Source organism: Nothoprocta perdicaria, unplaced genomic scaffold, assembly GCF_003342845.1.
Source record: "Nothoprocta perdicaria isolate Ctin4 unplaced genomic scaffold, notPer1 scaffold_72, whole genome shotgun sequence".
NCBI classification, from domain to species: domain Eukaryota; kingdom Metazoa; phylum Chordata; class Aves; order Tinamiformes; family Tinamidae; genus Nothoprocta; species Nothoprocta perdicaria.
This window is the reverse complement of record NW_020455999.1, coordinates 774325-843874: the sequence shown is the minus strand read 5'-3', so window position 1 is coordinate 843874 and position 69550 is coordinate 774325. Positions and strand designations below refer to the sequence as shown.

At 52.1% G+C, this 69550-nt stretch overlaps 2 protein-coding genes and 2 long non-coding RNA genes across 4 annotated transcripts in view; 1 reads left to right on the top strand and 3 right to left on the bottom strand.

The window, feature by feature from the left end:
- Positions 1-2049, bottom strand: part of GPR157 (G protein-coupled receptor 157) — a 6644-nt gene extending 4595 nt beyond the window's left edge. Inside the window, exon 1 of the mRNA XM_026051036.1 lies at positions 1673-2049. Within this exon, the coding sequence (XP_025906821.1) occupies positions 1673-2049 (377 nt within the window). The remainder of the gene's footprint in view (positions 1-1672) is intronic.
- Positions 2050-6713: 4664 nt separating this feature from the next.
- On the bottom strand, positions 6714-9877 carry LOC112957405. The gene is made up of 3 exons (XR_003251220.1): positions 9815-9877; positions 7962-8154; positions 6714-7777 (listed from the first exon to the last, which is right to left on the bottom strand). It is a non-coding gene; the product is annotated as an uncharacterized LOC112957405 (long non-coding RNA).
- Positions 9878-16196: 6319 nt separating this feature from the next.
- LOC112957498 lies at positions 16197-29217 on the bottom strand. Its single transcript, XR_003251228.1, has 2 exons — positions 29050-29217; positions 16197-16331 (listed from the first exon to the last, which is right to left on the bottom strand). It is a non-coding gene; the product is annotated as an uncharacterized LOC112957498 (long non-coding RNA).
- A 2869-nt stretch (positions 29218-32086) lies between these two features.
- H6PD (hexose-6-phosphate dehydrogenase/glucose 1-dehydrogenase) lies at positions 32087-42131 on the top strand. The gene is made up of 5 exons (XM_026051011.1): positions 32087-32207; positions 33802-34457; positions 35893-36010; positions 37411-37680; positions 38320-42131. The coding sequence occupies exons 2-5, from the start codon at positions 33831-33833 to the stop codon at positions 39675-39677; spliced, it is 2373 nt and encodes a 790-aa protein (XP_025906796.1). The 5' UTR covers positions 32087-32207; positions 33802-33830; the 3' UTR covers positions 39678-42131.
- Positions 42132-69550: the final 27419 nt, after the last annotated feature.

Sequence of the window (69550 nt, the reverse complement as noted above, 5' to 3'; positions counted from 1 at the left end):
GGAAAAAGGAAGAGGTGCCGTGAAGGGATGGGCACAGGGCAGGTCCTCACTTGTTTTCTCTGGCTTTTCATAGGGACTGCAAGGCAGGAAGCATTGCCTCTGCACAGAACGAGACTATTTTTGTGGTAGAACTCAATTGGACTTAAATTAAATTTATTTTGCCTTTTAAGGAGAGCAAATGGAGCTGAGTGATACCAAGACAGTCCTGCAGGAACAAGTTCCTAGCTTTTTTTTTTTTTTTAATAAACACTAAAAGACCTGAAAATAAAACCTAGCAAATGTACCCAGAGGAAATTCACTTTGAATTTCCGGGGTTAGCAAGATCTTTCAGGCTTTTTACAGTTTTAGAGGGCTGCACAGATTGCAGCCAACAGTATTCCATGAATCTTGCTAACCTCCTTTCCCCTCTGTGTATCCAGTGAGGCTGAGAAGTACAAGAGCGGATGGAGAAGATGAAACAGCCCAAGGTCACTCGACCAGTGGTGAGAAGAGACAGGAAAATTACAAGTTTGCCGGATTTGCATCTCCTCTTTGATGTCTCTGGTGCCGTCAGCAAGCGCATGGAGAAGCCAAGGCTCCTTTATTGCTCCTGGAGCAGCAAGCAGCTCTGCCCTTGTCTCCAGGAGCATCACGGTGCAACCCCTGCTTGCTTGAAATGAAAGAAAAAGCCAAATTCCCCAAGTGTCGTCTCATTGCATCTTGCTGCAACTCCACCATGGGTATTTTGGCCTCCTCAGACGCACACGCAAGCGCCCTAGGCTTCCTCACGTGCAGACCCAGCACTAATTCAAACAGGTAGGGCAGGAACCCAAGTTTCCTCCTTGATTCCCACTTAGCCAGGGTGTTTTTCCCACAGCCCATCTTGTATCTGGACTCAGCTCTAACTCGGCCATCTCCCAAATGACGCTGTTTGGAAATAAAAGTTGACAGGTAGGCAGATCTGACAGAAATAAACCAAAGAAACTTCATTACTTCACTTGCTGCAAGGCAAGGGTTTTTTTTTTTTTTTAAACACATCTTCTCCTTATAATTTATAATAAGCGCTTGGCAGCACAGAGGACTGAGGGATCACTGTTTTGCTCCGTGAGGAGGTAGCACATGACTACACAAGCTCAAATTGCATAATGAAGGCTTTTACTAAACATGATGTGGAAAATCAGCTAAGTAGCAGCAACTGCGACATAAAGCTGCTCTGTGGGCTGTTTTGTCTTGCTTTCAATCAAACCTGCCAAAACAACCTCCGTGAGCCGCTCCAGCAGCCCCGTCGCTCGCAGGCTGCATTCTCCTAAAGGGACTGGATTGCAGGAACCTCACTGGGGAAAGGAGAGGAAAGAAACCAGACTGAGACCGGGAATGTTTAGGAGCAGATCCCAAGAGTGGAACCTCAGCAGCAGCTATCAGGTATGGCAGGCAGAGCTTGGGGATGTTAGTGCTAGGAGAACAGAGGGGAAGCAGAAGCAGGACCTCCACGGTGCGTCTCCTGCCAGAGGATTCCTACACAACCTTAATCAAATCCCTTCAGCTTTTCCCACATCTCCATTTCTCCCTCTCAGGGTTAAGCAGGACTGACCAGCCAAGTGACAGCCAAGTCCCCACTGAAAAGGAACTTGAGAAGGGCACCGTATCCTGCAGGAAAGAGCAGGCGGCTCCAGCAGCCACCCAGGGCACCCACCTCACCACGTGGAAGCAGCAGAGCAAGCCCGTGCCGGTGGGCGAGCCCCTCACGAGGGTGAGGTAGAGGTAGAGGGCAATGGCCATGGTCCAGAAGAAGGAGCTGGTGTTGGAGAAGGTGGAGAGGGCGCCCTGCAGCACGCAGTCCCACGAGGTCCTCTCGAAGTCCCGCAGCACCCCGTAGAAGTAGGAGAGGGCCGAGAGGAGGTCGGCCAGCGAGAGGTAGAGCAGGAGCTGGCGTGGGCGGGTGCGCAGCTCGGGCCACAGGGCGTGGGTGCCCACCAGGAGGCCGGAGCCCACGAAGGAGAGCGCGCAGGACAGCAGCACCGCGACGCGCTCCGACGTGTACAGCGGCGTGGGCGGCAGCGGCGTGGGCATCGCGCGCGGGGATGAGGAGGCTGCAGGTGGCAGAGGAAGAGGAGGAGAGGGACGGGGCAGCGGCGGGCGGCCGCGAGCGCGCGATGAGCGGCGAGGAGGCGGCGCGGCCCGACCCGCCCCCGCCGTCATGTGAGCCCGGCCTAGACCCGGCCCCGAGCCCGGCCCAGACCCGGCCCCGAGCCCGGCCCGGCGGCGGGCGGGGAGGCTGCCCGGGGCAGGGCAGCGGTGCTGCCTCTTGCTCAACGCGGCCCGCCCTTCCCCGCCACAAATAGCCCCGTCCGGGCACTGCAGAGGCAGAGCCCGCAGCGCGAGCGTGCGGCTCCCCCCGGCCGCGGCTTATGGGGCAGCCGCCCCCGCTCACCTCGGGGGTCCCTCTCCCCCCCGCCGCCGCTCACCTCGGGGGTCCCCCCACCCCCCCGCCGCCGCTCACCTCGGGGGTCCCCCCCCCCGCCGCTCACCTCGGGGGGTCCCTCTCCCCCCGCCGCCGCCGCTCACCTCGGGGGTCTCCCCCCACCCCCCCGCCGCTCACCTCGGGGCGGGGCCCGCGGTGTCTCGGCCCCCGGGCATCGCCCGGTGCAGCAGGACGAGCAGAGCGGGCACCACCGCTGCAGCAAACGGATGGCATGCTGGTGGGGAAGGGCTCGTGCCCCTTCCAGGCTGGGAGCACGGCCTCCTTCCTCTGCCTCGGCTGTGACTTCGTCTGCTTCCATACAGATGGCTCGGTGAAGCTGGCTCAGATTTGGATGGGGAATGTGCCTATTCCCTACGGAAATTGCTATTGTTTCAGGTATCTTGGTCCATAAAACAGCTTAATCACTCCCCAGCTATCATCAAGGAAGGATCCACCCAAGTCAGCACACAGAGCAACCCCACCAACCATCCTAAAGCTGTTCAACGCCCCCCCCCCCCCCCGGGGGGCTTCTGCTCCAGAGAAGCATCAAGGGCAAGCCCCACAGCTGCCTCTGCAGAAGATCCCAGATACAGCTCTATAAAAATGACTCACATTCTTTACCAAGTCTCCAGCCATACCCAGGCTGGTTGCATTTCTTCTTGGTCTTTGGCTTTTGCTTTGTTTTAAAATTACTTCCTTAAAAATTCCGTAGCTTTTTGACTTCAGTCTGTCAGGCTTTCCCTTCTAAGAAGGAATTCACTTTGGAGTCATATACCTTCTGCATGTTCTTTATAGGGAAAGGAAGTTGCAGCAAGTTGCATTTCCCCTGAACAGAGTCTGACATTAAGTCATTATTCCAGGCTCCCCTTAGTCACCATCTGACCCAAAAAAACACATAAAACTTTGTCACAGCTGCTGCCTACAGCTGCTCTTGCACCTTCTTGGTGTTTTACATGTCTTTTGTTTCCCTCTTGCCACGTTCCTGGCACAAAATGAAATGGGACAGAGCCACCCACCTGTCACAACCATCCGGACAAACCACTTCATCCTCAGCCCTGGATTTTGGGTGTTGCTGATCTTTTTGGTGACAGGAGCGGTCTGACAAGGCAGCTCCAGTCTTGCAGGGTAATTGTTTCCATAGGCTTTAGTGACCCAACTTAAACTGCTTTGAGAACTGAATAGGTGAACGTGAACCACAACAAAAGTTTTTGGAGAAATTTCCATTCCTGTTTTGTCCAGTTTCACCAGAAGAATTACTTCAGCCCCCAGAGATCAAAATAAATAGAAATACCTGTAGCATCCTTTGTTAGATCTCTCACTATTTTGTGAAAGTGTAAATACAATTAATTTAGAGAAATTGCCCACCCACCTTCCACTTTCTTGATAGCTACTGCTTGGTACCTACCTGCTGCCCCACCACTGCTCCCTGCCTTGCAGGACAGCCATTCAGCTCTATCCTGAAACCCATTCCTGCCCCCAGGCCCTTGGAATCCACAACTGTCTGGAGAACAGAAATGTTTGGAAACTGCTTAAAAATACCTGAGCACTCCAAGGCAGAGATCTACTTAGCTGAGGGCAGGGAGGAGGAAAATCTGAGCCACCAGCCTGTTGTAAAGCAGCATGTGAGATGAAAGTTCTCTTTGGGAATTTCATGTTTTCCTGACTTAATTCCTTCCCCTGGCCCTTAGGAAGCTTGGCCCCCAAGCCGCCCCTGCAGCTGGTCCAGCAGCAGCTGAGCTTTAACTACTTAAGTTCTCCTCTGCTAAGCACAAGATGGGCTGTGCTGGCCTAACCAGCAAGAAACACCTCACCGAGCACGGACGTTTCCATAACATCTCAGCCTCGGAATGGTGCGGATGGAAGGGAGGAGCTGGCACCACTTACCTTGGGCACCACTTACCTTCAGTACCTCCTGGTACCCAGGCAGCACGGCCTGGGCTGCCTTCATTGCTCATACTTTAAGGCCGCAAGTGTCACTACGCCAGCGTAAGTGTCCCCTGCCTCCCCACGGCAGCTCCGAGCTCCATAAACCTCCTTACGACAGATCGCTGCTCAGATCAAGCGGAGGATTCTCCTGGGAGCATCTCCCAGATCAAGCAGGGGCTTGGAATGCCGATGGAGACGCTGCTCCGTCCCCAGCAGCCTCCCCTGGGTCACCCCAAGCCGTCTCCACACCCGCAGCTTGCACAGCGGTTGCAGCAAGGAGAAGCTCACAGGGAAGCAGAGCTCAATACTCTTGTATCCGTGAAAAATAAGCATATACTGAAAAACTTAGCCAAAATTCAGCCAGGAGGGGCTTAGTTTGGGGGAAAAAAAAGCTTTAAAAGAAAACCTTTAGCATGCAGCAGCTCAGCCCATGACCTTTTGGGAAGGAATAAGCTTAGCATGGATAAACAGGGGAACCCCGTCCCTAAACGACAAGCCCAGACATGCTGCAGAGGAGCTGGGTCTAGCCCATGGAAAGGAGAAATCCCCCAGCCACACGGATCATACTCTATAGAAATCACACCACTTTGGCAGTTACATATACACTGAATTCCCAGCCATTCTCCAGCATCCAAGTAAAGCAAGCCGGAGCTTCAGCCAGCTAAGGACACCGAGCAGCAGATCTGTGGGAAAGGCAGACAAATGCCAGGCTGGAGAACGCCAGGCTGGAGCCGCTCACGGAGGAGAGCTCCCTCTTGCACGTGGATGCCGCATTGCCGGCGCCCACACCCGGGACGTCTGCCACGCGGGCACCACCACAGAGTCACCTGTTGTTTGGGTTAATCCCCTTTTCTACAGGGAAAAATCAACACCAGCAGCTCTTCCTCCCCACCGGGAAACAGGGGGTCATGCAATAAAAGCTGGCAGTAAAATACTACTCAATACTTGTGCCATTACAATAGTTGGAAAGACAGCATAAATAGCTTCAATCTAGGACTTCCACAATTAAATGCCATGCAGAATATTGTTTTATTTTGCTTATGTAAAATCCCAGTATCCATTTCTTCCCCCTGCTGCTACTTTGGGGTTAATCCTCCCATTTTCCTGCCTTCATCCCTCCGCTGCTCTGTAACATCACAGACCCCTTCCAAAGGTGCCAGGTCTGCTCACCATGGCCAGGTCCCAGCCTGGACGTGGGAGTAGCTGCTCCAGCCTGGCTCGTGTTTTTCCATAGACTGAAATACTCAGTTCCGCACCTTTCCTGCCCTGAAGCAGAGGTGCTTAGTCATTTTAAGGAGTTTTCCATTAGCATCCAAAATGCCGCGTCAGGCTGCAGAGCCCACCCAGGAATTCAAGCCAGCAATTGGCAAAAGGGCCACTCGCTGTAAGGAGAATTTTATGTCAACAAGAGCATAATTAGTTACACTGCTGGAGCCTGGCCAGCACAATCAATGAAATGCTGTATGCTCCCCATGTTGGGAGAGTTTTCCATTTCTAATCTAAATTAGGAGATTAATAAGGGATATTCCGGAATGCTGTGATTGCAGGGAGAAAAATGGAGGTATTAATGCTGGTCATTAACAGTGAAACTTAAATATGCAATGAATAAAAAATTACACTACAAGATCAGTACTAAGATGGTAGCAAGACAAATATATGGGCTACATCTAATTTAGTGATAGGAAAATAGGCCAAATAGCAGCTTTCTAGGATAGCTTTTCCTGTAAATGGGATTGGAGCTGCATAGTACACTTTGCAGCACATGGCTCTGCCTGCAGTCTGCAGTTTTGACGCAGATGAGACAAGGATATAAAGCTAATGAGACCCTTGGTGTAGGAAGAGTCATGAAGCATGCCAGCTTTCCTGATTACCAAGCAGGAAATCTCCCTCAGTGCAGGTTGACACAGACGAGGTGCAAAGCAGCAGAGAGGCAGTTTTGCTAATGGGAAACTGTTCAGAGCCCAGGAGACCATTTTCCTCATGTGAGGACACTCGCACTGTGCTCAACACCTACAGCCCAGAAGCCAAAGATGACCCTAAAACTGTGCAGTAAGACACCAGTTCATCCCCCCCAGTCTCCCTTGGTGGAAAGGGCACAAGATGCTTGGGTTAAGCTACTACATCTCTGCTGCTATGCATGGGTGCTGGGTACTTGGCTGCTCTTTTATCCAACCAAGGGGCTCAACCATGCCCCCAACACACTGTGTCACTTGGTCATCGGTGCTGTTTGCAATAGTCAACTTCTCCAGGGATGAAGAGCAAATTTAACTAAACTCATTGAAATAAAATGCTCATTTATTTCCAGAAACAGTCATGGCTCAATGACTACTACACTAGATTTAGATACAGGAAGCTGAAGAACATTATCTTCTGCACTGGAATTCAAAGTCATAATAAATACTTTATCACCACAGGTGAAGCTGTTCAGGAATTGCACAGCAAGTGATGCATGTCAAGCCCAAGCGCTCGGCTGTCACCCCAGCCACGCTGCAGACATTGCATTGGGCCCTTTCAGCCAATGCCTGCTCCACAAAAACACGGAGCGGTGGCACTTTGTGCAAGAGCATTAAGTAGCACATCAGCTAGGGACATTTAAATACCACAGGCTCCAGGGAGCGACTCAAACATGCCTGTGGCTTTCACTTGTGCAATCTGAGCGAGGCACAGGACAGTGCCTAAGGTCTCCATTCCCTCCTGCATCCTGCTGTATTTGTGCCTCCAGGGATTTATACCACTACCTCAAATGCTATTGCAGCTGAACAGCTTCAATCTGTGAAGCAGCAGAGCTGGGAACTCCGGGGCTGTGCTCTGCGTTGCGCACAGCTGCTGACCGGCACCCAGAAGAAACAGCGATTGCAAGTGAGTCACACACCAGCACAGGGCCAAGTCACTCTGTCATTACCAGCCCGAGGTCAAAGCTCAAACAAATCCTACCTAAAGAGACCAGCCCTTCTCCCAGGACTCACTGCCATATTCTTGCAGCATTACTAACGCTAGCTGAAGTTTTCCTTTCAGGAAACCATGGGTGGAAATACCAGAAGAACAGAGCAACTTGCCACACGTTTATCTTCTTTCTTCATTTTGTGTCTCTGCTGCAGCGACCGTATCACCTGGCATCCTGGGGCATTTCTCGTATTAGCCCTCTGCTCCATGACAAACACCCCAAGCCCAGCACACCTGGGCAGCATCCCAATCCGGCTCCACGTCCGGCTCCGAAGCCAGGGAGATATGAGATAAGCCCAACAATGTGCAGCACTTCTAGGGCAGTATACTTGCTGATTGCTTCCTCAACTATTGCTCACAACAACCAGCTAAGACACTGCCAAAGAAACACTCACAGCTGGCATCACAAGGAGAGGAGTTACAGTGGGCTGCTCAATGACCTTGCTTTTCATCCACAATGGCAGGAGTCTGGGGACAAATAGAGAGTCAATGACACTTTTGCAGGAGTATGAAAGAAAACAGTTTCAGGGAGAAGAGGCTCAAAATTAAGTTGACATATCTTGTTCTTTACCCCCAATCTCGGTCAAAGCCTCTAAACATTATCAATATTAAAAAGATAAACCTAGCTTACTTGTCTGCTATCCATATTTACCTCAGTTAGCTCCCAAGTTTCAAACAGCCCCACGAGGCAAGATTGAGGAAGAACAACAACAAAAAATCACTTCCGGATGCTGGGTAGTTGGAGACACGAGACTGAAGCTCTTGGTGGGTTCGCTCGACTGCCCAGCTCTTCTCTTAAGTCACATGTGGTGTTGGGCAGAAGGAGAACTTATTGGAACAGTCATCTGCAAAACAAACACAAAAAGAGAACCAGTACTTCTTTGCACTAAGACCATTGGACTTTCCTATTACACACATGGAATGGGATCAAACAACCCAAGATATCCAAGGTATGTAATGTTGTCTGGTGTTCCTGAAACCCTCAGCTCCTGGAAATAGGTGAACACATGGGAAGACAACCTTCAGGGCAAAGCAATTCCTTTGCTCTTGCATCACAGTTTCAAAAGCAGTTTATTACTCCTATAGCCTCTGGTGCAACACGGAAGTAAAAAGATAAAACACTAAATAACTAGGAGCTCATTTTGGTTTTTTTCCAAAGCTTTCAGCTGATTTCAATGATCAATTGGCACCACTATTCAAGTGTATGCAGAGATATTTAAGCAATCTACATGCTGACAGGATAGTGCAGCAGAGGACACAGGGACACCCACCATGTACTGTGAGAAGGTTCCATTCCCTGTAACCCATGAGACAACCATGGTTAATTAACAGATTCCTTACCTGCACCCTTTTCAACCCGAGGGGGAGAAAAAAGAGCAAACAATTCAAACCCATCAAAATCTAGACTTGACAACAGTCCCTACCTCCGTGCCCTGAAAATGTGTCCTGCTCTGGAATTAGCTGTCTTGTTTAAACAATGACCTAATCATCCATCCAGTATTTCCCATCAGGATCAGAACAAACCAGACTATCTCAAAGGCAATTAGCGGGTCAGGGACAAACACAGCTGCAGCAAAGCAATCAGGTGCAGAAAAAGGAGATACTACTTCATCTCTCATCCTCAAGAGACCTACGAGACTGCAGAATCACCTGCTCATGGAAGTGTAAAATTCTCCTTTAAGCCCCTGAAAAGTGAGCACAATAGAGCCAGAGAGAAGGTGCTTCAGGGAGCTACCTCCTATCTCTGTAACATGACAATGATCCTGTTTTTAATTTTCCAGATCATATTTAGGTGCCCCTGCTGCTGCTGGTTACCTGCAAGAATTCACCAGCCCACATGCACACTACCACCTACACGTGAGATTGAAGCAACGGGGAGCGGGAAAGACTCAGACAGAAAAACATCCTTTTAGACTAATGTTCTATAAATCCAGGCAATCTTTTAAGTTAGTGCAGACAAAGCAATTCATTTTGTCGCTCTGCGGTACAGTCCAAAGTGTCAATTGCCCAAGTACTACTGGGCTAGGTACACTAGTGTGATAGCAGCAGCAGCATCCCGACCCCCAAATAGCTTATTCTGCTCTAACATCATAATTGGACTGCAAGAAGTGAGATATTAGTTCTTTCTCCCAAATCACTGCAGACAAATTCATCTTAGAAAACCATCACCTTTTCTCAACACAGACTGAAGACCTTTTTGGTATTAAGTATAAAAGAAATCCCACCACAAGCAACTTGCATCCTTCTCCACTCCTTCCTCTAGACGCACCTGGAGAGATTTGCCCCCAGGTGAAATAGTACTGGGCTATGACTCTTGGCAGAGCTTATTAAGCAGTACAAGAACCATATTTCTCCCTATCTCCAGACTTCCTCCAGCACCCTGATTCCTTAAGGACAAGCCAAACTGCTCAACAACTCCCCCTTGCTTTTTTAAAAATTTATTGATCACATATCAAAGCTTATGAGAGACATATCGGCAGGAACTTAGATAGGAGAGAGATTTACCAGTTTGTTCTGTGGTAGAAGATGACCCAGCTGGCACTGGTACCCGCAGCCCATCCCGGAGCTCCCTCATGCCTCGGGTTTTGCAGGGGCGCCGGGAGGTGCAGACACCTCCTCACCGCTCACGCTCTGCAACCGGCGACGGTTCCGGCTTCCCCGGCTCTGCCTGGCACGGCCAGCGCTCCTGCCTCGCCACCGACACGGAAGCAGGACTGTACCTGAGCACTGAGTCACCGGCTGCCTGCAAGGAGAAGCACAGCTACGGAGAGAGGAGGCAGCACGGGGGATTCGGGTCTCTAAAGCACAGTGAGACTGGCAAAAATTGCACCGGGGGATAAGCAACCTGAGAAATAGTCCCAGCCCAGGACTGGTCTGCACTTTAGGACAGCACCATTCCTGACGCTGGAGGTTTTAGGCTTGGCTCAGGGGGACGCAGCCATCTGGGTGAGCCTAGTGCAGTGGCAAGTGAAAATTGCCACTGCTTTTTGTAGCACCAGGATCATGCTGCAGGCTGAAGCCAGACCTACCCTTAGCTCTTATTCTAGTATAGCCATATTCAGAATTATGACTATACAGCGATGCCCTGAGCATGGCACAGCTAAGGGCACACTAAAAGAAATCCAGAGTAACTGTTTCCCCCTCCCATCCCTTACATGGGATCTTAATTGAAGTCCACCACATCCCAATCAAGTGAGTCATTTGGGATTCTCACTGGGCCCTGCCAAAATCACTGGCTCAAACCAGATGAAATCTCCACAGCAAGATAAAGCTACAGAATTAGCATGCACAACACTGACTGAATTTCTCTACATGCCGTGTAAACACACACCATAGCAAATATGTGCCTTCTTCCACAGCACAGATAAACAGCTCTTCCTTTGGAGATCCTGCACAATTTCCTTTCAGGTTCCACTTTTCCCATACAATGAAAGAAACTGCTTTCCATATCCTAGTATATCCTGTTCCTCCCCTCCCGATAACAGCACATAGCAGAGCTCTCGTTACCTTTTTTCCTCTTTCCCCCCTAGAGAAGATTTGAGTTGTCCAAGAGCCACATCTTAATTGTGACTGAGCTCCCAAAGCAAGTCCAGCCTTACTGGTCTCAAAAGCACCAAGCACTTTGTTACTGGGAGTGCAAAGGCCCCTTGGTATCAGATACGCTGAGCTTGCTGTTTATTCTCTCCCCTTCACACAGTGCTCTCCTTAATCCTTACCTAACTTCAGCAAAACACCCTCGGACTGAATCTTAGCAGCCAAAGGCTTAGGCACAAATGCTCCAAGTGCTCCGTTAAGCTTGCTGTGTGGTTAATTTGCTGATTACCATAAACATTACTTCTCTGGGTATGACATCTAATAGAAGTTTCTTTTGTTTGTTTTAAGTTCTCATTTTGGAGCTTAAACAAATAGTTCTCGAGCAGCAGCTGAACAAGCTGCTTCCTCCACACGAGTGCACTTCACTGCTGTGCAGACGTGCGCTGGACAAGGTCCTTTTCAGCAGCGACCACCGCAGACCTCGCTGCTGAGGAGAGCCGGGCTTAGGGCTGTGTCTCCTGGAAGCAGCCTCTCCTACCTGGCTCCATCGGAGCAAGCCAAGTCTGCCGGGCTCTCTGGGGTGCTGCTGATTCAGGGCTTTGGGAGAGGCCTGGGCAGAGTCCAGGGCACGGTGGTTTTCAGAGGTCTGTCTGCCACACCTGGGCACCCATGACTCATTAACCAAGCCGCCTGCGAGCACGAGCCCAAAGTCAACAGCACCCAAATTCTAACTTTACTGACTAGATGGGAGCAGACTCATCCAACCTTAGAAGTGCATGAGCATTCCCCCTCACCTCAAAGAGGGGATTCCTTCACTACCACTCCTTGTAAAGTATATTTCATCCAGTCATTAGTCACTGCAATGTTCAGGGCAAGGTAAGTCTTGCACCTCAGCTGTTTCCCTGGTAAAGCGGCACAGCAGAAGACTGAATGACCAGGAGACAGTACCTAAAGCCAGGCCCAGAGACCTTCAGCAATGAAGCATTTGGCTGTGCTAATCCTTACGCACACCTTCTCTTGTGCTCAGTTTAAAGGAGCCTTGTTTGTGGGGAAGGGCTGCTTCAGACAGGCTGGACATTGCTTTGATGCCTGGTCACTTCTCCTACAATAGAGGCAAATACAAGCGACAAATACATAAAACTAAAGGCACAGATAGAGTCCCACAGCTGTGCGAATCCCTTCAGCTGAATCTCTTTGGAAAAGAAAGAATGGCTCCTGTCTTATCAGATTGGCTCTAAGAGATGGACCATACGAGTCCCTGGAAAGTCCCTGGTGCTCCACCTTCAGAAGGCAGGGAAACATCAACTTGTCAACAAATGGATGAGCATGTTTCAAACACCAAAAGGACATCCCAGCCATACAAGGTATTCTGCTGAGGAAGAAGCCTCTCCCTGCAGCTGTAGACACCTGATACAAATAATGCTTCGTATTTTTCATAAAAAGGAGGCTTGACATCTTTTCAGCATTCCACTTCTCACTTCATCAGCCTTTTTCCAAAGGCATAGTACAACTAACATAAGGATTTTGAGATCTGTATTAAAAATACAGTTCTTCCATACTATGAAGCAGCATGGTCAGGTCAACAGGCCAGGACTGAGAAACCTAATTTTTTCTTGCTCCTGCCACTGAAAACTGCAGCTAATTCACCCATGTGATGAGCTTGTCCATGCTCAGTAACAAGAAGTGCTTGGAAACACACAGCAAAGCATTAGAGAACAGAACTGGTCATTAGCAGGAAAAGAAAGCTCGTGAGTCACTCTTTTCAGAAGAGTTTCTCCTTTCTTTCTGCAAACACCCTCCCTACGGCTTATCCATAGTTCTGTCTACATAGTTGTTTTTGACAGAGATTAGCTCAGAGGAATGCTAAAAAGCCCCACAAACCCACAAAACTAGTTTTAGGGAATTTAAACCTGGAGTCAAAAGAACAAAACAATCAGGTCCAGTACACCACCACCAAGATGAGCTAACCTCACACTGCTGCCCCAGCAACACAATTCACATTTTTTTCCCTTTTTTTTGCGCGTGTACCTCAGCTTTCTGAAGCCACTTTAAATAGATCAGTTGACTTTCTTGGGGACAAAGCACAGCGTGAGATGACACAACAGACACGGTGGCCTTTGGAGATGCCTGCACTCAGCATCCTTGGGTCAGGGGCAGAGGGCAAGAAGTGGTGGGGAAGAAAAAGGGCCTCCTATCATAAGTCTGTCCCCGTTGGGAATATGAGCAGGGTCACAGAGCACAACACTGAGTTTTACATGTGGCCCCGTTGGACTTGCTGGGCCTGAAGCAAAGCCCTAGACCCAGTCCCACCCACACAGATAGGGTTTTGCTGGTGAGAGGGATAGGCTCCTTACAAACAACTTGGATATCAGAGATGGCAAACAGAGCGAGCAAGAGAAAGAAAACATGCCAAGGAATGTTCCCATAGATCTTTTGAACACAGTTCAGCAAAACGCTTGAACACCTGGACCAAAGCTGCACCTCCCATTAGCCTTAACAGGCCGCGCTCGCTTACCTCTGATCTCAAGCGACTCCTGGTCTCTCTTCCAGTTCTCATCTGTGGTAGCCCTTTCCAAAGGGCTGCTGTCTCCTGTGTAAGTAAGAGTTACCTGGATACCAAATACAGCCCTGGAGGTTTGCACGGACACCCGAAACCTCCGGGCAGGCGGCGGGTGATGCACAGGACGCCCGGCCACGAAGACAGAGCCGGGCTCTGCTCCGCCAGCGCTCGGCTCGACCGGACAAGGAACAAACCCACAAGCAGCCTACGGGAGCTTTGCTCCTCCAGAAAAGCATCCAGCGAGCTCTGTGAACTATTATTCATCCCTTCTGCCCCGAAATGAAAGCGGAGGCCGCCTGCTGAGCCAGATAAGAGCACTGGAAATAGGCCGGGGAGGATAATGAGCGCTGAGCGTGGCAGGAGAGGCGGGTGGCTGCTCGCAAGGAGCAAAGATCAGAGCAGACGTGTCCTTCCTCCTCGCCGGTAAACGCAGGACACGGCAGCAAGTAGCACAAGCGCCCAGGGCGCCAGGGAAGGCAGGAGGGTGCCAGGAACCACCAACTCCCCCAGGTCCGCCTGGGTTTGGGGGCACCCTCTGCACAGGACATTCCCGTGGCACTGTCGCAGCGCCGCCTGCCCTCCGAGCCAGGGCTTCCCAGTGCCGGGCTCCAACCCACGGCTCGGTGAGGGAAGAGGAGCCCCCTCAGCCTCAGCACAGCACTGGGCTGCAGCCACACACACCCCGGGACCCCCGCAGCACCGAGGGCCACCGGCGCCTCGCGACAGACCACACATCCTCCCCAGCCCCTCGGGGCAGCTCCGCTCACCTGCGCCGGCAGCCGCGTCGCTGATGCTGCGGGTCGCCGGCTGCGAGCGGCGCCGCGGGCTCCGGGCCGCCGCGGCCGCGCACACACAAAGGCGGCTCAGGCCCGAACAAGCCCAGACATGTCCCAAAGAAGCCTCTTCCTGAGCCTGCCCAGCTGCACGCGGGAGACCGGCCCCCAGCGCAGCGCGATGAGGTGTCCCCGGGGCGGCCAGCGCACGCGGGTTGCGGTACAGGACGGGAGCCGCTTTCTCCATGTGCGGCATCATTAATTGCAGCGTCGGGCAGGAGCACTTGGGCTTCGGCACGCTCGCACCGCGCTTGGATTTCCTCTGTTTCACCATGGGCTTCTCCGCGGGGTCCCTCCAGGATCCTGCCTGGCGGAGGGACGGGACCCACAGCTCGGCGGTCGCCCCACTTTGCTGCACACAGCAAGGATGCAGAGGGAGGCAGCCCCAGAGCAGCGCTCACCTGCACGCAGCTAATGAGCAATGAGCCCTTCGGAGCCAGGACTGCGGCCACCTCCTCCCCGCTCACACATGATGCTGATATCTTTCCTATCAGTGAGTGTTCACATTTACTTTGCTCGTTATTAATAAGGCTGCGGGGCCAGATTCTGTTTTCTGTGCTGCACAAACTCAAGCAGCCCTGCTGCTGCACTGGGAGACTTTGCTATTACCTGCTTGGGAAGGAAAAAGTTCAACTCACTACGTACATCAATGATAATGTGCCAGAAGATCCATAAACAAACAAATTTGTATTTCTTTACTATGAGACATCCATACAGACCACCCAGTATTAGAGCATGTGCTACTTGGCTGTGCACTACCCATGCAGACCCTGTATCTGCTACCTGCTTGCACGGAAGCTGATTTCTTCCCCTTCCCACTGCTTCCCAAAACTGCCTCCTTTTTCTCCCTGTACAATGCAAGTCTCTTCCTAGAATTTACTCTGCCTATGAAGAGCAGAAAAAGACAAAAAGGAGAAAAAGGGAGACGTCCCCCAACATGGCATAAAGGGGAAGATCTATGAAGACAAAAGGAAGGAACCAGGTTACAGAGGGACAGCCTGGATAAATTCCTACTTTTCTGTGCAGGTGTCAGCTGACATTGAATAACCTCTCCCCCCCAGGCAGGGGGCTGCAGATGGGAGCCCCCAGCCCCAAACAGGTGCCTGTTCTTGCAGCACCGCTGCCCTCGGGACACTTTCTGCTCCGGGGCTGCGGCACCATCAGGAGCTCCCAGGTGCACCCGTGGCTGCACAAACCTCCCCGCTTACAGCTGCTCCGCACGTGGATTCCTTCAGGTTGGCTTTGTGGTATCGCCACAGGTCAGGGCAAGTCTGGAAGCTACCTTTAAAGCCAAGGTTTGCAGCCAAATGCTTGAGATGTGGCAAACGCAGGCGAGTCATCAGTGTGACATAACCAAGGCAGATTTAACAGCTGGAAACACCAGCCCAACTCGCTGTGGAGCACGGAGAGCAGCTCGTGCTGCAGTGGGAGCTCTGCCCCAGCAGCTGCTGGGGGTTTAGGGCTCTGGTCACACATGGGAAAACAGGAACTGGTCTCACTCGCCATGAGCTGCCTTCAGACACAACCTGATGCCAGGGTAGGAGGTTCCTGCCAGGGAGAAGTTCTGGATCCTGCTGCTATGCTCTTTGAAAGCAAGGCAGGAGAAGTGTCAGTGGCTGGAAGCTGCCTGCACCCGTCTAGCTTAAACTTAGCTAAAACACTTAAACAGCAGCAGAGCATTAGGGATGGAGATTCAAAATCGAGGGTAATGGTGGATTATTTCATTTTCAAGTCAAGGTGAGGCACCTTTCAGGCATTCTGGTTCGGAGCAGCGAGCTAAGACATTAACTGAATGTATTATCATGGCCTAGTGGTCAAGTTATCTCATCAGACTTCTGTCCTTAGACTCCAGGGAACTATAATCTGAATGTGGGCAAGCTTTAACTCACATTTTACCTTTACAGTTACACTTAACCACAGTGACATATATGGATTAGCAGCTGCTTTTGTGTGCCAGACATCTGCAGGTTTTAGTATTAGATGAGAGTGAAGCAACATACACACAGGGACATTAGCTACCGTCTCAATCAAGCTTCCTCTGCATCTCCTTCGTTCTACAGCCAAGAGATGACGACACACCAAGGTTCAGCTTCTCCTGTCGGGGTCAAAGAGAAGCATCAAATTGAGGGAAAGGAAACGGGAGCTTCTCAGCTCCTCCATTAAGGCGCCAACCACCTCCTGTCTATTCCAGCCCCATCCCAAACAGTGGAAGAGATTCATAAAGGTTGCCAGGCAAAGTGTCACAGGTCACTAACAGGCGACTTCTCTTCCATCAGAAAGCTCCATTTTGTTCATAAGGAGAGAATCAGAGGGGAAAAATACCTTAAGAAAAGCCACCTTCCGAACAGGGGTTTGACACACCAACCATCTCTACATACCAGCAGCTAATTAGCCTCCTCCTCCAGTGTGCACCAGCTCAGGTCCCCTTTGCTTCTCTCACTACCCTATTTCATAGCCAAAAACCTGTTTTTAAACATCACCAGGAGAGATCTCTCTGAAGCTCCTGGTCTCCAAGGCTCCTGACATTCTCTCCCAACTCTTTTCTAGGTAATTAGGCCTTAGAGCACCCTGCAACCCTTTACAGAAAATGGAAACAGCAGCAGAGGCACAGAGCAAGGAACCAAGTTCCAGGCAGCTGAGTGTTTCCAGCAACAGATAAAACACCTGAATACTCGAGCTGAAGTGTCTTAGTCATTTTGATGGTCTCCTTGGACTTGCTCAGACAAGCACCACTTGCAGGATGGTGATTTCTCTTACTAAGGCCCTTTTCCCTCCTCCTAATGTGCTGGGAGCTGGATGAAGCAGTGCCCTAGATCTCTGCACTGCACGGATGGCAGCTGGGAACAGCAGCCAGGTGTGGGTACACCTAGACACGGTCTGCAATTCCCATTTTAGAAAGGACTGGGGCTCCCAGCCAGAAAGAGACCTGCAATGGAGGCACTTTAACGTGTTCCTCTTTGGTCTGTGGTGCGGAAACCTGCTCCTATAGTGTCAGGGAATGCAAGTTAGGGAGGACAGGGCAGTTGCATCACTTCCCTCAGAAGGGGCAGCTCCAGCCTCTAATCTTTTCCAGGACGGCATCGCTCGGGAGCCGACTCCAGACAGCACAGGGTCTGGTGCATTAGGCAGCAACAACCCAGAGACCCAGTTCCAGATAAAAATCAACGGGCAAGATGACAAAAGAGGCACTTTTGTACTAAGGTCATAAAAGCAGAGTCACAAGGAGCTGAAGTCATCCAGTCCACTGCCTGGGCTAGGGTCAGGGCTTACTGCAGGTCACCCAGTTCATCCAAGAGCACTTCCAGCACCATGTGCAGCAACACTCCATGTACCTACCTCTGAAGAGGGGGAAAAAAAGCAGGGTGTCCTTCAGTCTCTTGCATGATTTTGCCTTTTTTTTAAAAAGAGTGAAAATGCTTCCACACTCAGACTCATTCAACTAATCCCTCCTGGGGCACAGATCCAGCCTTGGCATTTGCTCTGTCAAGCATCTAGTGGGGACTGAACTAAGAATAGTACCTGGGGTAAAGCATAGAGCTTGCTGGTAGGATTAGCTGAAGCAATTACAGGTAGCAAATCCCTGCTATTCCGAGGCTTTATTGTTAAGCAGCAAGAGCAACGCTGCTTTCCTCGGAGAGAGCTCTTTTTTGCCAGGCAGAGCAGGGCTGAAGCACCTTGGAGCAGCAGCCTCGGCATCGCTGCAGCTTCACGAGCCGCTGCTTCCCTCTGCTGGGAGCGGAGCAGCCCGGGTCCCAGCTCCGGTGACACCCTCCCGGGAAACAGGCAACTTTTTTCCTTCTCTAAACTCTCGAGCATTGCAGGTATTCGTGGTACAATTCACATCTGTGGGAGCAAGGAGTTTCCAGTAGAAGTGGAGAAGCTAAACTGCTGACAGCAGGGCGATCGCTGATGCCTTGGCTCAGCCAGCCACCCGTCCTCTGTCACCTCTGCACCCCACACATCCTCATGAAGCGATCACCATGAGAAGAAATACTTCAACTCAACCCTCTGCAACCCCCTGCTCACTCCTGCCTTGCAGAAAGCAGCTTTGGGTCCACAGAAGTGGCACCTCATCACCCTGAGCAGACGCACAGCAGTTCAGAGCTGTGGAAAAGGTCCATACGGGTCTCAATGTCCCTCCTGGCCGCTACTGCAGCCCAGCAGGAGGGGAACATGGAGAAGAGGAACATAGAGGAGAGCCCAGCTTCAACTCAGGCTGCACGGGCACACGAAGGCTACCACAACATCCCCATTTCAAGGAGCTGTTTGTAGACAGTGCACCGTGAGAGCTGTTAATATGACAAAACACACAGACACCACCAGTAACCTGGCTCCCAGTTAAGGGTTTCATTCCCAGAAACACTCATCACATGGAAATCACTCCGTTTCTTAAAATAGAGAGCTTGAAAATACACGTCAGCTAAATATCATGAATGATACCTTCCAACAGAAACATCCATCACGTGGTGCATTCAGCTTGTGTGCTGCATGGGAATAGTCAAACTGGGAGCAATTTACTACCACAGGTATCTTTCTTTCCCCCTCCCAGACATGAGACTTTCTGCAGACCACACTTCTCCCATAAGTTATCAGCTCACTAGCACTAGGAAATCACATCTAAGGCAACCAAGATGTCCTTTCTTCTTTACCTCAACATTACGACTCCAAGATAAGGCGCTAGGCTCATGGGTTAGAGACAGCCAAAGAAAAAAAAAAGGCATTAGGAGTCTTGCCACTCCTTCCAAAGCAGGGATGACAAATTCTGTGCAGCTATAGCAGGTTGTGCTGCCAACAGGTCCAGCTGCAGCAATGTGTCCCCTTTAAAGGCAAGTCAAGTCCTCGGTGCAGCGTGACCAGCAGCCCTGCACCTCCCGCATTGCTCCTGTGTCACTGCTTTGGGTGCAATCCTCTTCGGACAGAGGGTGCAAGAGTGCTACCAGGGTGGCCTGCAGATTTCTGCCTTTCCCTGCAGTAGCAGCCTGGTTTTGGGGGGCAGAAAAGGTTATTACCATTTGACGAGCTCTAATCTCTAGCATGTGCATGCGCTGCCTTTCATCTTGCTGCCTGTCTCAGGGTACAGCCCAGGTAGCCTGTGCACACTGCAGTGACTTGAATCCGAGAATCACCTGCACTGCATCAGCTGCTATCAGTCCCTTTGGGCTACAGCCCCTTTCCATCAACCCTGCTGCTACATCACGTGCTACATCACTCATTCCAGTCCCCAGAACACCACATCTTGGCTCAGGCAGTCGCAGAGCGGATGCTGCAGTGCTGGTTTGTCCCCCAAGTCCAGCTCACCCCGTCCCCACCGCATGCATTCCCTGGAGCGCTCCGATAAAGCCCTTGGGAACAAGCCCCCAGGTTGCAGTTGAAGGACATCCAGAAGGACACCACACTCACGCAATGGACTTGGCCAACTCCATCACTAGGTGGTTTGAGGAGGGGTGGCAGGGGCGGGAAGCAGAGGACAGGGCTTGGCTGCCACAGCGCTGGCAGCAGCACTTTCAGCCCCCCCTCCCTGCCCGCAGTGTCCTTCTTGGCAGGAGAGCTTTCAGAGAGGGCTTTTGCTGCAGTGCATCACAGAGAGGGTGACTTGCCAGCAAGCCACACGGTACTTCCTCCTCTTCACCTTTCCCCTGTCTGCACAGGGCGCGCTAGCTGATGCTTAGAAATTGGAGACCGAATGACCTAGCCGGTCTCATCGGAGGCTCGCTCCTGGAGGAGCGGGACTCATCTGCACCACCACTCCCTTGGTCCCCTCCGGGTGCACCCGGCGATGCTGCAGAGCGTTCTGCGTGCCATAACCCCAGCGATGCAGCTCCCCTGCAGCGCTGCTGCGCTGAGGACAAGCTGGTTTCATTAGTGCTGCAGACAAGGTCTCAGGGAGAGGAGCAGCTCCCTTGCGTTCAGCCCAGGCTCTACTTACGCAGAGCTGCAACCTAGTTCTAACTCATATCCTTACTTAAAACCTCAGCTAATTCAGAGCTAGGCCTCGGTGGCCACTTTCCTCCTGTCCTTCAGTTTTTGCTCCTGGCCACCCTTCACCCAGGGCCATTCAGATACTCCTATGGAGCCCAGCAGATGCTCTCAAGCCCTTCCACAAACTGCACAAGGGAGACAGGCTAACACTGCACATCCTGCCACATACAGAGCTGCTGCATTAGCACAGCAGCTGTTTAAACAGAATTTAAAACATGTTCTTCACTAAGTGAGTATTCCTGGGTACCTCCCTTTTCCCAGGAGCTATAGGGAGCCTGGCAGCTCCACAGGACCCAAAGGAGCACATTAGGGGTGAACACAACCCACAATTCTCTCCCATTTTCTCCCATCTGACAGTGACCTTCAAGGCTAAGAATGGCTCTCTGCTTATTTTTTCCCCCCTAATCAAGTCATTAAATCAACTGACTCTGCTCCTTCAGAGTAAGAAAACTGGCAAAGAATTTGATTGATGCTAAATTACAACCCACTGATATGTTAAACCTAAAAGTTTTCACCAGCAATTCAAGGTCAAAGCCTGCTCCAAGGCTAGTTCTACCGTTCTCTTGAAGATTTACCCAGTGAGCTTCCTAGGACAGGGACTTGATTTTGTTTTCACAGGTTTCAACCCAACCTCATTATTAAATCCAATGAGGAACCTCTTGAGCCAAACAACAAATTTAAGAGGAGGTAGTTAGCCAAGAGCAGAGGACCTTCTCCATCATGAAGAAGTCCTCTAAATGAGGTGAGCTTTGCCCTCCCTTTGCACACATTTATGCAGTTACTCACTGCAGAACATTGATGCAAATGGGAGGCCATTCAGGTTTGCCAAATTTCAGTTCTTGCTCACTCAGCAGTGGGGATTCTCCCTTCGCAAGAGGCCGCTTGTCTGAAAGCAGGAGAAAGGCACAAAAAAAAAGAAAGTGTCTTAAGGACACTTATGCCCAGGCATAAAAGTAGAGAGAAAAAACATTCAGATTCTTGGCACATGGGAATTCTTGCATTCGCATGTCAGATAGGGATGGACAGAAAGCAATTTGCAGCAGCTGGTAAAGATTTTAATGCGCTGGTGCATCGCATTGCACAACTGAGAGCAAGAGACAGCCAAAAGATCCCCCGATTGCTCGGGGTTCTGCAGCAAAAGAGCCAATTGTGGGAATCTGAGGAGGTTTTGAGACTGCCCCTTCCCTCATCCCACCCCAGATACTCCAGGTCTGGGGGAGAATGGGCAGTACTGGATGCTGGACACAACCACTTGGTGGTGGTGCTAGATGCTGCACACCTTGAGGAAGGGCAAGCAAGACTTCCCCGTTCTTCACAGGTGCTGGCAGTGCCAACAGCCCTGCAATTTGGAGTCCAGTAGGAATTTTTAAATTCCCCTTGGCACAAGAGGCCCTTCCTCATACTGGCCATTTATTTCTCCATGAAAAAGGCACTTCTCTCCAGGGAAGCAACTCACAGCAGCTGCATTGGGAGCAGGACGAGGGGGCACCCAGGAATAAGTAATTCCTTAGCTAGGGAAGATGGGAAGCAGCACTTAACTTGGGAACACCCATTGCTAAGCCCAGCATGCAGCCCGCTGCTGCTGCACCACAGCCGCAAGGACCAGAGCTCAAAACACAGACACATCCACATATTTAAGGGAGATGCCTTTTGCAGCAGGGCACCAGCAACAAAATCCATGACCTTCTCCTCCAGAAATATTATAGGCCGCTGTCGTTTGACCCAGTCTTTAACCATTTCTGCACCAGCCACTGGTGACAGGTAACAAAGTCAGTAGCCACCAGCAAATCCCTGCAGGTCCCCTCCTTCCCCATGCAGGGCAGGCCACAGCCAAGAGCATTTGGTCTTTATGCAGGCTCACAAGCCCCAAGCAGCAGCACAAGCAAGACACTCTCCTTATTTCCTAAGTTTCCAAAAACTCCTCACTCTTTCACTGGAAAGCTATGGGGTTAGATACCCTAGGCACCCAAAGGGCTAAAGCTCACTTGGGAATCAGTCTGGCAGCCAGAACAAAACCACACACTTCTCCAGAGACTGGCATTAAAGGAGGAAATGGGCTGAAATAGTCTGACAAAATCCAGGCTTCCAAGTGACACCAGACTTCCCAGTACCTCAGCCTTCGTTACCCACATGCTAATTGGGTGCCTATTGTCCCGGTGGCTGCAGGCACAGCCCACGAGTTCAAGGTGATGCTTGGGCTGCTCTACTGGAGGTGACCAGGATTGCATGCACTGGAGATGCCTCCCCAGAAATGCAAGGCAAGAGCTGTCAGGACCGTACTGCACCAAGCTTCACCCTCCATCCTCCTCCTCCACCACTCACATGCTGGCAGCAGGTTGTCTATAGCGTTTTTCCTTCACATTACTCAGCTTTTAGTACTGCCCTTAACTTGCTTGCACTACCATGTAATACACAACCTCACCTGAATGAGATACTGTTCAGTAACGCTTCAGTCCAGGAATTCCTATTTAAGTGCACCAACATTGGATTTGTCTTCTGTCCCCTATAATCATTCCTATTTTTCTGTGTTTAGTACAGAGTTATCCTGTCTAGGCTGCCAGCAAGCAAGGGAATCCTATTCAGAGGCTCTAGTGCTCGTTTCTACAGATGTGAATGGCTGAGAATTTGCTGGGCATTCCCTGCACTTCTCATGCTCTCACCACTTGCACTGCCTTCGCTGAAGCCTGTTTTTCTTTCCAATTTTGAGGGATTTTGTTTGTTTTTACATGCTTTTATTCATAATGCCCACACCTTGAAACACTTTGTTGCATTCACTATCTCATGGTGATTTGTGACAATTATTATTGGGACAATTATTAGTTCAGTTACCTCTGTTTTGTTTCCATTCTGTCAATTAGAAGGGCTCCTCAAATGCCACAAACTTTGACATTAAAACTACTTTACAAATGAAATCAAGTCTCATTGCTCATTGATATAATGATGCAAGGAGAACAAGTAACAACTGGCTGCAAAAAGTCACTGCATCACAACCCTCTGAGGTTTTCAGCTTTGATTTACATGGCAAAGTTTCAGGTTTGGTCTTGAGGTGTCATCTAGAGCTTCCCTTAAAGCTAGAGAGGTCTCCTGGTGAAAGAAAATTCAGTAAGACTTGTAAATAAAGGAGTATTTTGCACGGGGGTGTGCCGAAGGACTTGCCTGCACCGTCGCCTTGTGTGGTGTGACCTTGAGAGATCAAGCCTGGGTCCCAGCTTCCCTCCTCTGCAAGGAGAATCCCACCTTTCCCATGGATCTGATTGACTTTTCCTAGTCCTTGGACAAGCGCGAGATAAAAAGGCACCGCAATTAACACAGATCCAATCAAGACAAACACACACAGCCACCCCCCGCTTAAAACTGCAGACACAAGTAATTGCCCCGGCCTCAGTGGGGACGAGAGCATCCCCACTGCTGTCAGGAGCAGCTCTGAGGAGGAAAAAATATTTGGCCATTTCAGACACTGCTAATGTCACCCAGCAACTCTGCAGCAGCAGCAAGGACCTAACTTGGCGTGTGCTGTGACAATTGCCTGCCAGCAGCTTTCCTCCCCCACACGGAGGACGTGGAACCCGTATCCATCGGGATTTCAGCACCACCGACTCCACTGATATTTCAACAGAATCGGGAATTGCTCAAGCTGCATTTTTCCCCTTGCCCCATTCGCTCATATCGCTCCCGAGCCTGCAGAATTGGAAAGAAGCGACATTTGAATTAACGGAGGGATTTTTATGCTAGGAAAATGCAAATTGTTAGCAAACATTTGAGTTGAAAAAGCCACTCGGATATAATTTAGTCTTCATTCCATTAACAAATTGTGTTCAGATGGCACATCTCCAGCAAATACAAGCCATGCTGCTGCGGAAAAGGCTGCAATAACATTTGCTCAAGATTAATTCAACTTTCGGAGGCTGCAGGCAGGCACCTACACTTGGAGGTCATGAGACCGCTTTTCTGGGATTTATGGAAAAAACTTCTTTTAAGCTCAATTCAGCAGCTCTGAGCACACAAGGACACGCTCCTTTGGGAAAAGGGTGCCGAGGCTGCAGCACAAGACGCATGCACCATCCACAAGATGCTTTCCCATGCAATTTTAAGCATTAAGCAAGAAAAAGCCGAGGCAGCCGAGGCTGCCAAAGCCCCGATCCCAGCTCCGGGCAGCTCGGGAGCGGCGAGGAGAGGGAATCCCTGGTGCTGCTGCTGCTGCTTTGCAGATCACTTGAAGGAGAAAAGCTCTGGCACTGCTGCACTCTTAAAGCTGCAGTGCCCAATTCCGCCTCCATCCTCCTGCATCCTGCTACACCCCCCTTTTCTTTAAGGGGTGACAGGCAGCGAGAGCGGGGAGACAGCCCGAGTGGTGTCGATGGGGGGGAGTGGGGGGCGCGGGACGTTTCCTTTCCTGCAGCTCTGCAGCAGGGCAGCGCATCCCGACGCGCTCCTGCAAAGGCTCTGCAGCTAGCACGGGGCTCCGACTGCAGCACAACTGCACCAGCCCAGAGGCATTAAAAACCCTCCACCTGCTCGGGAAATGAAGAAAGGAAAAAAAAGAATAAAAAAAGAAAAACTATCAGCAGAGATGATATAAAAAAATCTGAGCTCCTGGCAGCAAGCAATTTCAGATTTTTAGTTTGAAAAAAAAACAGTTAAAAATCAGGCAGTTCTGACTCAGCCTCCCACATATTGGTCCCAGGAAGGATGCAAAAGACAAAAAAAAGAAAATGAACTGGGTGAAGTTCAATCAGCAAGCACCCACCACAAGAGCAGAAGTGGGACTTTTTAATCTTATAGGCACCCCCTATTCATTCAAGGGGGACGATCACAGCCTCCCTAAAACCCCCCTCCCGCAAGCGTGCGGAGGCAGGAGAGCCCCCATTAAAGGGGGCTAGGGATCCCCCCCTGCTGCCCAAGCGCCCCCTTACCCCGCCGGGCTCCGCAGAGCTCCGCGTGCGCAGGGATGAAGCGGGATCCGGAGCTGCAAAAGTTGCCGGCTGCTTCTCGTGCGCGGGAGGCAGGCGCTGGCATAAGTAGTGTCAGACGGGTCCTCGCACTCCAGCGCTGCCGGGGGAGCCCGGAGCTGTGCAGGCGAGCAAGAAGAGAAGGGGGGGAGGAGGGAGCTAAAAAGTCTTAAATCCCTGACACTGCAAGAACCCTGATCCTATCGGAGCGCCTGGAAAGGCAGCGCTCGAACAGCCTCGTTCGCTGGCAGGGTAGGGGCTGAGCCCTTGGGCTGCTCGCTGGGCTTTCCTCACCTGCTGGTGCTGCTCTTGAGAAAGGAAAAAAAAAAAGAATCAAAGCAAATCAGCCGTGTGCATAAGGCTCTCAAAGATACTGATCTCGCCAGAGCTGCCCTAGATCTGGGGGATGCACACAGGCTGGAGCTTATCATGAGCCCTGCCTGCCCAGGCAAGCAAGGGTGGACGGAGCTCGCTCTGGTCAGGAAGGACAGGAGATGCACAGCAAGAATCTCCACCATTTAGGTGACACCAAACTCAGCCAGAGGAAGAATTTAGGTACAACTGCAGGTACAAACGTTAGGACTCTCCCAAAGAAATGAACACACATTGCACAAGCAACCAACAGGTCTACTTTTCTCCCCAATACACACACCTGATCAAAGACTCAGCGCCAGCTCCAGCCAAGCTATACTGCTTTACAGAAGCTCCAGACCAGTAAAGCTGAGCTTTATCCTTGCTTCCCACTGTTTGACAGGATATCTGAGGCAAAAACTACTCAATTGATTAAGCCATTAGAAGGCTACAGCTAATGAAGCTGTGCAGACCCCTGTATTTCAGGGCGACTCCAGCCCGCTGCTTCCATAGGAGCGATTCAATAGGACACAGGCATTGCTCTTGCATCCCCACGCTAAGTGAGACGGAGGAAGGGGAACACGTTTAAGCTCAAGGTTACTGTGGGATATGGCTGGGGGCTAGTGCAAACGCCTACCAAGGCGGGCAGCACTGCCTATGTGGGCAAGCTCAGCACCCAGGCTCAGGAGCCACCAGCTACAAAGCCAGAGTTTTGAAACATGTTAATTTTTTTTTATCCACATCCTTCAATGCAACATCACCAGATGCCAAGCGTACATCAGGGTCAATCCACATTTATTACTGCTGTTTGTTACCCTTGAAAGCTCTTAGGTTAAGCTTTCAGATATGCTGATTACCCACATCCCCAAAAGAGTGCTGGCACTGCTGGGAATGCTGATCCTTCCCTTCGCATCTTGCCTGCTCTCCCATTTGGTTATTAGCTTTTCTTGGCCACGTACACCTGCATAACCCAAACGCTCAGGCCCCCTGTTCCTTGTTGGGGAGAGAAACTATACACAGACCCAGCCCACAAGGACTTATTGCCACCCACTCAACAGGCATCCAGCCTAGGAGGCAGGGGACAGGCTCCCATCCTGCTCGGTTTATCCATTGCAGAAGGAACACGCTCCAGTCCCCTGCACGGACCACAGCACCCACCACTCAGTTTCCATTGGGAATTATTCATGCCTTGCTACCAGCTCTGTGCTGCTGCTGCAGGGCTTCCAAGCAAGTATTAGCAGGCAGGACATTCCGGCTGTGGAAAAGCCCCCTTTCCTCTGCAGGCTTCACTCGCATCTGAAAGGAGCCAGAGACCAGCAGCAAGGCAAGGAGACACCCCAGGTGTCTAATATTTTACTGACCCTTTACTAAGCTTTCCCAAGGCTCTGGAACCACTGAGTTACTTGCATATTTCCCAACATTTGAAGACCACTCACCGCCCAAAGCAGAAAAGCATGGTTAATCTGCAGCGGATGAGAAGAGCAAGGGCAGCACTGGTGAGAAGAGCTCCCATGCTCAGCCCCCGTGCAACATGCCAAGGACTGCGCTGAGCAACACGCGTCCTCCCAAACTCTGCACCAATTTGCTGCTGCAATAGAGATCATTACTATTAATGTGGCTGTGCATTTTGGCACATCTCACTTTGCTGTAGGAGGAAAAAAGGCTCCGCGATCAAGGAGGACTTTAAAATCTTTATCAATCTTCATTTAATCTTAACATGGCATTAAGTCAAGGGCAGAGGGGTATCTTGCAGACTTTGCTTTCCCATTCAGTTGTCACATGCTCGGGAGACTATTGACTTTCCTCAGCTGTATCCATGCAGCTCAGCTTGCTGCATGCAGCAGCCCGGGCAGAGCAGGGCTCCCTGCAGTATCGCGCCATCAGACACCACCACCCGCAACACGATTTATATCACACCCGAGTGCTTTGTAGATAGCGCCTTTGCTCGTGACTAAACATTTTCCAAAGCCTCCTGGACAGAATAAATAACCTCACTGCAGTAGCTAAGCCTGCAACATTCAATGATCAATGAATATAAGAGAACAGACACTGACAGTCAATGTCACATCGTGCACTCAGGATGATTAAAAACCTGGGACTGAAGATATGAAACCCCAAGCAAGAGCTAATATGTCCCTAGTTTAGAAAGCTTTAGTGTGTTTGAAGGTATATTTTTAAATAGCACACTACTAGTGTGCTCTTCATTTTGCTTTTGCATTTGAAACAATTGTGATCAAGATATCAATTAACTGGGAACGTGATTACGCATTATTGCTCTCAGAAGTTCAGTGTGCCAACCCACACCAAGAATCACACCAAGATGCAAACCCCTTTTGACTAAACCCCGGTCAAGCGCATCCAGGGGAGCCCCAGTACCTGCACAACCAGAAGGGCAGCGTGGTGCCCCTGTCCTGCCCAGCTCCACCTCTGGAGCCAGGAGAAGGCTCCGCCGCACACACCAGCCCAGCCCTCGAGGGCTCGGGATGCAGGGCAAGCTCCAGGGCAGCACAAGTGCCCTCCCTTTGTGGCATGTTAACACATTACGGAACAAACCTGTGAGCACCGAGGCTCTGAATCCACCTGGATCACATCACAAGCACTTCCCACTAGAACAGGGACAAGTAGAGGTGACTGAGGCAGAACCTCAGGCTTCATCCCTAAGCTCTGCTCCATTTTGAGCAGAGAGATTTTAGCCCCTTTCACATAAGACACCCACAGCAATAGCAATCAGCACCTGCTTTATAACATTTTTGCTCACACAGGACAAATACAAGTTACCCTATCAGGTAAAGCACGAGCAGGTTCTCCATAGCCACACAAAGTCTTCTACTGCAAGCACCTAGAGAAACTGCCCAGTTTCCTTTTTCCCCCTCCTCCTGCACAAAAGAATATTTCCCTCCGCTACCATAAAGAAACATTACATTTAGCCTGTAACTTAAGACTTCAATTTCTGTCCTCATTTAGCCCAAGACTGAAGCGACCGAATGCAGCTCGTCCCAGTGCAGGGATTTCTGGGGAGGGTGCCAGGACTTTATCTTTCATCTGCTGACCAAGCTGATGAGAGCATCACTTTGCTCAAACAGAGGGCAGAAAGCAGGCACGCTTCACTTGATGGATTGCTTCTCTTCTGGTTCAGTTAAGGTACCTGGAGAAGACTCTTCCCCCAGCTCCTGTCCCCACATCGCTACTCCCCGGAGCGCTCGCATCCCGGCCGCATCCCATCCGTGGAGGACACGGACACCATCGCGACCGCAGCAGTGCTGCATTGCTGGCTCCCAACGCCACCCTGCTCTCTGGAGCTCAACTCCACAGCAGGGTACATTGTGTTTTATTGCTGCTTCGTGATAGCAGCGGACAGGTAACCAGAACTAGCCAGTATTGTCTTTTATTCAACCTTATATAGCAAGTCAGCTGCCCCGCTCAAGGCACATACCTGTAGAGCACTCACAGGCCCCAACTTCTGCCGCTTAGAAGATAAAAGGAGAGACAAACACTAGTCAGAGGTGCTTGAGGAGGGGATACCATCCTACTCACCCACTTTGGAGTATCTCAGCCTAACCTAGCCGGAACAGAGCCCCTCAGCCCTGATGGCACCAGCGCACTGGGAGAGCTGCTGTCACAGCCTTGAGGCTGAGCAGAGCCCAGCTTTCCAGGAGCTCCATGTTTAGTGCTGCTTTCTCATAAGACCCCAGCTCTACAGCTGCTCTTCATCACTGCTCCCAGCTGCTACATCAAGCCACAGGGACCAGCACAGCTCTCTGTCCTACAGGGCTTTTATTTGCTTGCAGCACATCTACCTCGTTAATGGCCCTTCCCTCCTACCCACCTTTTATTTCTTTATTGGTATCACATGTCTCACCTGGCACTCCAGAGATATTCCACTGAAAGGTGCAAACCAGAACAGAATGGGCTGAAAAAGGCAATAAGGGGGCACATTTGTCCTGATAGAGGTATGTTCTGGTCCAAACCTCTCTCTTGGTAAAATCTCCCTTGCCCTGAGTTATGCAGATGTTAGAGCTCCTTAATGAAGCAGTTGAGATATTTTTAATGTGGTCAAAAAATCTATTTTGTCTTGACCTCCAGCTCAGAAATAGTTGTGCTATTTTTTCCCAGACTTCCAAAAAATTACTGAATTAAGTGGGAACTCCATGCTCAATTGCAGCCTCAATACTGAAAGTTTGGTGTCACATAACTGGATGAAGAAAGGGTCTCTCAACTGAAGATATCACTGTCCCCAGCTTCCAGGCCCCTCTGTAGTAATGCCATGAGTAGGGCCTCAGCCATGCAGCGCATCCAAGGCACCAGCAACAGTGCAAGGCCCATAAAAGGGTGATTTTCCCATTTCCCTCTTCTTGACAGAACGAACCCACTCAGATGAACTTCCTAGAGCCGAGCAGACCTCCCCATTGGACACTGAAGAGTTAAATGTCACCTATGGGATGCAGTGCTGTGTCCCCTAAAGCTGCTAGCTAAATGCACATAGTAAATGGCGCAGAGTTGCACAGGGAGGTCTCTGCAGCTGGGTTATTTTGTCCAGCTGGCTCTTGCAAATGGGTTATTTACCCCCTCACCAAGTTTAATTTGCTAATTTTCACCCCCCAAGTTGTGCTTGTGGGATGTGGGGCTGCTGTGTGCGGTGCTTGGGCTCTGCCCAGCCCAGAGGCGCTCTGCAATGGGAGGATCTCGGGAACATATATAAGGAGGTGCTATACAGTGTAGTGCAGGATGCTCCTGGGGAATCTGTGCACAGCTTTGCTGCTGCCATGCAAGTCACAGCGTGCAAAACTGCAGCACTTTTGAAGTCAGAGCAGTGCCTGCGAACTCCAGCTGTTGATAAAGGGCTGTTAAAATATTCCTATTAATTTTCCACGCTGCTGGAAGAGGCGCAGGTGGGAGCCGCGAGCAGCAGGGAGCTCCAGACCGGGGAACAGCGCCCGCCCGCTCGCCAATACACGGCTCTTGTGGACGCCAACCGCAGAGACCTCGGTGGCGGGCGGGGCTCCGAGGCGGGCGGGGCTCCGCGCTGCGCTGCGCCGTGCCGGGCCCGCCCGCGCCGCCGCCGCCCGCTCGCGGTGCCGGTGGGAGGGAGGTGAGTGGGGGCGGCGGCCCGGCCCGGTCCAGCCCGGTTCTCTTGGGCCCGCTTCGGCCCGGCCCGGGCCTGCTCGGCCTTGCCTCGGACCTGCTGCACGTCGCAGCCCGGAAGAGGCGGCCTGCGCCAGCGCTGCGGTTGCATGGCCTTGCCTTGCTTTGCATTGCTGTATGGTGCCGTGCTTTGCATTGCTCTACAGCACTTTGCTTTGCATTGCTTTATGGTGCCTTGCATTGCTTTATGGTGCTTTGCATTGCTTTACGGTGCCTTGCTTTACTGGCCTATTTTTATTTCTTTTTTTCTTTTTTTTTGCATTGCTTGCCCGTGCCGTGCCTTGTTTTGCGGTGCTTTGCCAGCCTTGCCTTGCAGTGCTGTCCAGAGCCTTGCCCAGCTCGTTTCCCTAGAGCCCCGTGTTCGTGCTCTGCAAACCCACCCCAGCGCCACCCGCCTCCCACGTGCAACGCGTCCTCCCAGGGTCCGAATGCCTCCCCAGCGCCCTGCTCTGTATTTATAGCCTGGCCTCTTGCTGACTCTTGCACGCTGGCACCTGCACACTTGTTGTTCAGCTCATGCTGACGCTGATACCTCTGTCCCTGGCCCGGAGGGTCCCTCACATCCCACCTCTTCCATGCTCAGGGATCACGGGAGGAGGATGAGCAAGGCCATTGCCACCGTGTTGGTGTCTTTGGAGTCGTTTTACTCTCAGCTTGGAGGATTTTTAAAGATTCTTGGGTTTTAATGCGAATACCACTGATTATCTGCAGTATATATGCAGTATATATTGTTAGCAAACAGAATTCACTGTGCTGATTCCAGGCAGCGTAGCACGGTATTTTGCAATTGGGGGTGTTGTGAAACTAGTTTTCAGTTGCCCTGTAAATACGTGTGACTGTGTAGCTGAATCTGCCAGGAATTTTCTTGGCTAATTCGTTCCCTTCCCTGGGTAAATGGGAAAACATTGACCCACCCATCTTCCCTACCGGAGTGCTCCGCACGACGTGGCAGGAGCTGCAGCCACCCAGGAACCCCTCCGGCTTCCTGGAGGAAAGGTTGCTTACACAAATGTAAATATTAGTTTATTATTTATTGTCACCTGCATTAAATATAATGCAGCTATAGAAAGCCCGCAGTGGGGGAAGGAAACCAAACCACGGCCTCCCTTGCAGACCTCCAGGATGGCCTTGAGCAAAGCAAGGTGCTTTGGGAGAGGGACTCCCTGCGTGTGTCCCCCATTTCCTGGAAGCTGGGATTTTAATACTGCTCACCTGCCTTTCAGGAGTGAAAAAGGACTGCTCTTCCCTGTTCCCAGCAGCAAAAGGCTTTGCCCCGGGTGCACGAGCGGGCTGGGAGCTGGGACGTGCTCGGCCGGGGCTGGCACGGGAGCGCCCGGCTTTGCTGGGAATGGGAGGTTTCAGCTCTGCTGTTTCCTCCCATTTCCCAGCCCGGGGCCGAGCCGCCTTATCTCATTTGCAGCCGCGTGTTTGCCTGGCTGTGGATCGGGGACGTGGCCGGATGGTCGTTTGTGGCGGGTGAGGACGGGGCTGTGAGGACACCGCCTCTGCCGGAGCCTTTGCCGCGTCCGCAGAGCTGCTGCATTGCTCAGGTGAGTGCCGAGGGAAACACGGCGTTCCATGAGACCACGAGCGGCAAGGGAACCGGGGACACCTTTTCTACCCAATGTGAACCTCTGAGCCCACGGAGAGCCCTTTTTATCTTGGGTCTGCCCACCGAGGGGCACTTTGCTCACCAACATCCATTTCTCAATCAAACCGTGGTGAAACTTCCTCATTACCATGGTGTAATTAAGCTGGTGCAAAGCCTGGTGAGGCTAGAGTTGCACCTCCATGAAGAAGCAATATACTGACTTTGCCTTTTGCTATCCAAAAATCATTGGTAAAACATCTTTCCTCCTTGCACCCATGGTCTATGGGGATATTTCCCCACACAGGTGAAGTTAGAAGTTTAAATCTATCACAGAACAAAGTGTTTTTAATGTTAATTATTTCAAACATACTGACAGCTATGCTGCAGCTAAACGCAACTCCAGAAAACAAAATGAAGAGAATGAGCTATCTGATCTATGAGCTTCTGAAGCAATCCTCGTTGTATTGAGAACAGTAACAAATTATTTATTCCCTTCTTGTTCTGGATGCTCTCTCTTGGGGTCTAAAGTCATTGCTGTGTGTAAGAGCTAAGTGTGTCATTTCTCTTAAAAGCAGCTTCCCTTTAGCTTAGAGAAACAAGAATATGAAAGAGGAAATAGGAGGCTTTTGGTGGGGCTGCAGGAGATGCTGCACGGCGAAGGCCAGAACCGCTGCTGATATCCACGCTTTGGTGATGGAAAGTTGCAGCAAGCAGAGCACAGATTCAGCACTGTCTCCTAACCACAGGGACTTGGTTCTGAGGAGTCAAGCCCTCTTCCTCATGGTGTTTTATCAGACCATTTGGCTCCCAGTAGCTTGTCAGAGCCTAATTCCGCTGCGTTCTTGGGAGTGGAGGTGCTCGGGAATCATTAATGTGCGGCCTGATAGAGAAAAGCCTGCAAACTGGAGCCACCAGTGCTTGGCTTTGAGCTGTTGTGACAATATTGACATGAAGCAACACCAAGATAGCACAGAGCAAAGTCCCAAACGGGAGGTTATTGAATTTGGAGGCACGTGTGCTCATTTGTAGCCAGCTCCGAAATTCATATTAAAACAGATTTTAGTTTCGCAGTCGAGGGGCATTGACGCCCCCTCGTGAACCCAGCTCGTGGAGACACGTGTTGTCCTCCACCCCTCAGGTTGCACAAGGAGGCTGCAGTCCTTCCAATAGCCCCAATTCACAGAATGACAGAATATTCCAGGTTGGAAGGGACCTCTAGAGATCACCTAGTCCAACCTTCCCGCTCAAGCAGGCACACCTAGAGCATGTGGCACAGGGTGGCATCCAGGCGGGTTTTGAAGACCTCCGTAGAAGGAGACTCCACAGCCTCCCTGGGCAGCCTGTTCCGCTGCTCTGTCACCCTAACAGTGAAGAAGTTCCTCCTCACCTGGAGATGGAACTGCCTGTGTTCCATCCTGCTGCTGTTCAAATCCTAGCAGGGAGGAGAGACTGCTGGGAAAAGCATCTAGGTAGGAAATGCTGCCGTAGGAGAACAGATAGCTTGTTTTGTGGTGTTATAACATGGATCGATAGATTTTAATTCTCTCCTCTAGCGTTCCCGGGCCTGGCTCCTCCGTGCGAGATGCTGAGGACGGCCGTGTGTGCGGTGCTGTTCCTGGGAGCCCTGCCGTCCCCAGCTGCCACGTCCCAAGGCCACGTCTCCGTGATCCTGCTGGGAGCCACGGGGGATTTGGCCAGGAAATACCTGTGGCAGGGTCTGTTCCAGCTCTACCTGGACCACGCGAGCGGCGGCCACAGCTTCACGTTCCACGGGGCGGCGCTGACGGCCCCGGAGCGGGGGCAGCGGCTCATGTTCGACGTGCTCAAGAAGCTGTCGTGCCCCCCGGACGAGCCGCCCGACCGGTGCGCCGTGCTCAAGGACCAGTTCCTGCGGCTGAGCCAATACCACCAGCTGAACACCGCTGAAAACTACACCGCGCTCAACACGGAGATCGAGATGCTGCTTCGCCAGGAGGGGCTCAAGGAGGCCGGGAGGATTTTCTACTTCTCGGTGCCCCCGTTTGCCTACACGGACATTGCCCGCCACATTAACAGCAGCTGCAGGCCGCCGCCGGGAGCCTGGCTGCGCGTGGTGCTGGAGAAACCCTTTGGCCACGACCTGGAGTCAGCCCGCGAGCTGGCCGCCGAGCTGGCCGGCTTCTTCAGGGAAGAGGAGATGTACCGCGTGGACCACTACCTTGGCAAGCAGGTGAGCGGCGCGCGGCTGCAGGAGCACTGGGCATCAGCTTGGCATCTAATGAGGGGCTCGGACCCCCACATATGTTGCCTGCAGCTGCTCAGCTGGCTCTTTCCTATATAAAAGTGCTGGCAGTCAGAGAGAGTTTTCTTAAAACGGTAAATAAGCTTGGCCCAGGGATGGGAATGAGGTTAGATCACCCTGGTTTGGGAGCGGCGGTGCTCCCTGCTGTTTCCCCAGCCTGCACACGAGCGTGGTTCCTGCCCCGCTGTAGGAATGCAGGCTGAGCGAGTTCCTCTTTAAGCAGCTCTGTATCCCCTGCCGTTTGCTCAGCTGTTTGTAACCTCTCGGCTCCTCTGAGAGAGCCCGTACCCCATCCTGAATCCGTGCAGAGCTGCTCCCAGAGCTCCTTGTGCTGTCGACATATCCGGACCATTCGTCCCAGCGGAGGCTGCACAACCTGGTGGTGACGGGCGACTGTTCTTGCCCTGCACTGCTGCTCCCTGTCCCCTTACAGAGGGGAGGAAATACGCAGACCATGCCAGGACCTTCTCCCTATAGCGTGGTGAAGATCCCGTCCCTGGAGCGAAGCCCGGGTGTAGGGGTGCGTGCACGAGGGAGACATGCACAGTCCAGCTGATCTTTCCACCAAGGTCAGGGCTTTGGTTTCGCCGAATAAGCAACCCTTTTCCCTATTGCAGTCCTCCCATCTCGTTCCGTCTCTATTAGCACTGGCTTCTAGAAGCAGCTTTTAATTTTGGTATGAGACGGAGCTGGCTGGATTTTATCTTTACAGGATCCTTAGGAGAAGGCTTTCTCCTGCCATGGGCTCTGCTCAGAACATGGAGGACTGGCTGCTGCGTGGACAGCTTAGGACGTGCATCTGCAGTGTCCCAGAGGGAACGTGCGCAAGGACGTGCCACCCTTGTTTGGGGTGAATGTGACATCACATTTTGAAAGCAGCCCGTTCCAGCCATGGCATCAGGGCCAGGTTTTGCTCAGAAAGGCGCATGTCTAGCTACAAGGAGACAAGGAGATATATGGATTTTTCGTTTTTCCCAGAAAGAGCAGATGTCTTTAGTGATATAAAATCTGATGGACTGGTGTGTTTCAGTGCTTTGGTGCTGTACATTCATCCCAGCACAGTCTGACTCAGCCCTTTGTTCGCTGATGGACATAAACTGAGTGTCTTGCGCTTTGCATTTCAGCCTTTTGCAGGTGAAACCTCCAAATGCTTCAGCAAGACCTTAATGTCTGTTCTGCATGAGCATTGGGGACCCCACTGTGCTCTCTTACTGGTTTTCTCTCCCTTCACCTGCTCTGCTCTCCACTGTGCAGCACCCAGAGCTGGACAGTGTTGGAGGGAGCGATGAGGCAGAGATACTGTAGAGATACTGTAGGAATCCTGTGACTTTCTGTGGAAACTTTGATTTTTTTCCCTTCACAGGCCATAGCCCATATCCTGCCCTTTCGAGACCAGAACCGACAGTTTCTAGATCCAATTTGGAACCGGCATCACGTGGAAAGAGTGGAGATTGTTCTGAAAGAGACTGTGGATGCTAAAGGTTAGTGAGGCAGCCGAGTGGCTGAGGAGAACTGGCTGGTACATTAACCACCTGAAAACGGTTCTTGAGGAGGTGTTGGTGCAGAAACAGAAAGGAGCAGGTGAATGATGAAATGCAGAGGGAGCTCCCTATTGCACTTGATGCCATCTAAGCCACCTGGGTTCAGTGCTGCAATAGCCTGGCAGTTGTTACAGCTCTGTGGCTTTTATACTGCTGCCCTGTTAGCTACAAAGCTTGCACTGAGTGTTCACTTGCGCTGTCCTTTGGTAGATGCTCGTTCATCTTCTGCTTGCGTGCTGCTTGGGTTGGCTGGTTAGGGCGTGAGTCCCGGTGCCCAGCTCAACCCGAGCGTCCGTGTCCGTGTTTCGCTCTCTCGCTGTGCTGGGAGCCTTGCAGAGGGAAGCAGGCAAGCGCAGCGCGGCTCGCCCGGCTCTGCTGCTGAAGGGCACGGCTGCAATCCCTCCCTGCAATGCTGCAATCCCTCCCTGCAATGCTGCAGTGCTGCAGCAGCTGCTCTGCAGGGCTCAGCAGAAAGCGGGACCGCCACCCACAGCAGTTCTTGCGCTGCCGGGCGCCCTCACTTCTGCACCATCAGGATTGCTTCTCCACTCCCTTTACCTCTCTTCTACCTTCCCCCCCCCCCCCTAAAAAAAAGCCCCACAAAAACACAAATATTAATTACAGCAGCTTGATTAAGCTCTGAGTGATCCTTGGCTTGGCAACCAGGCCCATTCCTGGGGGAAAAGAGCCCTGCAAGGAGGTTTAGGGGGAACATGCAGTCTCTGTGTAGCCCCTGCTGCGCACCCCTTCCTTCTGAAAAACTGTAATTTTTCACTTGATATCTTTTCTTTTTTTTCTCTTGTGCAGCTTCAGCTGGCAGCTTGGCTCCCTGCAGCATTGATTACATTAGTGAATGTGCCTTTGGATTAGAGCAAGAGAGATAAATGTATCAATCAATAGGGGAAGCCTTTGGTCGTGATGTAGTCTGCAGTGTGCAGCCTGCTGCTGGTGGACTGAGGAAAGGCGTCTGAGTCACTTTCCTTATAAATACACCGTCCTTCTCCCCATCATCCCACACCAGTGAGAAGTCAGGCAGGGAGAGAGAAGCGGGACTTTTTTTGCAAGAAATTCTGCTTTAACTCCAAGCAGGAGGGATATATCTTGCTCTGTGGAGGACAGGTAGTTCCTTGGGGAAGTTTTATCTTTGTTTTAGTAGCAGAGACACTTGGGAACCCTGTCTGCAAGGAGCGGAAAGGTTTGTTAGGCTCTAATTTTGAGCCAGGGGAGGAGGAGAGGCAAACTGCTCTGGTCTTGTGTTTGCTCTGCTTGGCACGAACATTATACGTGCAGAGCAAAGAAAAGGGCTCCCCGTTATCAGCATCTCCCCTCCTCATCCTCAGGCCGCACCAGCTTCTACGAGCAGTACGGAGTCATCCGGGACGTGCTGCAGAACCACCTCACCGAGGCGCTCCTGTTCCTGACCATGGAGCTGCCGGGCAACGTGAGCAGCGCCGGGGAGGTGCTGCAGCGCAAGCTGCAGGGCTTCCAGTCCCTGCGCGGCCTGGGCAAGGGCAGCGCCGTGCTGGGGCAGTACGCGGCCTACGGCGGGCAGGTGCGCGAGGAGCTGCAGCGGGCGCAGGGCTACGTGAGCACCACGCCGACCTTTGCAGGTGGGAGAGGCCGTGCGGAGCGGGGCGCTCTGGAGCCGGGGGCTGCGGGAGGTGGGAGCGCTGGTGCTGGGGCTCTGGACCGCGCTGCTGACGTGGGGATGTCTCCAGGCATGCAGCGGCGTCATACTGGGGAGCTGGAGTGCCGTAATGGTGTCGTGGTCATTAGCTAATGATCATGCCAACTGGAAGCACTGCACAAAGGCTAAGTGGCATTATCCTTGCTAAGACTGGTGTGTTATTTTTAGGATTGGCCTGCAAACTCCCTCGCCCTTTCATAAAGGCTGGTTGCTCACTGCACCTGAAGGGTCAAGTGTTGGGAGCTCTCTGGGGGTGACAGAGTACATGGTCACCACTGGCCATGCTGTATTTTCGGAACCTCAGAGGTTTGGGCTGAATGATGTTCATGCTCAGAAGCTGGTTTCGTGCAAAGGAGGTTCGTAGAGCAGGGAACCTGAGGGGATGCAGAGCAGTTAGTCTAGCAGGGTCACGAAAGGGCTAAATGTGGAGCAAGAGATGCTGGGAATGCCAGGATTTCCACGCGAAGGAGGAAGCTAAGCAGCCCGTTTCGATCCTGTCGTATCTGCAGGCTGCTGAAGCTCCAGGTTTTACTCCGTAGCTGAGGTCACTGTGTCGTTGCAGGTGTGCTGATCCACAGCGACAGCCTGCGCTGGGAAGGGGTCCCTTTCCTGCTCACCTCTGGGAAGGCCCTGGACGAGCGGGTAGGTTATGTGCGGGTCCTCTTCAAGAACCGGGCCTACTGCCCGCAGAGCGGGACCCTGCGGGACGCGGGCTCTAGCCAGTGCAAAGCCAAGCAGATCATCTTCTACATCGGGCACGGCGCGCTCAACACTCCCGCCGTGCTCGTGAGCCGGAACCTCTTCAAGCCCGTCATGCCAGCAAGCAGCTGGAAAGAAGCAGCATTTCAGCCAGAGCTGCATGTTTTTGGACAACCGCTCTCTGATTACTATGTGTACAGCCCCATGAGAGAGAGGGATGCGTATTCCGTCCTTATCTCCAGCATCTACCATGGCAGGAAGGACTTCTTCATCACCACCGAGAACCTGCTGGCGTCCTGGGAGTTCTGGACCCCGCTGCTGGACAGCATCTCCCACCAGTCGCCGCGTCTCTACCCCGGGGGTGTGGAGAACCAGCACCTCTTAGACTTCGAAATGGTTGGCGGGGAGCTGGCGTTTGCACTGGCGGAACCCATAGAGCTTCTGCAGCCCAAGGCGCCAACGCCGAGCGATTACAAAACGATCCAGGCCAAGTACCGGCAGAGCCCGCTGGTCTCGGCGTGGGCCGAGGAGCTGGTTTCCCAGCTGGCTTCTGACATGGAGAGGGCGGCCAGCAGCGCCGTGGCGCGCGCTGGGCACTTCCACCTGGCGCTCTCGGGAGGCTCGAGCCCCGTGGTCCTGTTCCAGCAGCTGGCGAGGCACCATTACGCCTTCCCGTGGAGATACACCCACATCTGGCTGGTGGACGAGCGCTGCGTCCCGCTCGCTGACCCCGAGTCCAACTTCTTCAGCTTGCACGACCACCTCCTGCAGAGCGTCAGGGTGCCCTACTTCAACATCCACCCCATGCCCGTGCACCTGAACCAGCGGCTCTGCGTGGAGGAGGACAGGGGCACGGAGCTGTATGCCAAGGAGATCGCGGCGCTGGTGGCCAACGCCAGCTTTGACCTGGTGCTGCTGGGGATGGGTGCTGATGGGCACACGGCCTCGCTCTTCCCCCACTCTGAAAACGGCCTGGAAGGGGCGCAGACCGTGGTGCTGACCGAGAGCCCTGTCAAACCTCACCAGAGAATGAGCCTCAGCCTGCCCCTCATCAACAGGGCCAGGAAGGTGTTTGTGCTGGTGCTGGGCAAGGGCAAGCACAACATCACCAGCCTCATCAGCAGAGTGGGCCACGAGCCGAGGAAATGGCCCATCTCGGGGGTCAGCCCCAGCTCTGGCCGCCTCGTCTGGTACGTGGATTACGAAGCCCTGCTTGGCTGAGGGCTCCCTGGTGCGTCCTCCCTTGCCTGCCTGGCTCTCGGAACCTGGCTTTCCCAGCCCAGCATCCCTGTTTCCAGCAGCAGCCCTGTCCCAGGCAAACTCTTCCAACCCAGGAGACCTGGGGCGTGCGGTGCTGCTGCCGTTTGAGCCCAGACCGGAGCCTGGCTCAGCGTTCGGAGCCGCACAGCAGCCAAAAGCTCAGTGTGGCATTTCTGCCTCTGCCATTGGCTCTGACTATGACTTTGGACAACTTACCTCACCGTGGAATGCCTCAGTTTCCCCATCAGGACTTTGTGCTTCTAACACTGACCTACCTCTCAGGCGCCATGGCAGAGCTGTTATATCCAGCACCTGCCAATTCTTTCTTTTTTTTCCCCTCAGATTCTCAGGGTAGAAAGCAGTAATATCACTGTCCGTCCTGTGCGCTGCTCGAGCTGCCCGGGGCCGAGCTGCTCCCCAGTAAAACCCGAGTTCTGCAGCCCAGGCTCCGCACTCGTCTGTGCGACCCACCGTGGTGCCGCCTTTCCCTGAGCTGGGGCACGGGGGATGCAGAGGGAATCCTCTTTGCTTCCCAGGCTTTTAGAGGAACAGCCACGGGACGAGCAGTGCGGCAGCTCGCGGATCTGCCGTGTGCCTCGGCACAGTAATTCTCAAGCAAAAAGCTTGGAGTTAGGAGGAGCGTTTGGTTTAGCTCTCAGGCACGGTGCTTTCCTTAGCTGTCCTCCTGTCTCCTCCTCTGAGCCACTTTTTCTCTCCTCGGAGCTGAGCCTTGCAGTGTCATGTTCTGGCCGATGACATTTGTGCGGGAGGCGGCTTTATAGCGAGTGGAGACATCCCGACCCCGCTCCCCCTGCTCAGCTCCGTTTCCCGCTCGCACGTCGGGTGTCTCTGCTTTGGTGGCATTCCCAAACACTCTGTGACCTTCTCCGGTAGGGAGTTAGCACGGCATGCCGGAGTGCCGTGTTCGGTAAGGACACGGAGACGGTGCCAAAGAGGAGACTGCAGCGTGGACGTGGTGCTGGGCCAAGGGGGTTCTGCCTCGGAGAGGGGGCCTCTCCACAGCCATCTCTGCCCTTTTTCCCTGCTCCCGAGTCACGTCCCCACGGCCCGGGGGATGTGGGTGGCCCGGGGTGGCACGAGGATGGAGGGCCCGCGAGATGGCAGCAGCTCCAAGGGTATCCTGCACATGGATATGTGGGAATGCCGGAGCCTCCGGGCTCGGCCGCGGCGCCCGGGGACTCCTCACAGGCCTCAAAGTCTGTCCCCAACTTGTCACCTCCAAAGGGAAGCACTGAAGAGCCATGCTTGCCTCTCGGGAATCCCATGGAATATCGCACCGGGAATAGCGGCGTCTGCCTGAGGAGGTAGCTGGAAGCAGCCCTCTGGAATAGCCCTCCTGCTCGGAGCCACGAGCCGGCAAACGCCGGCTCCAAAATGCACCGCAACGGCTGGAAAAGCCGTGCGGAGGAACACGGGTTAGGTCCAGTATGGCCATAAATCCAGACATTGTCCTCCTTTAAACAAAATTGTCCCATACCGACTATATTCCACTTCTGCTATAATTGGTGCGAGGGAACAAATTTTAATGAAAAATGAACCTACATGAAAATAAACGTACTGTAATGATTGACAAAGTGTATTTCCATTTTACAGATGACTGTGGCACTGGAATTTTCTTATTTTTTGTACACTGACTTTTTAATATTTGGCTGGCATCTTTTGAAGTAACCAGTGATTGTGGAGAGGTTGAATTGTATTTTTAAACAAACATGGTAGTTTTCTTCTGCCAGCTGCTGTTTTTCAGCTTCAGGGGGTCACTCCCAAATTTGTCCTAAATTTTATAAAATTTCAGCAAGAACTTATACATGTATTTCCTCTAGCGAACATATCTGTCTGGGCTTTGTTTTTAGAACTGTATGGGGTTTTTTTTTTCCACAGACATTCCTTTTAAGCTCTTCAACACTTAGCATTTGCCAAATGAAAAATATTTTGAAATGTATAAAATGTTTGACTCAGAAAAGATAGATTGCGGAGGGGGAGAAGGGTGAAACTCCAGCAAATCTGATGAAGAAGGATGGTAGAAATCCACCAGGCTTTTGGCCAAGGAAACAGGGCTATTTTTATTTTGTTGAAGCTATTAATAGAAGGTGAAAGCACCTTGCTAAGAGCTTGTGTATTAACCCTTCTTTGCAAAAGCGAGTCCTTGGAATAACGTCACACGCTCGGTTTCTCCTGTAAGCAATTACTGGCATCAATTCTAATACTTTTAAAGGACAAACATATTCTTCATTGCGTTCCTATAAATCAGCTGTATGATTATTTATATATTTTACAGAAATCAAACACTGGACGTCATTTATTTCTCACTAACTTTTATAAATCAAGCTGTAAGATCTCGTTTTCCCATAAGTAAACTTGTGTGATTCCTTTCATGTTTCGGGATGAATTCGGAAGTGTATTTATAAAAAAAAATAAATATTTTTCTAACAATCTCCTATTTTTTTCCCAAAGATTGTTGCTTTACTATGTTTTTTAACTTAAGACCTGTTAGTGTTTTAAATTTTAACGTTGTGGTTGTACTAGGAGACAATCCAGGAGCCCTGGGCAAGGCCCCCGTGTTTTCCCATCTCCTTATCCGCAGAGCAATCTGCGTCCGCGTGGGTGACGTTCGGCGCGGCCGCTGCCCGGAGCAGACCTGTGCGTGGGCACCGGCTGCCCGCAGGTCCCATCCTGCAGGTCCCAGCCTGTTCCTGGCACTTCCAGGCCCTGTTTTTCTTTCTTGCACGCGGGAGCAGCAGCTCCGCGGGTGCAGAGGGTGCCCTGCCATGCTCTGACTCACAGGGAGCCATTCCTGGGGATGCTTTTCCCGAGTTTCCCTGCGGAGCAGCGAGGAGGGATGGGAGCCGGTGAGCCGGCAGCAGAGGGTGCTGCCTCCTCGTGCTGCCGGAGCCAGTGGCTCCATCCATTCCGGAGGATGCAGAGCACGGCCTGGCCTCCGGCACCCGCCTGCTGCTGTCCCTGGAGCCAAAGAGAAGCGGGAACTGATGAGCACGGATACAGCTGCGGGTTTGCAGCCTGCCCCTCTTTATCCTGACCACCAAAATGCAGAGCGCTGAGGTCCCCTTTCCCGATACGGTCTGCCAGCCTGCTGCCAACAGGGTGACAATTCCGGCAAAAAGCACAAGGAGCGCCTGTTCCTGCTGGGAAGTCTGTGGTTTTAAGAAGGATCCAGAGGTTTAACCTCAGGCTTTCAAAAAGGCCCCATTGACCAGGAGGAGGGTGCTGAGCTCCTGCCAGATACCCCAAGGAAGGCGAGATACCGGGGGCTGAGCACAGCAAAGGAGGCCTCCCCCATTCCCCTCTCCCCTTTTGACATTAGTAGTTTGTGCTTCTTAAGGAAGCTGGGGAGTCAAATACAAAGGAAATAAAATGAGACAAGATTCTGCGGGAGCTGGGACTTCATCCGGCCAGAAGCCACCACAGTGCTGAGCACTTCAGCTACAGAACTTGTCCCGTCTGGTTTCCTCCCACCTTTCCACTGCCATCACCCGCCGGCCCTGCTATTTCACCCTTCTCCCTGTTAAAAATGGGATTTCTACAAGAGCAGGGACCACCAATAAGGCTGATAATGAGGGCTGTCACATCCCACTCCTCCGTGGGAGGAGATGGGTTTCCAACAAAAGGCCCTTGGTGAAGCCTCTCCTCCCTCGTGTGTGTCCCGCAGGATTTGCGGGACGTTGGCACTACGGGGCTGTTCCTTGCACTGACTCTGTGTAGAGGACGCAGGTGATGGGGGCAAAGCTTCTAGCTTTCATCTACAGGGGATCAGTAAGAGATCCTGGCAACCACGGCGTATTTGTAGAGCTGCTCTAGCCCTGAAATGTAACGTGGGAGCCTCAGTATGGGCAAGAGAAGGATCCAGGGAGTGCTGACCATGGAAGGAGCTACTTTGCTGCCCTTATGCCCATCACGCCAGACCGAGCTGGGCTGGCGGCTGTTCCAGGGCCAGCCGCAGCCCCCGGAAGCCCGTTTCCCATCTCCATGCTGCCAGACATCCCTCCGCGTGACCTTGGACAAGTCACATCATCTCCCAGCTTGCAAACAAGGCCGCTGCTTTACTTCGAAGGGACGTGATGTGCTCTGGGCAAGATAAGCGAGCGCACAACGTGCCACGTTCTGTTTCTGAAGGTACTTCAATAAGCCCCAAATGGAGCACAGAGCCACGCTCCGACCTCGCAGCTGCCAGAGGTCCCTCGAAGCGGGTGGGCAGAGCTGGAGTTTGCTCTGCCATTCCTGCAGGATACCAGCCTGCGTGTTAATGAGCAGCTTTATTAAGCTCACCCTTAGACATGTTAGAAGATGAAGCTCAGATGCTCCCCAGAGCTCAGCCCATCCTTCCCGGCCCCGGAGCTGACACGTCCTGTGCAGCTGCAGGACCGTGGTGGGACTGCCCGGGGGAACCTGCTCTCCAGGTGTCCCCAAGCCAGGGCCCGGCGTTCCCTCGGGATCCTCTGCGCTGCCCTGGGCATGGCGAAGGTGGCCAAGCAAGAGGAAACGTCCCCATCGGCCTCCCCGGCGCCGAGAGCCGCTGCCGGGCGCTCCCCTCGCCCGCGCTGAGCACCGAGCCGCGCTGCCCCCGGGGCCGCCCCGCGGGGCGCCGAGCGACGGGACGGAGCGGGACGGAGCGGCCCGGNGGACGGAGCGGGACGGAGCGGCCCGGAGCGGGGCGGCCCGGGGCGGAGCGGCCCCCGGAGCGGGACGGCCCCCGGGGCGGAGCGGGGCGGCCCTCGGGGCGGAGCGGGGCGGCTCTGGGGGCGGCCCTCGGGGCGGTCCCCGGGGCCGGGCCGGGCCGGGCGCTACTTGGGCCATGTGACGGGACGGGCCGCGCCTGGCGCCGGGCGGAGCCGCCCTCCCCTCCCCGGGAGCCGCGTCCGCCGCGGCCATGGAGCGGCCGCAGCCTGCGAGCGGTAAGAGCGACGGACCGGGACCAGAACCGGTATCGGAACCGGCACGGGGAGCGGTTCGTTCGCCCGGCGCCGCGTGGCCGCTGCCGCCGCCGCCCCGTGCCCGCGGGCAGCAGGGTCGGGGTGCGGGCTCGCTCTTCCCGGCCGTTCCTGCCCGCTCATCCCTGCTGATGCCTGGCCCTGCCTCCCGGCCCGCAGCCTCCCGAAGGCCCCGCTCTGCAGGCGGCTTTTCCCGGCGGAGCGAGGCTGAACGCGGCATTCCCAGGAGCGAAAGGAGGAGCGGACAAGGAGGGCTTGCAGCGTGGGGCGCGAGCCCGGCGTGCGGAAAGCGGCCGGGAGCAGCCGCGGAGCCTGCGGAGGGGCGCAGGGAGCAGAGCCTCGAGCAGCGCGGCTGCCCGTCGGGGCCCTCCAGGGGCTCGGGGGATGGATGCGCGAGGCCAGAGCTTGTTCTCTCCCTGCTCTCTCCTCTCCGCTGAGGCCGCGGGATGAAGTTCAGCAGCGTCTTCCTCTGGGGGGCATCGTGCCGTTGCCGAAAGGCCTCGGCAGCCTCCCTGCGCTGCTTCGGAGGCTGCCGTGTGGGGTCAGGGGCTGTTTCTAAACTCATAGTAAACTCTGAGATGTGTTTTGTGCTCCAGGACCCGGCTAGCTGGGATGCTCTGTGGTGGTGGGAGCCAGGTTGCTGCAGTGGCATCCTGGATATGGATCTGCTCTGCTTGTGCCCTCCTGTTGTCTTTCCTCTCCTCCTTGCATTTCACTTAGTGAAAGTGGTGCCTGTCTAGCGAGGGCCCATTAAGAGCTCAATTAAAAGCCCCTTGTTAGTGAGGCAGGCAGGGCGCAGCTCAAATGGGTGAGCTCCAATAAGCCAGTGCAGCTTGTGCCTGCAGCGGGGCTGTAGTGTGGACACACTGACTCAATCCCCAGTCACCGGGGGTCTGTCAGCACCAGGGTGGTGGGACTTGCCTGGGGAGTCAAGGGGAGGATCTGGGTGTGCAGCAGTACCTCGTTCGTGCAGCTCACCTGTGCCCCATAGGAGAAGGCCACTATGTGTATTAACGAGTGGAGTGATGCCCTTGGTGGAGCTGCATGGGTTCCATTGATAGCTTGGGCTGGGTAGGAGTTTCCCTAACCTTGCTGCTTGTGAAGGTTGGAAAGGGTGGCAGAAACTTGCAGCCCTGCTCCTTTTATCTGTGGTGTGTGACGTGACTTAGCGAGTGAAGCTGCTGGCACGAGGCAGGATAGATCCCACCTGCTTTCAGGCAAAACTGTGTAATGCCCCCAGAAAAGTGAGTAAGTGTCTGAGAACCAAGGTTAGCAAACTGCGGTTGCTGGAGACCTCTGCGAGTGGTCACTGTACAAGGGGCTGATCTCAAGGTGTTGACTCACTTCCAGTTATTACATTACCCTGAGCAACAAAAATCTGCACTTGAATTACTCCTTCATGTGAGTAACTGCTACATTCCCACTGGTTGGATAAGAACCTGTTGGGGGAGCATGGATGTGGTTGTCCTTGGTGGAGATGGGATGTGTGCCACAGGAGACAGCTGGAATAAGGAAAGCACAGATGGGGGAAATTACCTTTCAAGTGCTAGCTCCCAAGCACACAGAAACAAAAGGTGCTGATAATTAAAAACGAGGGAAAACAGGGAGGGGTTTTCCATAGATTCACCCTCAGTTCTGCAACACTGGGCAATGGTTTGGGAGCTACGGGGCTAGAACAATTTGACCTATTGGATTGATGACCATGAAACTGTGTTCCAGCAGATGCCACCTTTGAGTGAGGCAGTGTTGAGCCTGAAGAGGGCCTGGAAAGACCCAGCAATGTTGTTGGGCAACTGAGCATGGCAGGAGACTGAAGAAAAGGTATCTTGTGCATGGAGGGAGGCCTGCAAGGGGAGTTAGGGTCAGCTGTCGAACTTCAGTGTAATGAAGGATTCATGCAGGAGTGTGGAAAACAGACCAGCAAGTCTTCAGGCTTGCTTGGAGAGGAGAAAAAGCAGCCACCCCAGAACAGGACTTTGCCAAGTCTGGATGGGACCTGCAGCGATGAGATTTAAGGCATCAACCTGTTTGCTTGCAGGGAGTGAAACTGGAATCACTGGAGAGAAAGGATTTGGAGCCTAGCAGCTGGTAGTGATAAAGGGTTGAGTGGCAGTGCGGATTTTCAGGTGGAAATAAAGTAGTCCAATAGCCCTCTGGAAAAAAGGAATAATTGGGGAGATGTAATCACTGTGTATGAAAGAAGGTAGAGGTGCTGGGCTTCTGTTTTGCTGTTGCTGATTGCTCTCAGCTGACTAAATTAAAGATTCCTATCAGTAGTAACATCTTGGGGTTCATTAGGGCGCTGGTGGGCTTGGGCTGCAAATTACTGATGATGGATAACTTGCACCACCTTGAGGATTTTGTTAATGTTAATATTATACTAATTTTGTTAATATTCTATGTGACCCTTCTCAGTGTGAGCTCCCAGCATGACAGAAAGGTGGAAACCAAGGAGAGGAGGAGGTGGCAGCTCCTTGTGCTGTGAGGTGTGAGTGACTTCAGTCCAGATTTGCAGACTTCACACTGCCCAGATCCTGCTTATTTCCATGAGTAGCATAGGATTCCCAGTTCTCGGCAATGGGGGATTATCAGCCATCCTTTGGCTGTGTTTATAGTATTTCTGCCTAGTTTTGCAAGCACAGGAACTGTGGAGAAATACAGTGTTGGTGATACGGCTGTGGAACTGGTTCGGAGTTAATCCAGCACTTTCTCATGAAAGTCTGACTAATGTTTCCTTTCTGCAGCTGTTTGTTACTGCCTAGGAAAAATCCACATGGGTGTCTGGAATCCGCACGCGCTTGCAGGTCTCTGCATGTACTGAGCAAGGCTTCTGGAAACAGTGAAAATGCTTCTCCTGAGTCCAGCTGTGGAGGAAGGCAAAAGTCATAGGTGCTTGTGGTGGTGAGCGTGCCTGGGACAGCCTTGTCCTGCATGTGGTTTTGCAGCAGGGCAGGGAAGCTGAGGAACGCGAGTGCGCAGCTGGGAGCGAGGACGCCTGGGTTGGTGCTGGCTCCTGGGACGAGTGGCTCCGTGTCCTTGTACCTTTGCTTCTGCTTTTGCTTGTCGCGTGGCCAAGAGGTCAAGAACAACTTATCTGTCCTCATCCTTCCGATGAGCAGCTCTTAGCTGCTGCTTACGTATCCTTGAAAGAGCTCTGTGGGAATATGGGAATGCTGGCTAGCGGGATGGGACCCTGTCTTGGCACGGCTCTGTCGCCTGCTGCCAGGCCCGGGATGGCCTCGAGCTCCAGAGCTTTCCCTGGCAGCTCTGCAGCAGTCCCGTGTGCCCAGGGAGTGCGGCTCAGAGGGATGAGCACATGGCTGCAAGCCAGGGACAGCTGTGGGCCGATCCTTGCTGTACATCTGACTTGATGTGTGGCCTTGCTTCAATCACTTAATGTGTTTTCTTTCATTTTTTTTTCTCTTAAGGCAGGAAAGTAAAGCTAATATTTCTCTTATCTGATCACCTTTGGCAGGGGCAGATGCTAGTACAGGACTCTTTAACAGCCTATACGCTGTGACTGATGCAAACAGTATTGCTGTTTGGATTGGAGGAGGAAAGACTTGCATGGATCTCGGATGGGAGGGAGGGGGGAATATTTTTGCTGTCTGTGCTGTGGAAGGGCCGCAGCTGGGAGCGGAGACACAGCGTGCTGCAGGATTCCTGGAGTTCGACCCGCCTGTCACAGAGGCTTTGTTGTCCTCCTTTCTGGCTCGCTGCAAATTGAGAACAGATATTTTCTGTGATGCGCTCGAGCAAGATTAAACTTCAGCTGCAAGGACGCCTGGATGAATACCCCTTTCTGATCCTAATGCGGGAGCAGTCACCTGCCTCTGCCTCATCTTTCCCCCTTAACCCGAGGGTCTTCTTCACCAACACTCGTTTATCTTGTATCATTATGGTCCAGCTAGTCCTTTTTGCTCTGCTAGGAAATGTGAGGACAAACTGCCACAGCCCTGCTGCTGTGTAATGGTGAAGTTGCACCTTTTCTACCTGCAAAACTTCCCTGAGAGGCGAAATGTTTTGTGTTTCCCATCTTTTTAAGGAAATCCTGCAAGCATCTATCTGATTTCCAAGTGAGAGCAGCAACTGCTGCCCGAGAGCTCTGGGGCAGAAGGTGGTTCTGTTGGAATAGGGGGTTACCAAACATGGGCTGTTTCTTCTTGCCTGGGAGGGGAATCTGATGAAGCTTGTAAGCTGGAGCAGCTGTGTAGATGTTAGTCTCAGACTGCTTTCTTTGGATAGCTGGTATGTTATCGCATCAGGAATCTGTCCTGAGGAGATCCCGGATGGGGCTTTGACACCATAAATGTACAAAGGCGCTCGGTTGCACAAAAACTGCAGAAACAACTTGGTTCTAAAGAACATGAGCCACAGATGGTAAACGGCCAAGGAAAGCAAGCAAGGGCTAAGGCCAAACCATTCCCTACGCGAGAAGGCTGTGTTGGTCTCAGATGTTTAGAAAGTCTTAGCTTAAACTTTTGGGAACTTCACTGTGGATAACTTGTTTGAGTGGCCTTTTGGAATGGCCTTGTCTTGCGAAGCAGAGATGTGAAAAACGCCTGGATACCAAGTGTAGTGTCAAGAGCTCTGAAAGAGGTCCTGATGTTTGCCAAAGTGCAGACTCGTTGCCTTAATTCGGTGCCATGTGGTCCTGCAGGATCCCCTGGTTGTGTGGTGGCCCAGCCCAGTGAGCAGTGCTGTGAGCAAGGAGGCATCTCTTGGTTAGAGGAATTTCCTTTTCTGAGGGGTTAAAGCTGCAGGTGTGTGGGTCAGACAGAAGTGTCAGATGTGTCAGATGCCCTTAATTTAGAGGGGAGAAGGTCAGAAGTGGTTGAACTAAAGCTGCAGAAGTTAGGATTTATGTGCTTGCCCCATGCCTGGGTAAGACTGTAGCTTAGTCATAGAAAGATCAAAATGCCCACATACTTAGACCTGAATAGGGCCAAATAGGTGATGTAGGGAGGAAACCACTGCTGCTTTTCTGCTGCTCTCATACTTGGAGTCTATGTTTGATCATCTGTGCCAAGTGCTTCTTCATACTGATGAGCTGTGGTTTGCTCTAATGCTGAGCAGGTGAGCTTTAGGAATGACTTGTCGTGACCTGTGAAGTAAAATAAGGCACCATCCCTTGTGGAGCAGCCAAGGGGTAGCTGAACTGGGACAATGAGTGTGGACACTAGTTCCTAGGGACACCTGAGCAGCTGCAGAGGAAACCTCCTGACACCACTTTAGGGGAGAAGGGGCTTGGGGTCTGTGAAGGCAGAAGAGCTGGCTGGTCAAGGCAAGGCTTGCTCGTGTGCCAGGAGATGGAGCTGCCTGAGCTTTGTGTCCCAGGATTACAGGCTGGGCATGAGCTGTGGTAGGCTTTACAGGTGGCACCGTTACCTGCTCTTAGTGCTCTTTGCTGAACGCTTGAGCTCCTGCCTTCCTTACCTGATGTCCCCTGCAGTGTCACTGGGGTTTTCCATATGACACGCTCTGTACTTCCAGGTGGGACAAAAAGGAGCTGGAGAAGGGGATTAATCAACCTAATGAGTTTCCTGTTTGGGAGGCAGGATGCTGCTTTCCCCTGGCGTCTCGCAGCTCTCCAGACTGCTGTGTCTCCTGCACCAAGGAGCAGACGGGCTGCTAAGTGGTTTCAGCCTTTCGCCTTGGCTCCGGTACTGATTCATGCACATGCATCTCCCACAGCTTAGCTGCAGCCCAGGAGGAAGAGGGCAGGAGGACTGCACACATGGGACCCATTTGGGCAGGAGATTGCTGCAGGGCTCGGTATGTGGTGTGCCCTTGCTGGCCTTGAGCTGCTGTTTGTATTTAGAGAAGCTAGGGACCCTTAGCTGTGCTGCAGTGAACTGGCCGAGAGCTTAAGCTTGTGGTAATGGTGAACATGCAGGGAGTGGGGCTGACCAGCTTGGTGACCTGCTACTGGTTCTCCAAACTGTGGAGCTGACTTGGTGTAGGTTGGGATGGGCAAGAGAAAGGTTAAAATGTGCATTTCTTTATTACGAGGGGCCCACCTATGAAGTGGGAGGGGACCCCTGACCTGTGCTGGCCTGGAGTGAGCAGAGACCCACATGTGCAGCAGGCTGGGCTTGTGCAACAACCTCCTCCTTGCTCCGGAGTGCCCTGTTCTGCAGGGTAAGATTGCCAGCCCTGCCGTGCCGCTCCTGGATGGCATACGGGTCGGGTGGTCACCTATAGAGGATCCTGGTGCATGTGCTGCTCCGGTGATTTAGTCTCTTCAGGAGAATTTTTGCTGCTAGGTGTACTTGAATACCCACATGGTGTGGGATTTTCATAAGGTCTTTCTAAAGAAATCCTGAATAGTGCAAAGGATTTGGCCTCTGACTCTTAAAGTGTCTTCAGTCTTTATCCCTATATATGGGGGGCTATTCCTTTCCTGGCCAGCTTGCTCTGGGTGGAACTGCATTTTTCTGCTGGGAATGTGATTTTCTGCACAGCCCATTCCCAGTGGGGGCAAATGGGGTTTCCACTGATTGCACATTGCTGATGGAACATGTGCGGCATCCCTTGACTAGACTTAGGAGGCAGAAATGGGTTTTGGCTCTGTGCCTGAAGGATGGTGTGGCTGCTGGTGTGCATCAAGGAGCCTTCCAGAGCAGGATGTAAGACTTAGCTTCATCGAGGCTGTGTTTCACAGCAATATTTTCTTCCTATAAAAGGGAGAAGATGAATCGATGAAACCATTAAGTCTAGGAAGAAATGAAAACTAAAGGGCTCTTGAAGGCTTTGTTGCTTGGAGGCTTGTTGCTGCAGGTAAGACCTTAGTGGGCACTGAGGAGCAGTGTATGGAGTGGAGCAGGTCCTGAGACCGATGACACGTCTCCTGCGTCTGCGATGGGAGAGCTGCTTTCAAGTTCATGGCCATTAAGGTGAATAGGAAGAATGGATCAGTGCAGGATGGAGTGTTCAGAGCCTGGAGCTCTTGCATTATTGGGATGAGGCTCCCCTTAAAATATCCCCACCAATCCCTAAGATTGGCTTTAGGGATACTTGGCTTCCTGGGAGCTCTATTTCAAGGTGTAAAAGGGGCACAACAAAGCACTTGGTGATTTATTTGTTTGTTTTTCTGCTAGAATAAGTTTTGAGCTAATGCAGCGTTCTGTAGGTTAAGTCTTGGGGCTGGTTAAGCCACGTGCAAAACAAGTGATGCCCGAAATCCTGCTCACCCCAGGGCTCCAGTGCTGAATGGGCATCAATCCAAGTGGTTGAGAGGGGATCTGATCAATGTGTACAGATACCTGAGGGGAGAATGTAGGGAGGAAGGTGCCAAGCTCTTCTCAGTGGTGGCCAGTGACAGGCAATGGGCACAAGTTGAAACCCAGGCAGCTCCATCTCCATGTGAGGAAGAACCTCTTTGCTGTGAGGATGCCAGAGCCCTGGAACAGGCTGCCCAGGGAGGCTGTGCAGGAGCCTCCTTCTCTGGAGGTCTTCAAACCCCACCTGGATGTGACTGGGTGCCCTGTGGAGTGACCAGGGTGTCCCCTCTGGAGCAGGGGTTGGCCTGGATGATGTCTAGGGGTCCCTTCCAACCTCAGCCTTCCTGGGATTCCGCCCTCCTTGGCGGTGAGTGGCCCAAGCAGAGGGCCCAGCAGGTGGCAGGGCCGCAGCAGCCAAGGAGTACGCAACCCTCCACATCACCCTCCTTGCCTGCAAAGTGGAAGCTCAGGGTAACTGGAGACTATCGCCAAAATTAAACTGTGTGTCAGCAGTAGAACTAGAATTGACCACCTCTTTACTGCTGATGGCCACTACTGGAATGTCTTGAGTGATCCGAGTTTTTTCTAATGCTTCATTTGCCAGTTAGTTTCTTTGTCCTGATGATGCCCGTCTCATCCTTGCCCTTCCTTAAGTGCCCTTAGATGCCTGGATGATGTAGTGCTGGGTTTGTGTAGTGGCAGGTGTTCCTAACCCTATGTTTGATTTGAAAGGCAGAGTTCTAGATGTAGTCTTGGCTTTTGGGCTGTAGAGCCTAAAGCTTTGAAGAAACAATCGGTTTAAGTCAACCTAGGTCCTGAACACCAGCTATAGCTGTGCTAAAAAGGCCTGTACCTACCAAAATGTTACAGCATCAGTGAAATCCACCTAACCTCACTAACCTGGGGAGTTCCTCAGTGTTCAGACTACCAGTTAGCAAACTTTCCCGTTTGCAGAAGTCCATATTGGTATTCCCACTAAAAGCCAAGCTGCTGCTGGAAATCCTGATCCTGGATACTGGCTTAGGATTAATCCAGAACTGGGTACGCTGGCAACATCAAATAGTGGTTTCTCTTGCTCAGTGCGATACTGCAATACATAGTGTGATGAATTGACTGCAGAAGTTAAGGGTTTAGGCAAGTTTTTTTTTTTTTTAGGTAAGTTTTGCCTGCTGTCAGGTTTTTAAAGGAAGAAACTCCTGCTGAATGTGGTGGTTCTCTTTGTTATTTTAGGCATGAGATATCCTTAGACCATGCAAGTTCTTACCTCATTGGGACACTGGGGCACTGCAGGGTGGGTGCCAGGGGAGTTCTCGCTCTTTGCAGGTTGATGCTTGTGTGTAGCAGGACTCAAAGCTGTGCAAGCTCTCCAGCCTCTTGGGAAGGAGAAAGAAGACTTTAATGGTTACTACAAAAAAAGAATAAAGCTCACAGGTGAATGCTTTGGAGTGGCTGAGGCTGGCCAGCATCAGAGAGGACAGAACCTTAATCTTGAAGCCAGCATAACTGTGGTTATGACCCTGGAATTCTTGATCACTAAATCCTGAAAATGCAAGGCAGCCTGTGTCTTTTGCTTGTTCTGAAATACATTAAGAAGAGCATCTTAGCAGATCGTTTGATTGCTCCCATAAGTTTTCTTCCTTTCCCTATTTTAAGTTCTTTTAACATGCTTCAAACTTGGTTTCCTAATTGGAAACTTTCCACTGATGTCATGGGAGCTCTCTGTGGCCCACATCAAATAGCTTGGATCACCAGGAATTAAGTGACTGTACAAATGTTTATATTAAACACTTATTTAGAAGGCATGTTGATTTATGAGGACCTAGGATGACTATGGTATGTTGGGAGGATAGGTTGACTATAGAGGCTTTTGTCTTGCCTTTGAACTGTAGAAGTCCTGCAGCTGTTTAATGCTCAGATAAGACAACTCAGCCTTGCGTACATCTAATGAACTTGCCCCATCGCTGACTCTTGCTCTGTTTCTTATCTCTCACTTTGGAGACATTTTTCAAAGGGGTAGCCTTAATGGAAAGGACTCAGACAGTCGTGTCTGGAGCAGTCAACGCAGAAAGCAGCCAGCTTAATTACAGGTACTGGAATTCCTCTCTCTTGGAGAGGAAACCCACAGTTTAGTCTGCTGAGAAGCCCAAGGGAAAGGAGGGGGAAGGAAGGGATGGTGAACATGTGTTCCTCAAACTCTGCACACTCAGACCTCTGTAGTGGTCAGGAAGGCAAGGTCTTGAAAGGTGGAAGCAGAAGGAATAAATACCTTAATAGCATTCACCCCAAGCAGGCTGCAAGGCTTTCAGAGCGTGAGGAGTGGCCACATCTCTCCTTGCCTGGGAGAGACTTCTGCTGTTGCTTTATTTAAAGGAAAAGCCACCTGAGGGGCCTCATGGATGAACTTCATGTGCTAGGAGCTTCCTCGATGGCAGGAGGCTCTTGGCAGAGCAGTCAGTTTGGGACGACTTGCTGAAATTCTGCACTGGTTTCTCATTGCAGCCCCTTGTGACCATGTCCAGCTCCACCTCAGGTAGCAAAGCCCCAAATTATGTTTAGTTACCTCACCTTGAAGAGAGCAAAAGAGCTAAACTGCAGGAAAGGCAGGTGTCCAGGTGTGGGTTTAGTGGCTGATCCATGTGGAAGTGGATGTCTTGAGAGGAGACTTATTGCAAGTGGGGCTGAAGATGGACCACTTCATACAAGAATAAACCTAGTGAGTCCCAATGTTTACACTGCCTAAATGTCTCGGAGTAACAATTTGTGTATTCAGATGCTGTCTGAAAGCGACACTGAATGATGTTCATAGTCAAGAAAGACTGCACAAATATTGTCTCTGAGCACTATATGTTCTCTTGGAGCATGACTGTCCCCATGGCATGTGGGGAAGGCAACTGATGTGGACTGTACTGCCTCATGCTCCCTCTTTTGCTGTGCAGTGATACTACTTTTATGTAAACGAGTGATGTTGGAGCAAAACACTCAAGCTTCCTTCATGACGCTAAATGATCTAGGTGCAGCTTAGTGATGCCATGCAGGAGGTGATGAAGGAAGCCACTTAAACATTGCTTGATGCACAAGCCTTGATCTAGTGAAGCTGTCGCACAGGAATGCGCTGCTGAGAAGCTATTGAAATTAAGGGACAAACTCCACTCCTGGCCTCCTAAACCAGCCCCTCTGGACATCAGCCGCTCGCAAAGCGACTGCGTCTTTGTAGGTGCACATCTTGGTTGTGCTTTTGTGTGAAAACCATTAGTTTAGCATTACCACAACGCTGTTATTTTTCAGTAAAATCATCCTCGAGTACCTGGCCACCCTGGAGTACAGGTGTGCTCTGAAGGCAGTGCATGTGTTGGTGCAGCTCTAGCTTCAGTTCACTTTGGCTCTGCTCTCCATTCTCAAACTGATTTGCCTTGTTGCATTTTTGAGGATAAAGCTCCAGGCAGCCAGGCTGGAGGGACTTCCTAAAGTTCTTCTCTGTTTCCTTAAATACCTTTTGAGCACCTGATTTACACGGGGCTCTGTGTGATGGGCTATTTTCATCCTGTCCTTGCCCAAGTTGAGCATTTTGTGGTAGGGGCTGATGAGAGAGCCTCGATTTTGGTTGCCCTGCCTCTAAAATGGCCCCAGCAATTTCCTAGGAGCCTTTCAGGTAGCGGTGAAAGCAAAATACTGTGTAATGCTGAGCCGATGTGCCCAGCCATAGCCTGCAATGAGTTGCACCCTGTCTCTAGTCCTAATTATAGTATGTCCTAGGTCAGTTCCATTTAAATATAGAGTCCAACCATGTCATTCAGCTCTTGGCTAATGAAAAGGCAGGAATGCAGTGAGGCACCATCCGAGTGCCCCATGCCGGGGAGTTGCTCTGTGTGCTGCAGTGGAGCTGGCAGCGTCAGCTCTCTGGTGCAATCTGCTTGTTGGAATATCCCCCTGGTCCAGCCCTTGGCTGCCGCGGGACGGCTCCTATTCCTGCGTGCACAGGGGTTCCCGTGCCGAGTGCTTTGCTAAAAGCTGGCAAATGGCTCCATGTTTCTGTCGAGTTTCTGGCTTCCTTGAGCTTTTGCTCATGTAACCAGCGCTGAGGGGTTGCACAGTGTTTTGGCAGCTGCCTTGGGTATGTTCATCTCCTGTTTCTAGAGAGCGGCAATGGAGCTGGGGCAGGCTGAGTGTGTGAGGTTGGCTTCTCTTTGCTTGATAGCATTGATAAGTTTTAATGGTAGGGATGGAGTGGAAGAAGGTGAATCCACTCTTCCATTACAGGAGGCCTGATTAGAAATAAAAAGTAATTTTTGTTTAAAAATAGTTTTAAAAAACTAAAAATTCTGTCCATTTTTATAGGCAGAAATGAAATGTGTGTGCATGGTGAATCAACCCACTCACGTAGTGAGTTCATGCCCATTGTGTAGCATTCTGGCACGTGTGCATGCCTCATAGCTGGTGGTCAAGTGAGCTGTTTTGCACCTTTGTCCCAGCTCTCTGGGCCCATCTAGATGTTTGCCCCAAGCTTTACTAGATGAACCTTCTTGCCACTAAGGAGGTGGGTGAAGGAGAAGGAAATGGGCTACTTCCAGCACCCAAACTCGCCTATGGCAGATGAAAGTGGCCCAGACCAAAGCTGGTGCAGCTGAGTTTACCTGATGGAGACACCTGGAGGGGCTTATCTCAGAAATACCAAGGAGACTAGAGCACAATTTATACATCCCTCTCGCTCTAGACCATAAGCGGCAGTGCAGGGCGCCCTTGCTTGGCTTATTTTCAGTGGCAGGTCGCTGCACACCGCAGCATAGCTGCTCCTAGGCGGGTTTTCCTTCCTCCGAAGGAGCTGCCGTTCCCTGGCCTCCCGTGGGAAGTTCTTGTAAATCGGTTAACGCTGATGCAGAAGGGTTGACCCACCCTGGATGCCCCGAGTGCCTCTGTGTTGCTGTTACAGAACTGGGCTTGGGCAGAGTGGCTAAGCCTGCATTATATAACAAGCGCTTAATGATCCTGACCTGACTCTCTGCAAAGAACAGACCGTTCTAGGCAGACAAGAAATGCCAATGCTGTTTTTTCCCCTCTGGCTGGGTTGCAAACCCTCCATGCCAAAACATTCGGGAGGCATTTTGCCATGGTGTGACTCTGCTTCCTCTTTGCTGAGGGAGATTCCTAGGAAACTGCCTCCCCTCTGGCGGCTTGGAAGGGAAGAGGGGACTGAGAGCTGCAAGGGGGATCTCTGAGCTTGAGCAAGCTGAGGAGCTTGGGTCCAGTGACAAAGCAAGTTTGGATCTGCCTGGACTCTTCACCTTGACTGGCTGTTGCAGCGTTTGGAGAATAATTGCATCTTCCGGCAGTGCTGTTGGATTTGGGAAGGGTTTTTCCACAGCTTTTATTATGTTTTAAGAGTTGTTGTTGTTCCCAGATCAAACTTGAACAGAAGACATAAGGCTTCTGCCAGCTTTCTGTCACAGGCACCTTTTATCTTACATTCATCTCTTCTAAGCAGATGCTGCTCTCACTTCTTCAGCCTTTTTTTTTTCCCCCTGTTACAAGACTAAAATTAACAGCCCTTTGATGCAAGGGGAGAACTTTATATTTCAAAGAGAAGTAGCTAGCTAACTTCAATAATAAAAACTGCCTGTTTTATCTTCAAGGGATTTCTGCATTCCTCCTTCCAGCCTTCTGATTTATTTCAAAGGTCTTGACCCTCGTGGCTGCTGGTGGCCGGGCCACCGTGCTGCTCGTGACTTCAGTCACCGTGCAGGTGACTTTAGGGAGTGCAGGGACATCCTAGTCCTGCTCCATGGCCAGGCTGGCTAAAGGGCAAGGCACAAAGGAGAGAAAGATGGTGATGCCGTCCTTGTCTTTGCAAGAACACACCCATGTGTTGGTGAATGCAGGTCTGTTGGAGAGGTTATGGGCTCAAGGTGCCCCTGGAGAGAAGGGGCTGGGGGAAATCCTTCCCAGTGAAGCAAAAAGGAGATGCTTTTGGAGGTGCTTTGCCAAGAGCTTATTTGAAAATCAGAATGTTCAACTCCACCTGTTCCCACTGAATCTGCAAGTGATTGAGGGAAGCCTGGAAGCCCTTTTGCTTATAGATCAGTGCTGGAGGAATTGAGGAGTGATTTCAAGTTAAATAGTGTAAACTTGATTTAAAGAACCTGTGGCAATCGTGTGAACACTTGCTGTGGATGCAGGGGCATTGACTTCTGAAAGTGTTCTTTATCAAGTGAACAAAGCAGTTTTCTAAACAGTCTATGGTGGCGGGGAAGAGGAAAAATCACTTCCTCTGACTCAGCTGTCTCCTCTTGTGAGGGTTTGGTCGTCAGCAGTGACACCCTGTGTCTCTGCAGACCTCAGGACAGGAAAGACTTGAATCTATAGCTTGAGCAAGCTGCAGAAGCGCTATCAGTCCTTATGCATCAGCAGGTAACTTCATTCTTGTTTGTCAACACGTAAAGCTGGGATGAAAAGGTCTTGGCAAACACTCTAGAGGAGCGCTGGGCTTTTCCATGTGGCAAGGTAAGGCAAAGACCTGGGCGTTTTCTTGATTTCTGCTTTAAATGCTTTAAGTGATTTAACCGTCAGTAAAAAGACCAACAGCCAGTACAAGAAACTGAACTGTGTTTGCTTTATCTGAGCTGAGGAACAGCACTAAATTCAACTGGCTGATAGGGAACGAGAGGGATTTATTTGGGGAGCAGCTCTGCATGGGAAGCTGGTTCTTCATGGCTTCATGGTTCTTCATGGCTCTTTCAAATGGAGGAAGCTCAAATCTGAAAGCTGCAGAGTGAAGCTGCCTGGGCTGAAAACAATGTGGGAATGGAGCAAACTCTAGTTCCCTCCTTGAAGGGCTCTGCTCTTGCTGTAACTGCATGTTTTGCTCTTGCATCTTTTTTTTTGATAAGGCAGCTTTTCTGTGCATGTGGTGAGCAGGAATCCAATGCCCTCCTTGGAGGGAGATGCTTTTGCAGTGAACTGAGAACTGTCTCTAGAGCAGGGCCCGTGTTTCGGCTGTGCTGTTCCCGTAGTCCTGATAAGCAGTACCAGACACTTGCACAACTTCCCCTCTGGCAGGGACATATTTGATGTAGATGCTTGTACTGAAGCTTCAGACACAATAAACCTATTCGAGGGCAGCAGGCTGAGTAATCTGGTGCTTGGCAGCTGCTCGGCTGTGGGGATTTTTGCTTTTCTGCTCGCGGTGCTTGTGACATCTTGAAACGAAAAGAGGAAGGCGGAGGCTGTAGCTGGGCAACAATAATAAAATAGCTCCAACTGCGAATGGTTTTCCCAAAGGAAAGGACTCCTGCTGGACTGTGCAGCTGCTGATGGAGCAGGGGTTGGCTCTGACAACTTGCTGTGTGTCTTGCTCCTTCTGTCTTCCTGAGAAAATGCTGCTTTTCAGGGCTGGAACCAGCGAGTCCCGGTGATGTGCTCTGCCGCAAGGGCTCGGGTCCTGTTCTCCTGCAGGTATTCAGCGCTTGTGCAACTGCGTTCAGCTCCTGGCTCACTGTTCAGGGAGTTGTGCAACGTTGCTCTGCCCACTCAAGGCAACGGGGTGGCTGTCCTGGAAAAACACGGCTTGAGACCAGCACTTCCAGTAGTTGGGAGACACCACAGCTTTCTCCTGAGATTAGGGCTGACAAGCCGGAGCAGTCGAGGAACCCTGTTGCTTCTGTTCCTTCCTAGGCTTGCAGTAGATGAGATCGCCTAGAAGCAGGTTTCTAAAAGCCTAAGGACAACTAAACAGTAAGCTGAGCTGTGAGATGATAAAGGTGCAGCTGAGGACAGCAGTGCTAGCTTAGGCTGTGGGAGCAGCTTTGCTTTACCACCTCTTCCTTTGCTTTACCACCCAGAGAAGGGGCAGAAAGGAGGGTGAGCACTGAGGGTCCCACCAAGGAGAGCACCCACTGCCCTCTGCTAATGTAGCTGCCACTAGTATTAAACCAGGGGCTCCTTGAGGGGGAAAAGGAGGGTTTGGGTACTAAAAACTCGAGTTTAATTCTCTGCCTGCTGCTCCCTACTCTCCATCTAATGATTATCAGGCCAAGCTAATAAAGGGGGGTGGTTCTTGGACAGATAGACATGAGGGCAGGGCAGAAGGATGTGTAGACTCTAATACATGGGAAATTAGAAAAGGCAAGGAGCATATTTGCAGGGTGGCTCATTAGGGGTTATGTGGCTATCCTTAATGCAAGTAGCTCTAAATGTAAACATCTGCTATTTAAAATGTATGGTTGCTTAAAAGTGGAGGAAATGCCTTCCTAAATGCAGCCTATCTCGAGCTGTTGCAGCTCCAGCGCTTGAGGGAAGAAGGGTAAAAACAGGAGGCAGATTGGCCAGGCCCTGCCTTGGTGGAGGGTTTCTGAGCACCTGTGCTGAACTGCTACCATCCAGTCTGCTCCACTTTAAATGCTTTTGGATGTAATGCTAAAACAGAACAAGGTTTTGGCTTAATCCTCTCCCTTTTCAGTCTCTTGTCTCATTCCTGTCAACTTTTTTTAATGTTGCTCAGGCTGCTCTTATCCTCTGTATGAATTCTTGATCTTAAATTCTAAATGGTTCAAAGATGGGCTAAGTAATTGTCCTTATGTTTAGTGCATCCACATAGAAAGTTAGAGTCTAGAAGGCCCCCAAGACCTGAACTTCTCCTTGAGTTGCCATCCAGCCTGCAGAGGAGGTCCTGTGGAAAAGCTAATGCAAGAGGCTTCCCTTAGGCTGCGTTAGCCCTTGGCGGGACGTCTCGGAGGTGTTAGGGTCATTGTACAGCCCAAATGCCAAGTTCTAGCCCTCAAAGAGTGCTTTATGGCACCACGGCTTTATGCCACCTGTGAACACAAATTTGGCTAATCTGTAGATTTAGAGGAATTGAACTGGGCTGCCCTCCAACCTGAGGAACATGTGGCAGGAGAGGGACACGGAGCAGCTGCTCCAGAACAAGCAGGTTGGAAGGCAAGTTCTGCTAAGCCCAACGTGCCTGCTAGTTGAGTCCCTCAAACTAGTCTTTCAAGTGCAGCTCGTTCATAGCGCTGGGGCCTTTTTGCAATGTGCCAAGCAGAGCTCTCCCTTCCCGGGACATGAAGCTGCTTCTGGGAGCAGAGCCTGTTTACGTGCAAAGTCTCAGTAACGTAGGGGAGAGGACACCTGAGAGCATGCAGGCAGGTCTGGAGGTGCAGGAAAGGTGAGCCTTGGGACAGGGTTTAAAGAAGGGTCAGGTGTAACCTTTCTTCCTGCTGCCTGTGATTTATTTCTTGTAGCGCTTAATCTGGAAGCAGATCTTGGAGCTGTCTCTGAAGAGCATGCGAAGAACCAGGAGCTGCAACAGGCAGGGCCTTTTGCAGGTGACTGCTGCTGTTCAGTCCTACCTTAGCCTAGCTTTTCCCCTTGGAATAAATGCTCTGGAGACTGACACTAGCGGTTTCTTAGTGCTAAGATGGTGCTGAAGCAACCTGGGAAAATGTTTCCATGTAGTTCTGGAAAACTATCTTGATTTTAGTGCAAGCAAGCCCCATCTGCAACCCAGAAAAATGGGTTCTTGACAAGATTCTAAGAATATGATTGCTTGTCTGGGTCAAGCCAGAAAGTGGTGCTGTGAGCCAAGAAAGGGCTTTGCCAATGTGATTCGTGACCCGAGACCCTGGTGTGCAAGAAACCTTCCTTCTCTGACCTGCAAGGCATTTGCTCCAGTACTTTTGTGGTCTCTAAATAGGTACCTGCGTGCTGAAACATGTGGAGAACCTGCTGTGCCAGTGCAGCATGTTGTAGCTGGAGACCCACAGCCTCAGCAAGCTGCTCAACCAGTGAACTGGCTGCAAACAGCTTGCACTGCACAATGACTGTGTTGATAACTGTGTGCAGAGCACCCGGAGCAGAAATGGGCTATGGAGAAGACTGTAATTATTGTACTAACCTATTTTTTCCTGCAGGCTCTTCCTCTGCAGGGGCTGCATTGCCTCATGCAGTGGCTGCCTGTCTCCCCATGCTTTCCTCAGGAACGAGGGGAGCCTTGGGGATCTTCCTGCTCGTACAGCACTAAGGACAGGTGCTGTCTCGGCTCAAACACGAGTGCCAAACCACAACTTCTTGCTGTTTCCTCCAAAAGAATGTGTGTGGAGCGCAGAGCTATGGCTCAGCTGGCCGCATCTGAACAGCATCAGCACGGCCCTCCCGACAGCCTGTCGGTAACCTGCGCCCTCAAAACGAGGGGTGTCTGCAGTCTGTCCATACGTGCTCCAGCTTGAGCCGCCTCCGAGCGTGTGCCAGGCTGGCCTGTGGCTCCGAGCAGGATTCAGATGCCGAGTTGCACCTGAAACCCAAGCTCAAATCGTGTCTCTGGATTTCTGCGTGTTGCCTGTGCATAGTTGATAAAAACAGCAGTTTGAAGCTGTTTTGGGAAAGTCACGCTTCACCAGCTGGCTGAAATGAGTCTGGACCAGCAGGATGTTGGAGAAGAGCAAAGGGGAGAGGTGTAAGGAAGGTCACTGCCGCAGCTGCGCACGGGGGACATGGGAAGGGACTCTGCTTAAATTTCTCAGCGCTTGGCTCGGACACCAAGCTGTCGGTTCGGTGGGGGTCGGTGAAGCTCTCGGGGCTCCATCCTGCCCCGTGCAGCTGCAGTTGCTGGTTTTCTGGCACGTTCACTCTGCTATTCGCTGTGTGTACTTGGCCAGGAGGGCACAGTGAACTTGGTGGTGCTTTTTATGCCCTGTTGTGTTGTCACCCTGCAGCGCAGGCACCTACCTGCCTCTGACGGTGTCGCAGCCTTAGGGAAGTGGCTTGGCAGTGAAGTCCTGCTCTGCTGTGCACCCAGTATGCTGGGAGCTCAGGACACATCGACCCCCTTGGCCATCTGTATGTTACACTACTGATAAATTAACTATTCTAGGCAGTCTCCTTTTCCTCATGTACATTTTTCCTGCACAGAGGATGCTCCATGCATAAGAATGGAAATGAGCACAGTGTGAGGACAGGAAAAAAGGGGAGAGCTAAAGCCAGTGGTAGAGCTCGACTTTACTGCTTAACCTCTGTTGCTTTTTACTGCTGCCGGAGTTCTGTGCACAGCATCCTTTGAGCAACTTGAGCAAAGGCACAAAGCTCTAGAGTGCTGCTCACAGTAGATGGACCGGAAGATGCTGCAGCAGCCTGATCATGTCAAGAATGTAGTGGTTGGTGGTGATGGGATGAGCTGGTCCCCTCTCTGCACGTGCACAGGAGCAGCACTCAGGTTGGCCTCTCCCCTTCTGCAGACGGAGGCTGGGGAGCAGAGGTCCTGATGAGCTGCTTCCCTCCCATCCATCCTTCATGGAAGGACGGATGACCAGTGTTTGAAGCAAGCCTGGCAGTGAAAGGTGCCCTGCAGAGCGAGCTCGGGCGCGTGGGCTGCAGCAGGTCACGGGTTGCGCTGGTGGCAGAGCCGAGGTGTCAGGGTGACGCGTTGCGCTGTACCTGCAAGGGTGTTAGTCACCCGTGGGAGAGGCTGCGCGCTCTGTTGTGGTTCTGCAGGCGTGTTGGGCAAGAGAGCCTCTAAGTACAGGGTTTGAACAGAAAGGGGAGCTCAGACAGGCAAGACTTAGAGCTGTTGAGACTTGATGCATGCGAAGATGGCACTGCCAGAGCAGGCACAGGGCAGGATCTGCCTTGTCAAGAGCCTCTGCCCGCGTGGGGTCCTGAATCTGCAGCTGCCCTTGGTGTTGTCTGGGAGCCACCTTAAACTGAGCCATGAAGGCTCTAACGACCTTTGAGACATCCACTGAACTTCCCCTTTGAGCCTTTAGGCCTAAAGAAGCATTTTAAGTTTCCCCGTGACCCCAGTTTACGTCTGCAGCGAGCCCTTAGCAGCAGAGAACGCACGTGGCAGGAACTGGGCAAGTCCTGCCCCGCTTCCCTCCCGTGGCACGAGCGCCGTGCAGCGTGCCGCTGGGGCTCCCTGCACTGCCGGGTTATCCAGCAGCGCCGTGAGCGGGCACGGAAACGTGCTCGAAACGGCAGCGCGTGGTGCTGGTTCCCTCCGCTACACGTGCGGGGCAGGGTGCCCCTCAGCCCTCGCCTTGTGCCTCTCGTGGTGCCAGCGCCTGCCCTTTCCCTCAGCGCAGGGGCCACGCAGGGCTCCGTGGCTCCGCGGAGCGGGACGAGAGGCACCGAGGGCCGCCCAGCCCTCGCCCAGCGGCGTTGCAACACTCCCCTACCACCAGGACCGGTTGTCGGTGCAGTTGTTCCAGTCAGCTGCTTGGCAGCCGCTCCGTTGTCACTGCTCACACAGCCCCGGACGCTTCTGCCGCTGCATGGGTGAGCTCTGGGGTGGTTTTTTTTTTTCCTCCCAACGTTTTGCTAAATCTTGAGTTGCGGGTTGGAAGGGGCTTGGAGCCTGGGTGCCAGTGGAGTGGTTGCTCCAGGGCTGCTTGAGGTGTCCGAGGCTTCCTTGTGTGGTAGGCACCGGTACCCGGCACGACTGAGGAGATGCATTTTTGATATTAAAAACTAATGCGAAGGAAAGCGTGCGGTGCTGCTTACATGGGGCATATCATCAGGGCTCTGGTTTTATCAACAACAGCAAGGAAAGCTTTGGTTTTTAAATAACTTCTGGTCTTCCCTTAGAATAGGGAGGATGGCTCCGTGTGAGGGATCTTCGCGTGCAGCTTGTGCATAGCCAGGGGGAAAAATTGGTGAGGTTTGGGAAAGGGGACCCCAGGTTCATGTGCAAATTAGCAGTAATGCAGCTTCTGTCCACCGAGTTGCTATGTGTACTGGCTATGTGATCAATGTGCAGTTCAAAAAAACAGGCCAAGTTTATATAGTGCTGCTCATGAAATAGTGCTGGGTGGAAATCTGGGCAGATCTGCAGAGTTTCTCAGCCTCCTCTCCAGGAGCTGCTTGCTATCCTGTAGCTCAGCTTTCCGAAGCTGGAAGCAGATAAAAGACCACGTGCACTTTTTCTTTTCCTTCTCACAAGGTACTTTCTAGGTGGGAGAACTTCAGGGTAGGGATCTGAGTCGTTGTCTCTAGAGCACCTGGAGTTTGGTGGGTGCTCTGAAGGTCTAGCTGCTTCCATCTGGAAATATTCTGTGCCAATATTATGGGCAGAAAAGGAGCCGGAGTAAACTTGCTAGAACAAGCAGGCTTTTACAATTCCTTGATTCAGTCCTACTTTAGGACCTCTGTGTGGTGATGCTTAGGGCCATCACGTATTGATGTTCCCCCAGGTGTCCTACAGCACTGAGCTGCAGTGCAAGGTGAGAAGATGGGGGCTTTCTCAAACTGCAGTCTGAGCTTTTTGTAACTGCCCAGAAGCGCTGCTGCTCTTTGCTTCTGGACAAGTTTGTAACCGAGGAATGGTTTGCTCTTCCTTACCTCTTGAACACTTGTTTTCAGTGCCTTGCAGATGCTTGAACAACTGCAGGCGTTTTCCTGTAAAACCTTTTTGCTGTCCTCTGCTTTGGGGAAGCTCTTCCTGGGACTTGATGCTGCAGGTGGGTGGTTGCTCTGTGGGTTTGGAGGTTTGGCCCCATCCAGTCTAAATGGAGCCTTTAACAGCACAAGACTTTCTTCGGGTGAGTTAGGTGAATAGAACCAGCAGAGACACTGAGTCCCTAGCTAAGACTTTGTCTTGTGAGGAAATATTGGCCTGGGCTTTAAGGACTGTTTCTGTGGAAGCAGCTCCTCAACGGAGCTGACACTCTCAGTAGCAGCCTTTTAAAATCCCTGTGTCATTTTGAGATGTAGCTACCTGAAATAACCCCCGCAATGTGATAAGGCTGACATGGGAACAGCCCTTTGGCTTCAGACAGAGCGAGGGGGCATCTTGGGTGAGTATTTGTTGACCTAAGTTCACTGCCCTGAGAGCTTAGGTTGCGTTTCTAGTGTGTGTTCAGGTGAGCTGAATGTGTTTGAATGTTGGGGTGTGTAGGAATGAGGAGAACCAGGCTTAGAGCAAAGAGCAGCCTTGTTCTAGATGGGTTGACTTTGAATCTGTGAAGATTCAAGGGTTCTGTGAGCTGTGAGGACTCTCAAGGGTGAATTTCTAGACTAAACTTAAGCTTTGCACAAGGTTTTGGGGGACCCCGGAGAAATAACTGAAGTCAAGTTTTAGCTTTTTTGATTCATATTGAGGCACAATATCCTGCTTTGGTCCATTCTGCCACCTGTGCAGCATGAGCCTGGCTGGGCTCTAGCCAGAGGGTGCAGGTGGCCCTGGACGCCGAGGATGGTTCTGCTCTTGCACCCAGCGCTGCAGGCAAAACTGCTAAAACTCTTCAGAAAGGACTGCAAACCACAGTGGAAATAGGGGAGAACCCTACACTGGGGAGGGAAAAAGCAACCAGCCTTTGGAAGGTGGGGGACCAGAACCGCAGGAATCAGATGGGGATGACCAGCTCAGCTTCAAGTTGTGGTGGGCACTTAGCTCCTCTGCTTCCCATCAAAGCCTCAATAGAAGAGAGGCTGGACACGTCTGTCTCTGACTTCCCTCTCCGTTCCTGTCTCGGTAAAACCTGTGTTCTCCCTTCAGCAGTGGGGACTTTGTCACTGCTGCTTCTAGCAAGCAGTTGTTTTAAAGCCTGGCCTGTCTTCCCAGCACGGCAAGCTGCCTGCTTGCTCTGGACAGCCCAGCTGAAGGGGAGCATCTGATTCTCAGAGCAAAAAAGCAGTGAGCACTTATAGACAGACCAGCCTAGTTTTGTTCCAAGGCTTTTATGGCTGGAAGGTTAACAATAAAGCTGCAAATAGCCTGGGAACAGAACGGTGCAGAATGGAGATGGGGATATGTTTATGTAGCAGAGCAGAAGTCCAGCAAACCTGGATTGCTGATGTGATTAAAAAGCACTCAGTGCTTGCAAATGGACCTAAGCCTCTAACCATTCAAAGGCTTGGAGTCGCTGATTCCCCAGTAGATCTTTCTGGCTGGCTGCATCTCATATCAAGCTGCCCACAACATTAATCCATTAACTGTGGAGCGACGTCGCTGCTGCTGCTGTTAGAAGCATTTATGTGCAAGGTAGAGGGGCCCTGGCGGTGCCAGCAGAGCAGGGCCAGGAGCCGCTCCGCAGATCCAGAGCGGGAAGCCCGGAGCCGCCGGGAGCGGGAATTGCTGCCCTGCCTCACGAGGAGCCAGGCTGCCCCTCGCTGCTGTGCAGGGCTCAGCACCTGCCCGGCTCTCCTCCCGCCAACCCTTTGGTTCTGCTCCTCCTGCCTCTCTCGCTGCTTTATTCTGACTGTAACACTTCATCTGGAGTTAACAGCCTGCCTGGGGAAAGAGTCGTAATTGAGGCATGTGATGAATAATCCGTGTCTTTGGGAAAGGTTGCTTCCTTTTCCAGGAGGCAGAGGCAGCGCCCGGCCAAACGCGCTCCGGAGGCGCCTCTTCTGCTGCGTTGATTCTTCGCTGCAGGACCCTCCAAACGTGCTGAAACTTATGTCGATAGGGGCAAAAAGTCACAGCGAACAGGGGATGCAGCTTTGGAGTACAGAGCTGCACCACGTCTTGAGCAGTCTGTGCTCCAGAGCTATCTGCACCAATCTTGCAGTCTGGCAGCCTGCTCTGTTTTGGTTATTGCTTCCTATGCAGTGTTCTCACATGTTCTGTGCTGCTCTCAGGAAATCTCTGCCTCTCCTCTCTGCCAATGTTTTGTTCCTTCATCCTAATCGCTGTTCCAACAGCTGAACTCGCCTGTAGGCTTCCAGGCGCGCTGTAGCCAGCGCTTGTTGACAGCCCGTGTCGGAGCGGGCTCGGGAGCGCAGGCGGCTCGTGGTGCTCCCTGCGGCCCCGGGGATGAATCAGACCTTCCCCTCGCAGTAGCCTCGTGGCCCTTCTCCCAGCATGGGCACATGACTTGCGCTGGAACCAAGTAGGTGTCAAACCGGGGCCTTGGGCGCACACAAGCACAAGGGCTCCAAGATGAGGCGCTGGGGAAGGTGGAGAGCTGCTGTGAAACCCCGGACAGCTGCGGGCAGTGGATGGGCTGAGCTGAAAAGGGTTGTCGGGCAAACCTTGGTGTGTTTGTGGTCCTGTCCTCTGTAGGAAGCAACTGCAGAGCTGTGTGTGAGATTGCATGGCTGCAGCTCAATCTGTGTCAATGTCTGCTTGCTTTTTCTTGTCCCTTTGGCCCCTTTGGTGTGGGCTGCTGCAGTTCCTTAGGCTCAGGGCAGGGCAGACTGCATCCTTGGTGTCACGGAGATGCTTGGGCCTGGGTGCTCATGCTAGATGCTGCCTGCCCTCTGGGCAGTGGGGCAGAACCACTAAATACCCCACGTCTGTGTCGTGGGGTGATGTTCTCCCCTAGTGCCGAGCTCTGGTGGTGCAGGGCAAGCCCCACTCCTCAAGTTTTCCTGCTTAGAAGCTAAAAGAAGCTTTAGTGTCTTTGCAGCAGCCTGGAAAGAAGAAGCCTTAGGGGATAAATAAGGGCATCTATGAGGTGCTTGAACGTGGTGTCTGCGCCTCAGCTCTTGGTTTGCTTTGCAGTTGCTTGTTCTCAGCTGCCACTGGCTTGAATAACTGGGGACTCGTTTGGATGTGGTGGCCTTTACTTGGAGGGTCCTGCAGGGTTTCTCCTTCCTCCTCCTCAGCTGTTAATGTGATCGGATCTGAACTAAGCGGCAGCTGCTGCAGGAACCACTTGCTGCTGCTCAGTGCTGTATGTTTGAGGACGCAGAATAGCTGCACTGCTTGCCATTGCTGCCCGGTGGGGTGTCCTTCACGGCACCTCAAGGATCTTCCTCCCCACACTTGACCCAAAAATGTGGAGAAGGAAAGGAGGAGAATAGTTTTGTGGTTCTTGAACAACCTGACACGAGCTCCCCGTTTCAAGGTGTCCCCCAGACTATGAGCAAAAGCTGCAGGGAGGCTGGTGATTTAATCCCCAGCACAGAAGGGACAGTCTTGCCCTGTCAACCTCTAGCTGAGGCTTCACTGCCTATGTCCGGTAACCTTATTTTTAAACCAGCTCTGATTCATGCTCTATTTTCCATGCCAGATGAGGTCCTGCTTGTGAGTAAGTGTTGTGACTGTAGCTGGCAGGAGCCCCGCGTGATTGCCTCACTCCAGGAAATGTTAAAATAACACTTTTTTTTCTTAGAAAGCTAGTTCCCTCCCCTCCCCTCCCACTTCTAATTCTCCCAATAGCTGCCCCCAGTTTGGCGACGGTCGTACAGAAGGTTATTTGTGCTGCCGAGCGCGAGCAGAGCTGTTTGGGTGGATGCTGTCCTGGGGGGAAAGGTATGCAAAGGGAGCCAGTCTCTAGGCAAACTGACTTCAGCTTTCTTTGAGATTTCTGATGTTTGGAAGGAAAACCGCTAAACTGTGAGGAGGATCTTGCTCCTCCTCCTCAGCTCTGCATCTTAAACTGGGATTATTCTTTTTCCCCCTCTCTCTTGGAGAAGAGGAGCTGCCCCAACTGATGCTGCTCGCTTGAGAGGAGCTGTGCGGAGGCTTCTGAGCTGCTCTCCAAAGGGTGAAGTGGGACCAGCGCTGCTGAGGGCTGCTGCAATGAGTGTCCTTTAGGACCGGGCACGCTGTGTTTCGTTTGCTGCTCTGGACTTGCACAATCCGGCTCCAAGGTGCTTTGCAGAGCCGGAATGGGGTTAAAGGGAATTATTTCCTCAGGCCTGTGCCAGCAGCTGTGCCGCCTGATCCACGCGAGGTTTGTAACTCTGCAGATGGGGAAATGTTTCCTTGTTTCCT

Bases quoted from the DNA above. Each gene is read 5' to 3' on its own strand.
- H6PD (XM_026051011.1), top strand. From the start codon at position 33,831: ATGCTGAGGACGGCCGTGTGTGCGGTGCTGTTCCTGGGAGCCCTGCCG. The intron at 34,458-35,892 runs GTGAGCGGCGCG...TTCCCTTCACAG, and splicing joins ACCACTACCTTGGCAAGCAG to GCCATAGCCCATATCCTGCC. The intron at 37,681-38,319 runs GTGGGAGAGGCC...GTGTCGTTGCAG, and splicing joins CACCACGCCGACCTTTGCAG to GTGTGCTGATCCACAGCGAC.